The sequence below is a fragment of the Macaca thibetana genome, chromosome X, assembly GCF_024542745.1.
Source record: "Macaca thibetana thibetana isolate TM-01 chromosome X, ASM2454274v1, whole genome shotgun sequence".
Taxonomy (NCBI): domain Eukaryota; kingdom Metazoa; phylum Chordata; class Mammalia; order Primates; family Cercopithecidae; genus Macaca; species Macaca thibetana.
This window is the reverse complement of record NC_065598.1, coordinates 80,700,315-80,772,403: the sequence shown is the minus strand read 5'-3', so window position 1 is coordinate 80,772,403 and position 72,089 is coordinate 80,700,315.

Here is a 72,089-nt window from a genome sequence, read left to right as displayed (position 1 = left end):
TATTTGCACAGAAAACCTGTTTTTCTATGCTCTTGCCCTATTGCTCTGTACTGTGAATTAGAAAATACCCTCAGGGAGTCTTTGGGATTTACCTCATGCAGTTTTCTTCTCTCAAAGGTTGTAGCCTTACTTGTCTTGCAATTTTTGCAAATCGATTGTGTTATATATATTTTCCAGATTTTATAGTTGTTTATGGTAGAAGGATAATTCTGATACAAGCTATCACTCACCATAGCTTCTTATATCTCATTCCTTCCTTAAATATTTCTTAAATTTCTCGTTAGTGAGAGCATGCAAATAGTAGTCAACTTCTGCAGTTTACTACTATTCTGCAACAAATATCTTTATTTTTGCCCTGTGATATGGTTTGGCTGTGTTGCTACCCAAATCTCATCTGAATTGTAGTTCCCATAATCCCCACAAGTTGTGGGAGGGACCTGGTGTTAAGTAATTCAATCATGGGTGGTTACCCCCATGCTGCTGTTCTCATGATAGTGAGTGAGTTCTTACGAGATCTGATGGCTTTGTAAGGGGTTTTTCTCCGTGCTTTCCCCTCTCTCTTGACTGCTGCCATGTAAGAAGTGACTTTGCTCCTCCTTTGCCTTCTGCCATGATTGTGAAGCCTCCTCAACCATGTGCAATTGTGAGTCAATTAAGCCTCTTATTTATAAATTACCCAACCTTGGGTATGTCTTTATTAGCTACATGAATACAAACAAAAACACACTCTCTCAAGTTAAATAATTTTAACTTAAAATTTATTTTTTAGTCAGAATTGAAAAACTCTGATTATGTTTTGGTAGATAGTTTTGCTGATGAGGAAACTGCTATTACTCTAATTTCCATTTATTATGGTTGATCCATCTTTTATCTGAGGAAGATATTAAGATTATTTTCTTTATTTTTTATATACTCTATTTCACTATTAATTATATGGGCGTGGGGGTGTTTTTGTTTTGCTTTATTTAATTTGGAATAAGTTTAATTCTCTGAATCTAAGAATTTACATATTTCATCAGTTCTAGATAACACTTTCCAGCATATTTTGAAGGATCAGTTCTTTTCCATTATGTCCATTCTGTTCTTTGGAAAGTCTTTTTTTGTTTTGTTTTTTTTTTCGACGGAATCTTGCTCTGTCGCCCAGGCTAGAGTGCAGTGGCAAGATCTCGGCTCACTGCAACCTCCACCTCCTAGATTCAAGTGATTCTGCCTCAACCTCCAGAGTAGCTGGGATTACAGGTGCACGCCACCATGCCTGGCTAATTTTTGTATTTTTAGTAGAGATGGATTTCACCGTGTTGGTCAGGTTGGTCTTGAACTTCTGACCTCGTGATCTGCCCACCTCGGCCTCCCAAAGTGCTGGGATTACAGGCGTGAGCCACTGCACCCGACCTCTTTGGGAACTCTTAGTTACAAGTATGTTGAATCTTCTCATTAAACTCTGCAAGTTTTAAACTCTTTTTCATATTCTTGACCTTATTTCTATATAATACACTCTGGATTCATTCCTCCTCAGATGCTTTAAATATGAATTTAAATTATCTTGTAAATGCTAAAATATCAATTACTAAAATTTCCTTTTCTCAAAATAATATTTGTTCTTTTCAACACCCCTTGTACTTTTTTTATATTACCCTCTACTTACTTATTATATTTTTACATAACTTCTTTCTTCTATTTAACCATTGCAAGCATACTTTGTTTGTAATAGCATTCATGATCTTCTATTATTTTCTATTGTGGGGATGTCAACTGTTTGAAGACAAGTCTCCATGGATCTCTTATGTTTCTTAATTTCTTATGAGCAGAAATTTGTAACTTACTACAGCTAAAGAAGAGGCAGGCATTGCTCAAAAATATTGTAGGGTAAACAACTTGATGCCTGGGACAAAAGAATACATCTAAGACATACAATAGACTACCTATAATCTGGTAAAAAAAAAATTTGGGGGGGGTTTCTTTTTTACATTAGAGTATACAGACCACCCATACCTGATAAATTATAAAGTCACATGCAGGCCTAGGGCAAGACACATGCTCAGAAAAAATCTGAGAACACCCTAAGCTTTCACATCAAGCTGATTCCTAGTTTCAGTGTAAACTTAAACTTGGCTATATGTTGAAGGAGAGCCCCAGTAGAGCAATAATAAGCAAAATCTTGTAGATGATTTTGTTTTCTATTTGTAGCTCCTGGCGTTCAGGAAACCTGTGAAAACACCAGCTGCACACAAGCTAAACAAACAAGGACATCATGACCCCATATAAAAAGAAGTACAGTTTTTGAAAAATGGTTTGAAAAAGTCACTAAAAATAATAAACAACTAGATCCTTAAACGTTTTTTAAAAAATCCCAGCAAATCCTGTGAAAGAAGAATCTGACTCCAGAATTACCATGTTATAATATTCAAAGGTACATTTTTTTTCATTTTTATAAAATTTTAGAGATGAGGGTCTCACTCTGTTGCCCATGCTGGAATATAGTCTCATGATCAGAGCTCACTTCAGTCTTAAGCTCCTAGGTTTAAGAGATCTTCCCACTTCAACCTCATAAGTGGCTTGTACTAGATGTGTAAGCCACTGTGCCCAACTAATTTAATTTTTTTAAAGATATAGGCAACTTGCTATGTTGTTAAGACTGGCCTTGAACTGTGGCCTCAAACAATCCTCCTCCCTCAGCATTTTGAGTAGCTTGGATTGTAGGTATGAGTCACTGTGCCTAGGAAATGTCCATCTTTCTATCAAAAAATATTATAAGACATAAAAAGAAACATATAAAGTATAGCACATTTGAATGAACATAATAAGTAGAACGAACTCATTCCTGAAAGAATAGGAGTTATGAGACAAAAGCATCAGGTAACATATTGAGGAAAACCTACCAGACTAACAGCAGATTTCTCAGCAGTAACCTTACAGGCCAGAAGGAATTGGGGTACTATCTTTAGCTTCCTTAAACAAAATACTTTTAAGCCAAAAATTTTGTATCCAGAAAAACTAAGCTTCATAAATGAAGGAGAGATAAACTCTTTCTTAGACAAACAAATGGTGAGAGAATTTGCCACTACCAAATCAGCACTACAAGAAATGCTAAAGGAGCCCTAAATTGTAAAATTAAACCTCAAAATACACCAAAATAGAATCTTCTTAAAACACAAATTTTATAGGGCCTATAAAACAATAACATAGTAAAAGAGCAAAGTATTAGGGAATAACTAACATGATGAATTAAACAGTACCTCACATCTCAATACTAATATTGAATGTAAATTACTTGATGCTTCTCTAAAAAGATACAGAATGGCAGAATGGATAAAAACCCACTAACTGAGTAACTGCTGTCTTCAAGAGACTTACTTAACATATAGGTAAAAGACAAAAGGGTGAAAAAATATTTAATTCAAATGAAAACCGAAAGTGAGCAGGAGTAGCAGTTCTTAAAAAAAAGTAAAAAAAAAAAATTACATAATAATTGAAAGACTAGTTTAACAGGAAGATATTATACTTGTAATCCTAAATATACATGCACCTAACACTGGAGCTCCCAAACTCATAAAACTGTTACTACTAGACCTAAGAAATTGTATACACAGAAACACAATAATAGTAGGGGACTTCAATACTTCACTGAGTGCTAAACAGTTCACCAAGAGAGAAAGTCAACAAAGAAGAAACGTACTTAAACTATACCCTAGAACAAATGAACTTAACACATATTTACAGAACATTCTACACAACAACTGCAAAATATACATTCTTCTAATCAGTACATGGAACATTCTCCAAGATAGACCACATACATGATAGGCCACAAAGCAAGTCTCAATACTTTTTTAAAAAATGACATCATATCAAGTATGTTCTCAGACCACAGTAGAATAAAACTGGAAATTAGAAGGGCGTGCCCAAAGTGGCCAAATAGGAACAGCTCCAGCCTCCAGCTCCCAGCATGAGTGACAGAGAAGACGGGTGATTTCTGCATTTTCAACTGAGGTACCAGGTTCATCTCACTGGGGTATGTTGAACAGTTGGCGCTGGTCCGTGGGTGCAGCCTGACCAGCGAGAGCTGAAGCAAGACGAGGCATTACCTCATCTGGGAAGTGCAAGGGGGAAGGGAATTCCTTTTCCTAGCCAAAGGAAATTGAGACACACAACACCTGGAAAATTGGGTAACTCCCACCCTAATACTGCACTTTACCAAGGGTCTTAGCAAATGGCACACCAGGAGATTATATCCCACACCTGGCCAGGAGGGTCCCATGCCCATGGAACTTCCCTCATTGCTAGCACAGCAGTCTGAGATCTAACTGCAAGGCAGCAGTGAGGCTGGGGGAGGGGCGCCTGCCATTGCTGAGGCTTAAGTAGGTAAACAAAGCCGCCTGGAAGCTCGAATTGGATGGAGTCCACCACAGCTCAAGGAGGCCTGCCTGTCTCTGTAGACTACACCTCTGGTGACAGGGCATAGCTAAACAAAAAGCAACAGAAACCTCAGCAGAGGTAAATGTCCCTGTCTGACAGCTTCAAAGAGAGCAGTGGATCTCTCAGCATGGAGGTTGAGATCTGAGAACGGACAGACTGCCTGCTCGAGTGGGTCCCTGGCCCTGAGTAGCCTAACTGTGAGACATCCCCCACTAGGGGCAGACCAACACCTCACACCTCACACAGCTGGGTACTCCCCTGAGACGAAGCTTCCAGAGCAAGAATCAGACAGCAACACTCACTGTTCAGCAATATTCTATCTTCTGCAGCCTCTGCTGCTGATACCCAGGCAAACAGGGTCTGGAGTGGACGTCAAGCAAACTCCAACAGACCTGTAGCTGAGGGTCCTGACTGTTAGAAGGAAAACTAAGACACAGAAAGGTCGCCCACATCAAAACCCCATCAGTACATCACCATCATCAAAGACCAAAGGCAGATAAAACCACAAAGATGGGGAAAAAGCAGTGCAGAAAAGCTGGAAATTCAAAAAATCAGAGCGCATCTCCCCCTCCAAAGGAATGCAGCTCATTGTCAGCAACAGAAAAAAGTTGGATGGAGAATGACTTTAAAGAGTTGAGAGAAGAAGGCTTCAGTCGATCAAACTTCTCAGAGCTAAAAGAGGAACTACGTCACCAGTGCAAAGAAACTAAAAACCTTGAAAAAAGATTTCAGGAATGGTTAACTAGAAAAACCAATGTAGAGAAGTCCTTAAAAGAACTGATAGAGATGAAAACCATAACAAGAGAACTAAGTGACAAATGCACAAGTTACAGTAACCGACTTGATCAACTGGAAGAAAGAGTATCAGCAATTGAAGATCAAATGAATGAAATGAAGTCAGAAGAAAAGTATAGAGAAAAAAGAGTAAAAAGAAATGAACAAAGCCTCCAAAAAATATGGGATTATGTGAAAAGACCAAATCTACATCTGATTGGGGTGCCTGAAAGTGACGGGGAAAATGGAACCAAGTTGGAAAACCCTCTGCACAATATCATCCAGGAGAACTTCCCCAACTTAGTAAGGCAAGCCAACATTCAAATTCAGGAAATACAGAGAACACCACAAACATATTCCTTGAGAAGAGCAACTCCAGGGCACATAATTGTCAGATTCACCAAAGTTGAAATGAAGGAAAAAATGTTAAGGGCAGCCAGAGAGGAAGGTCAGGTTACACACAAAGGGAAGCCCATCAGACAAATAGCAGATCTCTCAGCAGAAACTCTCCAAGCCAGAAGAGAGTGGGGGCCAATATTCAACATTCTTAAAGAAAAGAATTATCAACCCAGAATTTCATATCCAGCCAAACTAAGTTTCATCAGTGAAGGAGAAATAAAATCCTTTACAGACAAGCAAATGCTTAGAGATGTTGTCACCACCAGGCCTGCCCTACAAGATATCCTGAAGGAAGCACTAAACATGGAAAGGAACAACAGGTAGCAGCCATTCCAAAAACATGCAAAAATGTAAAGTCCATTGATGCTAGGAAGAAATTGCATCAACTAACGAGCAAAATAACCAGTTAATATCATAATGACAGGATCAAGTTCACACATAACAATATTAACCTTAAATATAAATGGACTAAATGGTCCAATTAAAAGACACAGACTGGCAAGTTGTATAAAGAGTCAAGACCCATCAGTCTGCTGTATTCAGAGACCCATCTCACATGTAGACGCACATAGGCTCAAAATAAAGGGATGGAGGAATATCTACCAAGAAAATGGAAAAAAAAAAAAAAAAAAAAAAAAAACATCAAAGATCAAAAGAGAAAAAGAAGGCATTTACATAATGGTAAAGGGATCAATTCATCAGGAAGAGCTAACTATCCTAAATATATATGCACCCAATACAGGAGCACCCAGATTCATAAAGCTTGTCCTTAGAGACTTACAAAGAGACTTAGACTCCCATACAATAATAATGGGAGATTTTAACACCCCATTGTCAACATTAGACAGATCAATGAGACAGAAAGTTAACAAGGATATTCAGGAATTGAACTCAACTCTGCACCAAGCGGACCTAAGAGACATCTACAGAACTCTCCACCCCAAATCAACAGAATTTACATTATTCTCAGCACCATATCACACTTATTCCAAAATTGACAACATAGTTGGAAGTAAAGCACTCCTCAGCAAATGTAAAAGAACAGAAATTATAACAAACTGTCTCTCAGACCACAGTGCAATCAAACTAGAACTCAAGACTAAGAAACTCAATCAAAACCGCTCAACTACATGGAAACTGAACAACCTGCTCCTGAATGACTACTGGGTACATAACGAAATGAAGGCAGAAATAAAGATGTTCTTTGAAACCAATGAGAACAAAGATACAACATACCAGAATCTCCGGGAAACATTTAAGGCCATGTGTAGACGGAAATTTATAGCACTAAATACCCACAAGAGAAAGCTGAAAAGATCTAAAATTGACACCGTAACATCACAATTAAAAGAACTAGAGAAGCAAGAGCAAACACATTCAAAAACTAGCAGAAGGCAAGAAATAACTAAGAGCAGAGCAAAACTGAAGCAGATAGAGACACAAAAAACCCTCCAAAAATCAATTAATCCAGGAGAGGGTTTTTTGAAAAAATTGATAGACCGTTAGCAAGACTAATAAAGAAGAAAAGAGAGAAGAATCAAATAAAAAATGATAAAGGGTATATCACCACCGACCCCACAGAAATACAAACTACCATCAGAGAATACTATAAACACTGCTACGCAAATAAACTAGAAAACCTAGAAGAAATGGATAGTTTCCTGGACACTTACACTCTCCCAAGACTAAACCAGGAAGAAGTTGAATCCCTGAATAGACCAAGAGCAGGCTCTGAAATTGAGGCAATCATTAATAGCCTACCAACCAAAAAAAGTCCAGGACCAGATGGATTCACAGCCGAATTCTACCAGAGCTACAAGGAGGTGTTGGTAGCATTCCTTCTGAAACTATTCGAATCAATAGAAAAAGAGGGAATCCTCCCTAACTCATTTTAGGAGGCCATCATCATCCTGATACCAAAGCCTGGCAGAGATACAACAAAAAAAGAGAATTTTAGATCAATATCCCTGATGAACATCAATGCAAAAATCCTCAATAAAATACCAGCAAACCAAATCCAGCAGGACATCAAAAAGCTTATCCACCATGATCAAGTGGGTTTCTTCCCTGGGATGCAAGGCTGGTTCAACATATGCAAATCAATAAATGTAATCCAGCATATAAATGGAACTAAAGACAAAAATCACATGATTATCTCGATAGATGCAGAAAAGGCTTTTGACAAAATTCAACAGCCCCTCATGCTAAAAACTCTCAAAAAATTCGGTATTGATAGAACATATCTCAAAATAATAAGAGCTATTTATGACAAACCCACAGCCAATATCATACTGAATGGGCAAAAACTGGAAAACTTCCCTTTGAAAACTGGCACAAGACAGGGATGCCCTCTCTCACCACTCCTATTCAACATAGTGTTGGAAGTTCTGGCTAGGGCAATCAGGCAAGAGAAAGAAATCAAGGGTATTCAGTTAGGAAAAGAAGAAGTCAAATTGTCCCTCTTTGCAGATGACATGATTGTATATTTAGAAAACCCCATCTTCTCAGCCCAAAATCCCCTTAAGCTGATAAGCAACTTCAGCAAAGTCTCAGGATACAAAATTAATGAGTAAAGATCACAAGCATTATTATACACCAGAAACAGACAAACAGAGAGCCAAATCAGGAATGAACTTCCATTCACAATTGCTTCAAAGAGAATAAAGTACCTAGGAATCCAACTTACAAGGGATGTAAAGGACCTCTTCAAGGAGAACTACAAACCACTGCTCAGTGAAATCAAAGAGGACACAAACAAATGGAAGAACATACCATGCTCATGGAAAGGAAGAATCAATATTGTGAAAATGGCCATACTGCCCAAGGTAATTTATAGATTCAATGCCATCCCCATCAAGCTACCAATGAGTTTCTTCACAGAATTGGAAAAAACTACTTTAAAGTTCATATGGAACCAAAAAAGAGCCCACATTGTCAAGACAATCCTAAGCTAAAAGAGCAAAGCTGGAGGCATCATGCTCCCTGACTTCAAACTATACTACAAGGCTACAGTAACCAAAACAGCATGGTACTGGTACCAAAACAGAGATATAGACCAATGGAACAGAACAGAGTCCTCAGAAATAATACCACACATCTACAGCCATCTGATCTTTGACAAACCTGACCAAAACAAGAAATGGGGAAAGGATTCTCTATTTAATAAATGGTGCTGGGAAAATTGGCTAGCCATAAGTAGAAAGTTGAAACTGGGTCCTTTCCTTACGCCTTATATGAATATTAATTCAAGATGGATTAGAGACTTAAATGTTAGACCTAAAACCATAAAAACCCTAGAAGAAACCCTAGGTAATACCATTCAGGACATAGGCATGGGCAAGGACTTCATGTCTAAAACACCAAAAGCAATGGTAACAAAAGCCAAAATTGACAAATGGGATCTCATTAAACTAAAGAGCTTCTGCACAGCAAAAGAAACTACAATCAGAGTGAACAGGCAACCTACAGAATGGGAGAAAAATTTTGCAATGTACTCATCTGACAAAGGGCTAAAATCCAGAACTTATAAAGAACTCAATCAAATTTACAAGAAAAAAACAACCCCATCAAAAAATGGGCAAAGGATATGAACAGACACTTCTCAAAAGAAGACATTCATACAGCCAACAGACACATGAAAAAATGCTCATCATCACTCACCATCAGAGAAATGCAAATCAAAACCACAATGAGATACCATCTCACACCAGTTAGAATGGCAATCATTAAAAAATCAGGAAACAACAGGTTTTGGAGAGGATGTGGAGAAATAGGAACATTTTTACGGTGTTGGTGGGACTGTAAACTACGTCAATCATTGTGGAAAACAGTGTGGCGATTCCTGAAGCATCTAGAACTAGAGATACTATTTGACCCAGCCATCCCCTTACTGGGGATATACCCAAAGGATTATAAGTCATGCTGCTATAAAGACACATGCACATGTATGTTTATTGTGGCACTATTCACAATAGCAAAGACTTAGAATCAACCCGAATGTCCATCAGTGACAGACTGGATTAAGAAAATGTGGCACATATACACCATGTAATAGTGTGCAGCCATAAAAAAGGACAAGTTCATGTTCTTTGTAGGGACATGGATGTAGCTGGAAACCATCATTCTCAGCAAACTATCACAAGAACAGAAAACCAAATACCACATGTTCTCACTCATAGGTGGGAATTGAACAACGAGATCACTTTGACACAGGAAGGGGAACATCACACACCGGGTCCTATTGTGTGGAGGGGTAGTGGGGAGGGATAGCATTAGGAGATATACCTTATGTAAATGGTGAGTTAATGGGTGCAGCACACCTACATCACACATGTATAAATATGTAAGAAGCCTGCACATTGTGCACATGTACCCTAGAACTTAAAGTATAATTAAATAAATAAATAAATAAATAACTAAATAAATTGAAAAATTTAAAAATAAAAACAAATTGGGATCTGGTCCCCAAAAAATGAAAAAAAATAAAAACTGGAAATTAACCCAGAAAGGAACCCTCAAAACTATACAAATACATGGAAATTAAATAATCTATTTAATATTATTTGGGTTAACAATGAAATCAAGGTGGAAATTAAAAAATTCTTTGAGCAGAATGACAATAGTGGTACAAATTTTTTTAGAAACCTGTTGGATACAGTAAAAGCAGTGTTAAGAGGAAAGTTCATAGCATTAAATTCCTACTTCAGAAAGTCTGAAGGAACACAAATAGACAACCTAATATTACACTTCCCGGAATTAAAGAAACAAGAACAAATTAAACCCAAATCCAGCAGAAAAAAAGAAATTCAAAAACCAGAGAAGAACTAAATGAAATTGAAACAAAAAAATAGAAAAAAATAAATGAAACAAAAGCTAGTTCTTTGAAATGATAAACAAAATTGATAGAACATTAGTGAGATAAAACAATAAAAAGGAGAGAAAATCCAAATAATCTCAATTAGAAATGAAAAAGAACATATTACAACTGATACAACAGAAATACAAGAGATTATTCAAAGCTACTATGATCACCTTTACATGCACAAATTAGAAAATCTAGAGGAGATGAATAAATTCCTGGAAATATTCAACTCTCCTAGATTAAATTAGGAAGAAATATAAACTCAGGGCAGACCAACAACAAGTAGCAGGACCGATACAGTAATTTTAAATTTACCAACAAAAAAGGGCCAGGACCAGATGGAGTCACAGCTGAATTCCACAAGACATTCAAATAATTGGTACCAATCCTATTGAAACAATTCCAAAGCATAGAGAAAGAAGGAGTTCTTACTAAATCATTCTATGAAGCCAATGTTACCCTAGTACCCAAACCAGAAAAGGATGTAACAAAAAAAGAAAACTACTAACCATTATCCCTGATGAACACAGATGCAAAAGTCCTCAACAAAATACTATGTAACTGAATCCAACAGCATATCTAAAAGATATAACATCATGATCAAGTGGGTTTCATATCAGGGATGCAGGGATGGTTTAACATATGCAATTCAACAAACGTGATACATCACATAAAGAGAATTAAAAATAAAAACCATATAATCATCTCAAACGATGCAGAAAAATCATTTGACAAAATCCAGTATTCCTTTATCATAAAAATCCTTAACAAATTTGGCATAAAGGACATATATCTCAAAGGAATAAAAGTCACCTATGACAAACCTGAAGCCAAATAGAAAGAAGTTGAAAGCAATCCCCCTGAGGACTGGATCAAGACAAGGATGCCCACTTTTACCACTCATATTCAACATAGTACTGGAAATTCTAGCCAGAGCAATCAGATAAGAGAAGGAAATAAAGGACATCCAAATTAGAAAAGAGAAAGTTAAACTGCTGCTGTTCACCCAGATATGAACTAATACCTAGAGAACCCTAAAGACTCATCTAAAAACCTCCCAGATCTGATAAATGCATTCAGAAAAGTTTCAGGATACAAAAACCAATGTAAACAAATCAGTAGTACTTCTATACACCAACAACGACCAAACTGAGAATCAATTTAAGGACACAATCCCTTTTACAACAGCTGCAAAAATAAAATGAAATAATTACAAATATACTTAACCAAGGAGGTAAAAGAGCTCTACAAGAAAAATTACAAAACACTGCTAAAACAAATCATAGATGACACAAACAAATGAAAATACATTGCATGCTCATTGACGGGTAGACTCAATACTGTGAAAATGATCACATTGCCTGAAGCAATCTATACAATTCAATACAATTCAATTCAATACAATTCCCATCAAAATACCATTCAATTCAATTCCCATCAATACAATTCTCATCAAAATACCATTCAATTCAATTCCCATCAATACAACTCCCATCAAAATACCATTCAATTCAATTCCCATCAATACAATTCCCATCAAAATACCATTCAATTCAATTCCCATCAATACAATTCCCATCAAAATACCATTATCATTCTTCACAGAACTGGAAAAACCAATTCTAAAATTCATATGGAACCAAAGAAAAGCCTGCATAGCAAAAGCAATATTAAGCAAAAAGAATAAATCTGGAGGCATCACATTACCTAACTTCAAACCATACTACAAGGCTACAGTTACCAAAGCTGCATGGTACTGATATAAAAATAGGCCTTAGACCAATGGAAACGAATAGAAAACACAGAAATAAAGCCAAATAGAGCCAACTGGTCTTCAACAAGGCATACAAAAACATAAAGTGGGGAAAGGACACCTTATTCAACAAATGGTGCTGAAATAATTGGCAAGCCACATAGAGTAGAATGAAACTGGTTCGTTATCTCTCACCTTACATAAAAATAAACTCAAGGTGAATCAAAGACTTAAATCTAAGACCCCAAGCCATAAAAATTCTACAAATAATATTGAAAAAACTCTTCTGGCCATTGGTTTACCAAAGAATTCATGACCAAGTACCCAAAAGCACATGCAACAAAAATAAAAATAAACAAATAGGGCCTAATTAAAATAAAAAACTTCTGCATGGCAAAAGAAATAATCAACAGAGTACACAGACAACCTACTGAGTGCATGAAAATATTAAAAAATTGTACATCCAACAAAGGCCAAATATTTAGAATCTAAAAGGAACACACAAAAAAAATCAGCTAGAAAACAACAACAAAAAATAATCTCATCATAAGTGGGCAAAGGACATGAAGGGATAATTCTCAAAAGAAGATATGCAAATGGCAAACAAACAAAAAAATGCTCAACATCACTAATTATCAGGGAAATGTAAATTAAAACCACAATGAGATACCACCTTACTCCTGCAAGAATGGCCATAATTTAAAAATAAAAATAATAATAAATGTTGGCAAGGATGTGGTGAAAAGGGAACACTTTTACACTGCTGGTGGGAAAGTAAACTAGTACAGCCATTATGAAAAAAAATATGGAGATACCTTAAAGAAATAAAAGTAAAACTACCATTCAACCCAGCAATCCCACTATTGGGTATCTACCCAAAGAAAAAGAAGCACTATATCAAAAAGACATCTGCACTAGTATGTTAATTACAGTACAATTCACAATTGCAAAGACATGGAATCAATCTAAATGCCCATCAAACAATGAGTGGATAAAGAAAATTTGTTATATAGATACCGTGGAATACTACTCAGCCATAAAAAGAAAGGAAAAATGGCCTTTGCAGCAACTTGGGTGGAGTTGAAGGCCATTATTCTAAATGATGTAACTCAGAAATGGAAAAACAAATATCATATGTTCTCACTTATAAGTGGGAGCTTAACTATGAGGACACAAAAGCATAAGAATGATTTAATGGACTCTGGGGACTCGGAGGGAAAGTTCAGAGGGCATTGAGGGATAAGAGACTACATGCTGGCAGTCTATACTGCTCTGGTTATGGGTGCATCAGAATCTCAGAAATCATCACTAAAGAACTTATTCATATAACCAAAACCACCTGTTTCTTAAAAACTACTAAAATTTAAAAAGAAGTATAAAAAGAATTGGGGAAATTGAGGTGGAGTAAGGAGCAAATGAAAACTCTTTGTACTTTATCTTCCATGTTTTTGCAAACATAAAAACTGCTCTTAAAAAAAATCCATTAACTTTAAAGAAAATAGAGAGACCTAGGATGGCTATACTAATATTATTCAAAATAAACTTTAAGTCAAAAAATGTTACAAGAGACAAATAATAACTATATAGATATAGATAAAATGGTAAAATTATCAAGAAGATATAGAAACTCTAAACATCTATCTACCAATCAGTAAATTCCCAAAATATATGAAGCAAACATTGAGAGAATTGAATGGAGAAATGGAAAGTTCCCCAATAACTGTAGACTTCTACAACATAATTTTTTTTTGATCCGATTTCTCACTCTGTAATCCAGGCTAGAGTGCAGTGGTGTGATCACGGATCTCCAAGCCTCAAGTGATCCTCTCACCTCAGCCACCTGAGTAGATGGGACTACACTTGCGTGCCACCATGCCTCTACAAATATATATGTATATTTGTACCTCTACCAATATATATGTATATTTGTACCTCTACATATATATAAAAATATATATAAATAGATATATATATAACTATGTGTATACACACACATATGTATATATTTATATATATAGAGAGAGAGGTACAAATGTGTGTGTGTGTGTGTGTGTGTGTGTGTGTGTGTATTTGTAGAGATGTTGTTTTGCCATTTTTCCCAGGCTGGTCTTGAACTTTTGGGCTCAAGTGACATGCTCACCTTGGCCTCCCAAAGTGCTGGTATTAAAGGCATTAATCATGACCCTTGGCAACACCATACTTTCAGTAATGTACGTAACATCTAGATACAAGATCAATAAATAAATAGAGGACTTGAACAACTGTATAAACAAATTATACTAAAAAGACATATATAACAAGTCATACTAAAAAGAATACTTCAATCCAACAAAAAAGCAAAATATATATTGTTCTCAGGTGCACATAGAACATTCTCCAGGAAGACAGTATATTACACCACAAAACACATTTCCATACATTTAAAAAGAATAAAGTTGAAGATGGCAAACTAGACACAGCCAGGATGTGCCATTTCAACTGAGAAAGACCAAGGTTTTGAGTGAACCATCATAATTTGCACAGATATTTGGAGAGAAATTTCAGAGAGTGGATGTAGATGTGACACAGACCCTCAGGCTGAGGCTGACAAGGAGGCTGGGAACCCTGCATGGGGTACCCAAATGCTGGGGCTATTTTCCATGCCTGAATGGCTCTTGAAAAACAGATGAGTGAAGGTGCTGTGGGAATACTCACTTTCGTTGCTGAGCTATGGGATCCTAGCTACAGGGGAGCGCATGTTCCCCATGGACATTTGAGCTGGCAGGGGGATCTGCCTGGAAAGCAGACAGAAAAAGGGCTTCAGCTAGCACGGAACTGAGGGCCTTTGTGACCACTGCAGCTCTAATAGAGTGTGGCCATAGGTGCCCATCCCCCAACTCCCTCCAAGAAACTCTAGAACCAGTTGACCACCAGGCCAAGAAAAAGCAGAGCCACGTTTCCCATAGTACTGGGGCACATCTGTTTTGAAGGCCCTCCTTCATGCCAACCTGGGTGCTTTACTCCAACTAGTCACTTTTCTGGTAGCCTGGGAGCACATCAGGTCCCCCAGCACACCCAGAAGTGACTCCAAGGGTTTAGAGAATGGAAATGTGAGCTGATCCTAGTGCTGCAGGGCTGCAGTGTGCTGCTCGGTAGTGTAAAGTTGAAATATTTCACCAACAATTGAGCAGGTAAGGAGCCCACACTTTGTGAGCACTGAGACAAGTGATACAAAGGCTTATGAACTATGGCTGGAGCGGGGCATGCCTCCCTCCAAAGGACCTGCCCAGAAAAGATGTGACCTATCTCTCCAACAAAGTCTCTGCACAGAGAACTCTGTGGCCCAGAACACCTAACAAAAGAAACATGGGCACAATGCCGGTGATTGAAGGGGGCAACCCCAAGGTCCACAAGTGGACCTGGTGAGGGTTCACCTCTCCTACTCTGCATCACAGAACATGGCTACAAATGTGAGTCAATACAGAGGAGCCATGCACCTGAGTAATTATTAGTCAAATAAAGATAAATAATTAGCAAAATATTTACTATAAATCCACAGTAGTCAAGAAAGTGTGGTATAGGTGAAAGAATAAATCAGACTATCAATGGAACAGAATAGAAAGATCAGAATATACACACACACAAAATCAATAAACACATTTTTGAAAAAAGAGCAAAGGCAATTCAGAGAAGAATTGATAGTCTTTTCAACAAATGGTGCTGGAATAACTGGACATCCACATGTAAAAATTAATATAGACCCTGACCTTAAATTTTTCATAAAAATTAACTTAAAACTGATCAGAGACCTAAATTTGTAAATCAAATTTATAAATCAAAATTATAAATATAATCAAAATTATAAAACCTTTAGAAGATAACAGAGCAATATCTAGCTGACTTTGAGTTTAATCATAAGTTTTTTAGATACAACACCAAATATATAATCACTGAAAGAAGAATTGATAAATTTTCCATTTATTAAAATAAAAACTTCTTTTCTGAGAAATATATTGTTAAGGTAATAAAAAGACAAGACACACACTGGAAGAAAATATTTCCAAAATGAATCTGATACAAAGAACTCTCAAACATCAACAATAAGAGAACAAACAACCCAATTTTAAAATGAACAAAAGATTGGTGTAGATACCTCAGTAAAACCATAAATAAATGGCAAATGAACTTATGAGATGCTCAATATTATACATAATTGGGAAATTGCAAACTAAAACAATAATAAAATACAACTGAACAGCTCTTAGAATGGCTAAAGTACATAAAACTGACACCATAAAATGCTGATGAGAATACTGAGCATCATTGATTGCTGGTGGAATTGAAAAAGGGTACACTCACTTTTGAAGACAGACTGGAAGTTTCTAACAAAGCTAAACACCTTAACGTATGATTCAGCAATCACACATCTAGGCATTCACCCAAATAATTTGAAAACGTATCTCCACAAAACCAGCACCCAGATACTTATTGGAGCTTTATTCACGTTTGCCAGAAATTCTAAGAAACCAAGGTGTCCTTCAATAGGTGAACGGGATAAACGGGGGTACATTCATAAAACAACATATTATTGAGTGTTAAAAATTTCAGCTATCAAGTCATGAATAGACATGGAGAAACCTTAAATGCATTTTGTTGCTAATTGAAAGAAGCCAGTCTCAAAAGGCCACATATTGTATAAATTCAACTATATGACATTCTGCTAAAGGCAAATGTGTACAGACAGTAAAAATTTAGCTGTTGCAGGGGTTACAGGCAAGGGGAGGGTATGAGGAAATAATGAATCGGTGAAGTACAGGAGAGTTTTAGAGAAATGGAACTATTCCGTGTGAATCTGTAATGGCAGATACATGGCCTTACGCATTTGGAAAAACTCAGCACTGTACAACACAAACAGTAAACATTGGTATAAACTATGGGTTTTAGTTAATAATATTGTGTCAATATTGGCTTATCAATCATAACAAATATACTACAATAATATCAGTTATTAATATTAATAATCAGAGGAACTGTGTGGGGGAGTATATGGAAATTCTCTTTACTATCTGTTAGATTTTTTTTGTAAACTCTAAGAAATAAACTATTAGTATAAAGAGACAAAATGGTACTGCCACTGTGAAAAGCAGTTTGGTGGTTCCTTAAAAATAAAATACAGTATTATGATATGACCCAGCAATTCTACTCCTAGATATAAAGCCCAAAGAATTCAAAACAGGTATTCCAACGAAACCTTGCACGTGAATGTTCATAGTAACACTGTTAACAATAGCAAAAATGTAGAAACAATAGACATATTCATCAATGGATAAACAGATAAACAAGATGTGCCATATCCATACAATAAAATATTATTCAGCCATAAAAAGAATGAAGTACTGATATATGCTACAACATAAATGAGCCTCAAAACCATTTGCTAATTGAAAGAAGCCAGATATGAAGTCACATATTGTGTGAATCTGTTTATATGAAATATCCAGAATAAGAAAATGCACAGAGAGTAAAAGCAGATTAGCGGCTGCCTAAGGCTCAGGGGAAGGGAAAAGGGGAAGCCATCATTTGAGGTGTATAGGGTATTCTTTCGGGGGTGATGGAAATGTTTTGGAACTAGATAGAACTGAAGTTTGCATAACATTTTAAATGTATTATATTACACTGTATTATATATTTCAAAATGATCACTTTTTATAAAATTTTTATTCAATTAAAAAAGGAAAAAAGGTACTCTCTTTAGGTGAGGTATCTTCAACTAGCCTGTTTAAAAGCAAGTTTTCATAAACTACTTGATAGCCAATATGTTTAGACCAACACAAATATGTTAAAGTCCAAAGAAGTGAGCTGCTGGAATCTAGAAGATAATCCTTTTTTGAGCAAAAGCATGGGGATCAGACAAATTTATGTTTAAACTTAATTTAATGATCTAGGATTGTAATTCCTACTTTGCCCAGTTTACTGAAGATTTTAATTAAGCATGGAAAGTAATTAGCAAAGTACATGGCATGTAATTATTATTTTATCAAGCCAAAATTCTGATACTGTTGAATGAGCTATTATATGATTTAATGACTTCTATCTTCCAATGCATAAAAAAAGTTTCAAATTTTATGTATTATATATTACATATATTCTATAACAGAGAAAAAAGATTTGTATATTCTTTGAATATTGAGTTCTTCATCAACAAATGAATTGATGACTTAAATATAAACCTTGCGTTTAACTAGCTTTAGACAATGAATTTTAAAAATTACCTATTGCTAACATTGTAAACTGACTATACTGCTTACTGAAAATTTTATCTCAACCATCTAATCTATTACACTCATCAGAAGTGTTTTCTGGGACCCTCCCTAGAGTTTTTTATATGTTTGGTCACAGTCAAGGCCAGACAATTTGCATTTCTAACAAGTTCCCAGGTGACCATGATGAGAAACAGTGCCTTAGGATATATTTGTCAAAATTTCACAATTGAGACCATGTTATGAAAACAGGCATATCATTTATGGTAAAATTATACCTGCTTTGTATTATGCTTTCACGCATTACTAATGAGAAGATTGGAGTCACTAAATTTATTGCACTTATACATTTGCTCGAACTGCTCTCTTAACTACTTTGACATTGAATAAACAAATTCACTGATGTTGTTACTCAAAAAAGTGGTCTCCCGTGAAGAATTATTCTAAATAATCCTCCATGCTAAGTCAGACATATCAAGCATTATTTTCGGTAATGACTTAAATTGTAAAAAATGTGCATTCCTAAAATAAAGAGCAGTATTTCCTCTACATACCACATGTCTACTACAATTAAACACTTTTCACTCTTCTGGAAAAGCGGTCAATTCCATATTACACATAACATTTACTAATATTCTTTTAATTACTCTAAAATGTATTAACCTTCTATATTTCAGGAAAAAGGCTATTTTTTCAAATGTATATTTTGTTACTCCACATGTCTGAATCCTAGGATTTTACAGTTATCTAGGCATTATGCAAGTAGCATATATTAAATAGATTTCTATAGTAACGTTTTCCTGGAACAGGATTGACTGACACATACATTTGAATTAGAATTCCCATTTCACCTTCTCTGTATATTAACCATTTTATGATACTAGTCGATGATTAGCATCATAATAGAATATAGATTATATAGAACAACACAGCAATTCAGATTTAATAAAACAAAGCAATAACTGAGATTTAAGAATTGGAGAGGGAAAAGGAGGTAGTGATGGTGGTATTATCAGCACTCTAATGCTTCACTAAAAGCTGGAACTGACTTCTAGGTATCAGCACTGCATTCTCATATACAGCTTACTCAATGGGAATAAATAAAAGGCTTTCTGACATCAATAAATGCAAATATAAATGATTTCCACCAAACATAGCATGGTTCATAAAAGGAAACAAGCATAAAAAGTATCTGTAGTCATTCATCTTGTATAGCTAAAGGGAAAGCCTGTCAGGAAGCTAAATTAGTAGATGTTAAGCATGATATGATATTCTAAGATTTTTTTTCCAGATATAAAGATGACAACCAACATCTTAGAATTGCAAATGTGAAAGAGTAGAGATACATATTTGGCTTTAGGAAACCAAAATGTAAATAGTATGAAATATTTATATCAGAGATCTTACAATCTTAAATTCCACTTTTATACTGTGGAATACTTATTGTGAATTCAAATTCTAAAATGTACAGCCAATAGTGAAAGAATCTCAAGTTCTACTTCAATATCAAAAGGAAACTTCTAAAATATTAGCATATTTCTATGTTTTACATCAAGATAAATTCTAACTTTTAATGAAGATTAGCTAATTAAGCTATCTAATTTCATTTTCTCTCCTGTAAGGCTGTAATTTTGAAGGAAATTAAAGCCCTCTATAAGGAGAAGAAAAGAATTCCCCAAGCAAAAATGTGTATATTCAGAGAAGCAAGGAAGAACTTGGCACAATAAAGACTATTACATTTACAAGTTAATTATTTTATGAGTTAAACTCCTTTCTAGAACATTTCTGCTACTATGGGAGTTTGCAAAATTAACTATGTACAATTTTAAGAGGCAACACCTCAAAACAAATCTTGGAATCTGCAGACATGTTTTCCTTGTCCAAAAATGAGAAACTATGTCCACTTGCAAAGCAGGTGTTAAGTCAATAGTCACTTTTCCATTGCCCAGTATTAAGAGGTCACAAACAGTTGTGCTCTTCTTCAGTACAAATTCCATTTATAATATTAAATAAGTCTTCAGTTTATGTAGTTATTTCAACCACTATGCATGTTACATATATTATATTGGTGTAATAATGTGAAATTTAAAAAGAAAGCATGACTTCTAAAAATAAAAATATTTCTAGATTGATGGCTGATTTGGATCATCTCTGCTACTTCTAATCGTCGTAACAACTAGGAGTTATAATGAATAGTAAAAGCTTGTTTGGAAGCCACGAACCACAGAGCACTTCAAATATGTGCTGCTTAGAATGTCAGATTTGTGATATGATGGGTATCTAAATTTACCTAATTATATATACAAAGTATAGCAAATGCATCAGATTCACCTGAAGTATACTTATCTTAAAAGGAGATGTTTATGTCCCACCTAAGAGTCTGATTCTCATCCCTGAATGTATGCTATAATGACTTGGGGAGCTTTGGGAAAATAACAATAGCCAAATTCCATCCCTTAACAATTAAATATTAAATATGGGGGGGTCAGGATGAGTATCAGTATTTTTTTTTTTAAAAACTCCTCAGATATTTATTTTGCAGTGAGGGTTGAAAACCAGTGGTAGTGATTCAGGTCCTTTGGGGTGGGACATAGGAAGTAGGCTGTATTAGCTCTCCAGCTGTATTAGCACCTTATGATTTCAGGACTACTGCTATGGAGGTCTTGACCTCTTTTTGTGAAGAGTGCATTGCCCTTCACAGATGACTGACTGATCCAACTATTAACCTGTTTTTAATTTTTCTTGCTCAACAGAGATACCGAGGAAGTTTGAAGTCTTTTAGTTGCAGATCTACTTTCCAGGAAATCACATGAGAGAATATTTTTGATCAAGCTCTCTTAGTTCTTCAAGGCCAACGTGAAGATTGATTGTTCAAGAACTATGGCTTCTGATTAGCTTTTTTCACTTCTTACACTTTCTTCCTACAGACTTAGAATTTCCTCTTTAGGCTGTATGATGATTGTGCTTATCTGCACAGCCAGAAACTTGGTTCTGTTGACATTTTTGAAATGACTGTCACCAAAACCCATTGACCTAGCTCTTCCTTTTGCTTTGATAAATACATTTCCTTCCAGTCTTTTTTTTTTTTTTTTTTTTTTTTTTACCTTGCAGATTCCAGGATTGTTTATTACTTACTTGTTGTTTCCCCTGTGTGCTAGATTTTTGAAACTGAGACTTTTTTTCTAACCTTTGCATGGATTAAACTAACAAACAAATTGATACCTAGAAGAAAGTGGTCTCTGGCTATTTTACTGACATGTTAAAGCTATAGTTGAAGTAGACAATAAAAAAAAACTAATGGTTATGGAAATGGGAAATTAGAAGTAGAATGGGAGAGTATGGTGTCAACACTTTCCAGTATAGAGTGCAAAGTCTTTGTCAGGAGCAGGTCCCAATAAGTTATTTTTTATATTTATAGACGTGAAAAAGAAAAAAAGAAATTTTATAATTTACTCTTCTTCTAAACTCTACATATTTCCATAATTTTTAATCCTAAATTATAGCTCTTTGAAGATATCATACTGATTTATTGCTATGGAAAGATAAGTGAAGCTATGTGTTCTTCAAATAATTCACCAGATATTATTATTCTTATTTCAAGGCTGCTCTGAATTTGTGTTTGTAATGACTGACTGAATGGAGAGTTAAGTATCTCTAAATTTTTTAAGTATCTAAATATTCTGTAAATGTTTTCAGAACTATTGTGGTAATATTGGTGAGTGTTAGGATAAATGAGAAAGGGGAGAGAGAAGGAGCAAGGCTTCAGAGAGGAGAAGTAAAAAAAGGAGGTAATATAATGGCGCAATAAGAGTAGCTTTTTATTATTTTATTAAAAGAATTTAGCCTTGAGAGAAATAAAGACTTTGTAATTTAGCCTTTCTTCACTTAAAAACAAAACCCTTGGGAGAGAAAAAAGTAAAACAGAAATCAAAGAACATCTGAGTTTTGGTATTGTTTACTATGTCGGAAATGGAGGAAGAATGGAGTGAAATTATTTGCTACTCATGATAAACAAAGTTGGAGCTAAAGCTATGTAACCTTATGAATTGGGAAGAGTGAAGAGATTAAAACTATTTCAAGATGTTCATGGGAAATATTTTACTCCCAAATAAACCAAACTGAACAGATTGTATGGAGGCTGTGCAAAGCTTTTTCTACATAATGTTATTCAATCTCTAGAAAGGATTCGGAAGATAATTTGAAATAACATTTAAAAACAAATCCAAATAAAATCTACTTAAATATTTGTATAAGTATGTATTTGATGATAGGACTTTTATTTTATTGAATAAATAGCCATCAAGTTTGTGGTAACTCACTATATACAAAACTTGCATTCAAATAATCATTGAAAACAAAACCAACTCTCCCTATGGTAATATCCATCATTGTGAGAAAAACATAAGCCATCTCTCATCATATAGAAGACATTCATGTTGTTAAAACACTTAAATAGGCCACCCAGAGCTGCTATATAAATTATTAATGGATTTCTCAAAAGAAAATGCCTTTTAGAGAAAAGGATTAAGAATAAGAAATTAAAAAAAATAATTTTGATTGAGCTAGGCAGAACAATATGGATTGAATATGTCAAGGGAAATGAGAAAGGAGATACTGCATATAGTCATTATTGGAATTTCACAAAACCCACCAACTCTAAGATGTCTTTCTTAGTGACTTGCCTCAAAATTTATTTCCTTGGAGTCATTCCTTTGGATTAGATTCCATTTTTTAGAACAGTATTAGATTGTTTCAGATTACCAATTATTATTTTGGAATTGAAGAGCCCAAAGTTGATGGGGCACCAGAAAATTTTAATTGAAGTGAGAAGAGATAAGTACAAGGACAGATTACAAAAGAAAATTATTGTGTCTTGCTTTCTGCATAATCGGAGCATGTTTAGGTGATGTGCTTCCTTGGGAAGCTCTGTGCAGCTAGGGTGGTACATAAGGGAAAAGTTGACAATTGCATAGAGTGTTTCAAAAGGAAGAAAATGTTCCTATTTCTCCACATCCTCTCCAGCACCTGTTGTTACACTGTTGGTGGGATTGTAAACTAGTTCAACCATTATGGAAAACAGTATGGCGATTCCTCAAGGATCTAGAACTACAAGTACCATATGACCCAGCCATCTCATTACTGGGTATATACCCAAAGGATTATAAATCATGCTGCTATAAAGACACATGCACACGTATGTTTATTGCAGCACTATTCACAATAGCAAAGACTTGGAATCAACCCAAATGTCCATCAGTGACAGACTGGATTAAGAAAATGTGGCACATATACACCATGGAATACTATGCAGCCATAAAAAAGGATGAACTCGTGTCCTTTGTAGGGACATGGATGCAGCTGGAAACCATCATTCTCAGCAAACTATTGCAAGAACAGAAAACCAAACACCGCATGTTCTTACTCATAGGTGGGAACTGAACAATGAGATCACTTGGACCCGGGAAGGGGAACATCACACACCGGGGCCTATCATGGTGGGGGGAGGGGGGAGGGATTGCATTGGGAGTTATACCTGATGTAAATGACGAGTTGATGGGTGCTGACGAGTTGATGGGTGCAGCACAGCAACATGGCACAAGTATACATATGTAACAAACCTGCACGTTATGCACATGTACCCTAGAACTTAAAGTATAATAATAATAATAAAAAGGAAGAAAATGATGACAAATTACTTACCTGGTGGTAGGGAAGAGCACTGTATTGTAAGTTGTAGTCAAAAGACCTGGCCTCTACTACTTGTTTTGCAATTTACAACTTTTCAGACCTTGAACACATCACCTTACTTCTGAAATTTAGTTTCTTCATCTGATAAGTGACCACTAATTTCTTAGGTCCCTTCTAGCCAAAATGACATACTTCTACTTCATAGCTTTCCCTAAAGCCTCCCCTGTTGATAGTGATATTTTCATTTATAAGTAAGAAGACTGAGAGGGCATAATGTATTGAGAATTAATTAGGTATGTAAAACCCAAAATGGAAATATTTCTAGACTCTGGCTTTTTTCTTCCCAATGAAGTATTTTATCCAATGCAGACATGAAGTCTTACCAGGTTAAGTCATATTCCCAAATATTACTGAATTGTTTATCCATTTCCAACTTTTTGACACACAGTACTGTAGACAATAATAAAATGGGTTGGTAAGTTTCTATTGCCAACAAATCTAGGGTATACTGCTGCTATTATTACTGATTGACGCTGTCTTTACAATCTATTAGTTTTATAATGTTCAGAAAATATCTAGAGTCTGATTCATACCTTTCAGATGTTATTGAAAAATGATGTCATGTGTTTCTCTCAAAATGAGAGGAACTGACAATTTCCACACTTAATAGGTATTTTTATAATTCTGTTTTTTTCTGATTTATTGGGTATATTTTTTATTATGGTGCTTACATATTCAGGTATATCTTGTATGGAGAAAAATCATTACTAGACACATAAGAAAAAAAATTGTACCATATGTCCAACTGGAACATGTTCCATTCAGTTTATTTCCTTAATATTTTTTGACCAAGAGTAAAGATAAAATGCTTTATCTTTATCCAAAGACACTATCCAAAGAACCAATCCAAGGTAAACCCAGAATTGGAAGACGAAAAGAAGGCATTAGATTGAACACAAATTCCACAAGGCATGTGTAGAGAACAACCAAGTTATGGCAGGAATAGGTAGCTATAATGTAGGTTATTTACATTCTGGGAACCTCTTTGTCTGACAGTCAATGACACTAATGGACCTGAGAAATATTGTATTTTATTTCAACAAAGAGGTTTATTCTACTCCTGCTTCCCTTTTCCTGCCCAAGGCTGATTCAGCAGAGCCACGCTATTGAATGTGTATGAGAGGAGAGGAAATGGCACTGATTTCTAGCTCCTGATCCTATCAGTTAAATAGAATTGCTAAAGCCAAGGATTTCTGAAAAATCAGAGTTCTAGAGAAGATTAATGGACCACTTCATAGGACATATCTGTTATCAAGAAATAAAGTTAATATTCAATCTTTATATGACAACGTTTTAACATTAATGGTTCACTGCAGTAGATGCAAAGTGAAGTCCTTAGTCTCTGAGGACAATATTGTCTTTGGGTATAGCCACTATATGGCAAACATCAAAACACTTCTCTAAGAGTTACTACTTTAGAGAGCATGACTGACAATCAGCCCCAGTTGCTACACTCCGAAAGCAATCACCCTTTAAAAGTTGAGATCATGTTTCTCAGGAGCTTCTACCAGCCAATGACAAAATAACAGTGTTACTAATGCAAGTCCATTCCTCAAAGTTACACTGGTTTCATAATACTAGCTGCAAAGTGTTCTCCCATTTTCTATGATCTGGCAGAGTTTGTAGAGGGTTAGCACTATCTATTTCTTCAGTGTTTTAAATGATTCATAAATAAAGTTATCTTGGCAAACGTATCTTTCTGTGGGGATATATAATTAATGAATTAAATTTATTTAACATAATATTTCCTTAAGATTGATGTGTATATGGATCAACAGTGTTACTAATGGACTTGCGTTAGTAACACTGTTCTTTTCAGTCATTGACTGGGAGAAGCTCCTGAGAAACATGACTTCAACTTTTAAAAGGGTGATTGCTTTCGGAGTGTAGTAACTGGGGCTGTCAGTCATGCTCTGTAAAGTAGGAGCCCTTAGAGAAGTGTTTTTATGCTTGTTAAAATTTAGATGGTGATTTAGTAGATTGGTGTGGGACCTAAGCATCTGCCCTTCTAACAAGACCCCAGGTGATGTCAATGTTTATTGGTGCAGACAGGACACTCAAGGAGGAAGACATTAATACACATGGCAATTCAAATTTTCTTTTATTGTGTATGCCAATTTTCATGAGTTTTTTGGAAGTTTTTTATTTCATGTACATTGCCAATTTTTGGCATAAAAGGGATAAAAGAATATTATGAACAACTTTACGAATGCAAGATCTCTAGCAGTGTCTTCCTTTTTATTTTTGACAATGTATTTGTGTGTTTTCTATGTCAAAAAAATTTAGTCAGTGTTTAGCATTATTACTATTATTAGTTTTTGTTGTTGTTGTGTTTTGTTTTTGTTTTTGTTTTTGTTTTTTTGAGATGCAGTTTTGGTCTTGTCACCCAGGCTGGAGTGCAACAGCGTGATCCCGGCTTACTATAACCTCTGCCTCCCAAGTTCAAACAATTCTCCTGCTTCAGCCTCCTGAGTAGCTGGGATTATAGGCGCCCACCACCACGCCCGGCCAATTTTTGCATTTTTAGCAGAGACGGGGTTTTACCATGTTGGGCAGGCTGGTCTCAAACTCCTGACCTCAGGTGATCTACCTGCCTCGGCCTCCCAAAGTACTGGGATTATAGTCTTGAACCACCACGCCTGGCTACTATTATTACTTTTTTAAAAAATAAAATTTGTCTTTTTAATCCTTTTCATAGTTTTCTATTTCATTACTATTTCATTAATTTCTGAATTTATCTTAGTTATGTTTTTCTTGCTGCATTTAATCTGCATTTTCTTCTCATTATTATACAAACAAATTGAGATGATTGCTTAGATCATTAATTTTCAACTCTTCTTTTCCACTGAATACATTAATAGCTGTGAATCCCCTCTATGTACAAATAAAACTGCCTGACATATGTTTACTACATCATATTTTTATCATTCAGAAAGAAATATTTTCAAATTCTCATGGTGATTTCTTTTTTCTGCCTTATTATAATGTTTCTTGTTTTAAAATATACATCATATATTTGTGTGTGTATATATATATATGTATAATTACATGAAGTTTGAAAAATTCGACTTGTATGACATATCTTCTTTCATCCTTTTGCTTCCATTCCTTTGGTGGCACCGTATCTTGTAATCCAATCCATAATATCTTGTAATCCAATCCACAAAAAAGTTACTTTAAAATCTTATCTATTTTTGTGTTCTAATTAAAATTTTAGTGTATTTATATTTAATGTAGTTACTAATATATTGGTGCTTACACATACCATATTGCCATTAGCTTTCTATTTGCTCCACATACTATACGTATTTATCTTCTTTTCCTTTGTTGCCTTCTTTCAGATTAAGCATTTTTATTATTCCATTTTTCTCCTTCTGTTATCTTTTTAATTACAAGTCATTTTACTAGTGTTCTAGGAGTTATGCCCTAGATATTAAAACATGTGACTTTGATTTTCAAAAATGCAAAGATGTGAAAAACACTTCGATTCTATTCATCCCCTTCTTCTCTCTTTTGGTACTGGGCCATGTGTTTTACCTTAAAATGTATTTGAAGTCCCAGCATATTATTGATTGATACAGTAAATGTTCATTGAGATTTTTCCCACATATTTATCACCTACATTCCTGTTGATTCTCTCTTTTTTAGTCACTGGATTTTTACAATTTAATTATATTATATTTCAATAGTTTTTGGGGAACAGGTGGTTTTTGGTTAAATGGATAAGTTCCTTAGTAGTGATATCTGGGATTTCCGTGCACTTATCACCTGAGCAGTGTATGCTGTACCCAATGTGTAGTCTCTTATTTTTCAACCTACTCTCACCATTCCTCACAAGTCCCCAAAGTCCATTACATCATTCTTATGCCGTTGCATCCTGTTAGCTTCCACTTAACAGCAAGATCATATGATATTTGGTTTTCCATTCCTCAGTTACTTCACTTAGAAGAATGGTCTCCACTACTTTGTTGAATAGCAGTGGTAAGAGAGGGCATCCCTGTCTTGTGCCAGTTTTCAAAGGGAATGCTTCCAGTTTTTGCCCATTCAGTATGATATTGGCTGTGGGTTTGTCATAAATAGCTCTTATTATTTTGAGATATGTTCCATCAATACCGAATTTATTGAGAGTTTTTAGCATGAAGGCTGTTGAATTTTGTCAAAGGCCTTTTCTGCATCTATTGAGATAATCATGTAGTTTTTGCCTAGTTCTGGCTAGGGCAATCAGGCAAGAGAAGGAAATAAAGGGTATTCAATTAGGAAAAGAGGAACTCAAATTGTCCCTCTTTGCAGATGACATGATTGCCTATTTAGAAAACATCATTGTCTCAGCCCAAAATCTCCTCAAGCTGATAAGCAACTTCAGCAAAGTCTCAGGATACAAAATCAATGTGCAAAAATCACAAGCATTCTTATACACCAGTAACAGACAAACAGAGAGCCAAATCATGAATGAACTCCCATTCACAAGAGCTTCAAAGAGAACAAAATACCTAGGAATCCAACTTACAAGGGATGTAAAGGACCTCTTCAAGGAGAACTACAAACCACTGCTCAGTGAAATAAAAGAGGGCACAAACAAATGGAAGAATATACCATGCTCATGAATAGGAAGAATCAATTATCGTGAAAATGACCATACTGTCCAAGGTAATTTATAGATTCAATGCCATCCCCATCAAGCTACCAATGAGTTTCTTCACAGAATTGGAAAAAACTGCTTTAAAGTTCATATGGAACCAAAAAAGACCTCGCATTGCCAAGACAATCCTAAACCAAAAGAACAAAGCTGGAGGCATCATGCTACCTGACTTCAAGCTATACTACAAGGCTACAGTAACCAAAACAGCATGGTACTGGTACCAAAACAGAGATATAGATCAATGGAACAGAACAGAGCCCTCAGAAATAACACCACACATCTACAGCCATCTGATCTTTGACAAACCTGACAAAAACAAGAAATGGGGAAAGAAACTTATTTAATAAATGGTGCTGGGAAAATTGACTAGCCATAAGTAGAAAGCTGAAACTGGATCCTTTCCTTACTCCTTATACGAAAATTAATTCAAGATGGATTAGAGACTTAAATGTTATACCTAAAACCATAAAAACCCTAGAAGAAAACATAGGTAACACCATTCAGGACATAGGCATGAGCAAGGACTTCATGTCTAAAACACCAAAAGCAATGGTAACAAAAGCTAAAATTGACAAATGGAATCTAATTAAACTAAAGAGCTTCTGCACAGAAAAAGAAACTACCATCAGAGTGAACAGGCAACCTACAGAATGGAAGAAAATTTTTGCAATGTACTCATCTGACAAAGGGCTAATATCCAGAACCTATAAAGGACTCAAATTTACAAGAAAAAAACAAACAACTCCATCAAAAAGTGGGCAAATGATATGAACAGACACTACTCAAAAGAAGACATTCATATAGCCAACAGCCACATGAAAAAATGCTCATCATCACTCACCATCAGAGAAATGCAAATCAAAACCATAATGAGATACCATCTCACACCAGTTAGAATGGCAATCATTAGAAAATCAGGAAACAACAAGTGTTGGAAAGGATGTGGAGAAATAGGAACACTTTTACACTGTTGGTGGGATTGTAAACTAGTTCAACCATTGTGGAAGACAGTGTGGTGATTCCTCAAGGATCCAGAACTAGAAATACCATTTGATGCAACCATCCCATTACTGGGGATATACCCAAAGGATTATAAGTCATGCTGCTATAAAGACACATGCACACGTGTGTTTATTGCAGCACTATTCACAATAGCAAAGACTTGGAATCAACCCAAATGTCCATCAGTGACAGACTGGATTAAGAAAATGTGGCACATATACACCATGGAATACTATGCAGCCATAAAAAAGGATGAACTCGTGTCCTTTGTAGGGACATAGATGCAGCTGGAAACCATCATTCTCAGCAAACTATTGCAAGAACAGAAAACCAAACACCACATGTTCTCACTTATAGGTGGGAATTGAACAATGAGATCACTTGGACACAGGAAGGGGGACATCACACACAGGGTCCTATTGTGGGGAGGGGGGAGGGGGGAGGGGGGAGGGATAGCATTAGGAGATATACCTAATGCAAATGATGAGTTAATGGATGCAGCACACCAACATGGCACATGTATACATATGTAACAAACCTGCGCGTTGTACACATGTACCCTAGAACTTAAAGTATAATAATAATAATAATAATAATAATAATAATAATAATAAAGAATGGTCTCCAATTCCATCCAGGTTGCTGCAAATTTCTTTTTTGTTTATGGCTGAGTAGTATTCTATTGTGTGTATATATCATATTTTCTTTGTCCACTCGTGGGTTGATGGACATTTAGGCTGGTTCTATATTTTTGCAATTGCAAATGGCACTGCTATAAACATGTGTGTACAAGTGTCTTTTTCATATAATGACTTCTTTTTCTCTGGGTAGATACCTAGTAGTGGGATTGCTGAATCAAACTGTCATTCTACTTTTAGTTCTTTAAGAAATCTCCATACTGTTTTCCATAATGGTTTTACTAGTTTGCATTACCCCCAGCAATGTGAAAGTGTTCCCTTTTCATCACATCCATGACAAACTGTATTTTTTTTTATCTTTAAATTATGACCATTCTTGCAGGAGTAGGGTGGTATTACATGGTGGTTTTTATTTGCATTTCCCTGATGATTAGTGATGCTGAGCATATTTTTATGTTTGTTGGATATTTGAACATCTTCTTTTGAGAACTGTATATTCATGCCATTTGCCCACATTTGATAAAATTGTTTTTCTTTCTAGCTCATTTGTATGAGTTTTTTTGTATATTCTGGATATTAATCCTTTGTCAGATGTTTATTTTGTGAATATTTTCTCCCATTCTGTGGGTTGTCTGTTGGCTGATTAGTTCTTTTGTTGTGCAGAAACTTTTTAATTTAATTACATCCCATCTATTTATTTTTCTTTTTTTACATTTGCTTTTTTGAGATTTTTACCACATATTTATCCCCTCCATTCCTGTTGTTTCTTACATCTCTGTGCTTCTTCCATCAAGGATCAACATCTTTCTGCATAAATAACTCAAATTAGTGTTTCTTTCTGGTCTGATAGTGAAGTCTGTTAGACCTTTTTGTCTAAGATGTTTATAAACCTAAGTTGTTTGCAACCTTAAGGTGTAATTTATAACCTTTCCTGAGCATGGAACTCTAGACTGGTGATTTTTTTTTTAGTACTCTCAATAGTAAAATTTCTGAAATATTTTAAGATGGTTTATTTATTATTTGCATTAAGGTGTTTTACTTTGATATCCAATGGTGGTGTTTTCTTTTCAAGTTCATAATGCTATTCATCTTTTTGGAAATTGCCATTTTAATTATTACTTTATTTTTTCCTTTTAAATCAAGTTACTTTTTTTCTATTTACAGGACTCAGTGTTCAGTTAGGGTTTAATTCAACTTTTATTATACGTTCAGGGATTACATGTGCAACTTTGATACAAAGGTGTATGGCATAATGCTGAGTTTTGAGGTACAAATGAATCTCACTTCCAGGTAGTGAACATAGTTCCTTATAGGTAGTTTTTCAACCTTTTTCCTTTTATCTCACCCTCCTGTATTCCCCCTTGTCTATTAATCTCATCTTTATGTCCATGTATACTCGATGTTTAGCTCTGACTTGTAAGTGGGAATATGCAGTATTTATTTTTTTGTTCTTGATTAATTTGCTTATGATTATGCCTGCCAGTGGCATCCATGTTGCTGCAAAAAAATATCATTTCATTCTTTTATATGATTGCATAGTAGTCCATGGTGTACAGGTACCACATTGTATTTATCCAATCCAGAGTTGATGGGCACCTGGGTTGATTCTATATGTTTGATGTTGTGAATAGAGCTATAATGAATATATTGGTGCATATGACTTTTTGGTAGAACAACAAAAACCATATGACCATCTTAATAGATGCAGAAAATAGTCCATACAATTTAACATCTTCTCATGCAAAGTAGGCACTGAAAGAACATACCTCAAAATAATAAGATCATCTATGAGAAACCTACAGCCAAAATCATACTGAATAGTCAACAGCTAAAAGTCTTCCCCTTTAGAACGAGAACAAGACAAAGATGCTCACTTTCACAACTTCTATTCTACATAGTACAGGAAATCCAAGCCAAAGATAACAGGCAAGATAATTAAAAGACATTCAAATAGAAAAAGAAAAAAAAAAAAAAGTATCTGTCTTTACTGATAATACGATTCCATACACAAAAAAACCCAAAAGACTGCAACAAAAGGCTCCTAGAACTGACAAACAACTTTAGTAAAGATTAAATGATACAAAACCAATGTTTAAAAGGTAGCATTTCTATACACCAGTAGTATTCAAGCTGAGAGCCAAATTGAGAACACAATACCATTTACAACAGCCACAAAAAGAAGAAAATGTCTAGGAATACAGAAATAAAGGCAGGTTAAAGATCTCTACAATGAAAATTACGAAATACTGCTGAAAGAGATCAGAGATGACACAAACAAATGGAAAAATATTTTATATTCATGGATAGGACGAATCAATATGGCTAAAAGGGTCATACTACGCAAAGGAATCTACATATTCAGCCCTATTCCTATCAAACTACCAATATCAAGTTTCACAGAGTTTTAAAAAACTATTCTAAAATTAATGTGGAACCAACAAAAAGTCCAAATAACCAAAAAATTCTATGCAAAAAGAACAAAGCCAGAGGAATCATATTACATGACTTCAAACTACACTACAAAGCTACTGTAACCAAAACAGCATAGTACTGGTACAGAAACAAACATGTAGATCAAGGAAGCAAAATAGAGGTCCCAGACATAAAGCTGCACACCTACAACCATCTGATCTTCAACGAAATTGTCAAAAATGAACAATGGAGAAAAAAACTTCCTATTCAATAAATGATTCAGGGATAATTGGCTAGGCAAATGTAGAATAATAAAACTCGATCCCTACCTTTCATCATATGCAAACAATAAGTTAGGATAAATTAGACACATAAATATTAGGCTTCAAATTATAGAAATTCTAGAAGACAACGTAGAAAATATCCTTCTTGATACTGGCCTTGGCAAATAATTTTTGGCTGAGTCCTCAAAAGCAATTGCAACAAGAACAAAAATTGAAAACTGGGACCTAATTGTACTAAGGAGTTTCTTCACAGAAAGACAAACTATCAAAAGAGAAAACAGACCACATACAGAATGTGAAAAAATAATCACAAACTATTCATCTGACAAAGATCTAATATCCAGAATCTATAAAGAACTTAAAAAATTCCACAAGCAAAAACAAATAACTGTATTAACTTTGGCCTTAAAGATGAGGTAGAGGAAGAGTTGAGGTGGAAAGTTTATAGAAAGGGATAACAACAAAAAAATTCCCAAACCTAGAGGAGTATATCAATATCCAAATACAAGAGGGTTATAAAATACAAAACAGATATAATTCAAAGAAGACTGTCCCCAAGGCATTTAACAATCAAGCTCACAAAGATCAAGATCTAACAAAGGGGTCAATTCATCAAGAGGATACAACAACTGTAAATATATATCCACCCAACACTGGAGCACCCAGATATGTAGAGTAAACATTTTTAGCACTAAAATTGAATACCAACCCCAATACAGTAATAGCTGGAGACTTCAAAACCCCATTTTCAGCATTGGACAAATATTCCTGACAGAAAATCCATAAAGAAACAATAAATTTAATCTGTACTATAGACCAAATGGATCTAATAGATATTTACAGAACATTTTATCCAACAACTGAAGAATACACATTCTTTACCTCAGCATGTGGATCATTTTCAAAGACAGACCATTTATTAGGTGACAAAGCAAGTAGAAAATATTTTAAATATTTAGAATATCTTTTAGAATAATATTGAACATTTTTTTTTCTGACCACAATGAAATAAAACTAGAAACCAATAACAAGAGGAATTTTGGAAAGTATGCAGACATGTGTAAAGTAAAAAATATGCTCCTGAATGACCAGAGCATCAAAAAAAAAAAAAAAAAAAAAAAAAATGCTCCTGAGTGGCCAGGGCATCAAAAAACGTTAAGAAGGAAATTTTAAAAATTCTCACAACAAATGATGATGAAAACACAACATGTCAAAACCTGTGGAATACAGCAAAAGCAGTAGTCAGAGGGAAGTTTATAACTATGAGTACCTACATAAAAGAAACTTCAACTAAAAAACAAATGATACATTTTAAAGAAATAAAAAAGAGAAAACCAAACTCTAAATTACTAAAAGAAAAAAATAATAAAGACCAGAGACAAAATAAATGAAAATGAAATGATAGAATAAAATAACTCAATAAAACAAAAACCTTATTGTTTGCAAAGTTAAACAAAATAAACACACCTTTAGCCATAAAAGGGAGAAAAGACCCAAATAAAAACCAATCACAGATGAAACAGATAACATTACAACTGATATTTTAGAAAATGAAAGAAGTATTAGTGGGTGCAATGAACAACTATATGCCAACAAATTGGAAAATCTATAAGAAATGGGCAAGTTTCTAGACAAACACAACCTACCAATGTTGAACCAGGAAGAAATCCAAAACCTGAACAGACTAATAGTAAGTAATGGATTCAAAGCCATAATAAAAAGTTTTCCAGCAAAGAAAAGCCTGGGACCTGATGGCTTCACTGCTGAATGCTACCAAACATTTAAGAAATAATAGCACCAGTCCTTCTCAAACTATTCTGAAAAGTAGAGGAGAAGACAATATTATAAACTCATTCTACAAGGCCAGTGATACCCTGATACCAAAACCAGACAAAGACACATCAAATAAAGAAAACAACCAACCAGTATCTCTGATTAATTTTGATACAAAAATTCTGAACAAAACATTGTCAAATGGAATTTAACAATACAGTAAAAAGATTATTCATCTTGACCAAGTGGAATTCATCCCTAGAATGCAAGGATGGTTCAACATATGAAAATCAATCAATGTGATACATCCTATCAACTAAATGAAGGATAAAAACCATGTGATCATTTCAATGGATGCTGAAAAATCATTTGATAAAATTCAACATCACTTCACGATAAAGATCCTCAAGAAACTAGGTATAGAAGGAACACATTGAACATAGTACAAACCATACAAGACAAACTCACAGCCAGTATCATACTGCATTCAGAGAAACTGAAATAACTTAGTCTAAGGTTTGGAACACAACAAGAATGCCAACTTTCACCAATATTATTCAACATATTACTGGGAGCCCTAGATGGAGCAATCAAAAAAGTGAAAGATAAAAGTGAGATCCAAATTGGAAAAAAAGAGGTAAAATTATCTTTACTTGAACACAATATAATAGTATATTTGGATATTTGGAAAAACCTAAAGACTTTACCAAAAACTATAAAACTGTTAAACAAATTTGATAAAATTTCAGCATACTACGTAAACATACAACAATCAGTAGCATTTCTACATACCAACAGTGGACAATACGAAAAAGAAATTAAAAAGTAAACACATTTAAAATAGCCAAAAATAAAATTAAATACCTAAAAATTAACTTAATCAAGTAAGTGAAAGATCTCTACAATGAAAAGTTATAAAACATTGATAAAAGAAATTGAAGGGGACACCACAAAGTGGAAAAATATTCTATGTTTATGGGTTGGAAAAGTCAATATTGTTAAATATCCATACTACACAAAGCAATATAAAGATTCAATGCAATCTCTACAAAGATACCAATGACATTCTTCACAGAAATATAAAAAATTCTAAAATGTATATGGAATAACAAAGATCCAAAAATAGCCATAGCTATCCTAAGCAAAAATAACATATTATCTGACTTCACATTATACTCTAGACCTATAGTAACAAAAACAGCATAGTACTGGCGTGGAAACATACATAGACAAATGAAACAGAATAGAGGATCTAGAGATAAATACACACACTTATTTTTGACAAAAGTTCTAAGAACATACACTAGGTAAAAGATCATTTCTTCAATAAATGGTGGTGAAAAAACTAGATATTCATATGAAGCAGAATGAATATAGACTCCATTTATTGTCATATACACAAGTCAAATCAAAGTCAATTAAATAATGAAATATAACACCTCAAACTATGAAACTACTATTAAAATTTTTTGGATAAACTCTCTAGGACATTGGTCTGGGCAAAAATTTCTTGAGTAATACCCCACAAGCACAGACAATCAAAATGAAAATGGTCAACTGAAATCACATCAAGTTAAAAAGATTCTGCACAACAAAGGAAACAATAAGTAAAGAAAAGAGACAACACAGAGAATGGAAGAAGATATTTGCAAACTATCTATCTGACAAGGGATTAATAATGAGAATATATAAAAAGCTCAAACAAGTCTATAGGAAAAGATTGAAAACTTTGATTATAAAATGGGCAAAAGACCTTAATAGATATTTCTCAAAAGAGGACATACAAATGGAAAACAGGCATATGTAATGGTGCTCAACATCATTGATCATCAGAGTAATGCAAATCAAAATTACAATGCGATATCATCTCATTCCAGTTAAAATGGCTTATATTTAAATGACAGGCAATAACAAGTGTTTGCAAGGATGTAGAGAAAAGGGAACACTTGCACATTGTGGGTGGGAGTGTAAATTAGTACAACCACTATGAAGAACAGTTTGTGGGTTCCTCAGATAACTAAAAGCAGAGCTATCATACAATCCACAATGCCAATGCAGGGTATATACCAAATGGGAAAAAAAAAAAAAAGGAAATCAGTATATCAAAGAGATAGCTGCACTTCTGTTTGTGGCAGTGCTATTCACAATAGCCAAAATTTGGAAGCAACCTAAGTGTTCATCAACAGATGAATGGATAAAGAAAATGTGGTATCTATACACAATGGTGTACTATTCAGGCATAAAAAGTTGAGATCCTGTCTTTTTCAACAACATGGATATAATTGGAAGTCATTGTGTTAAGTAAAATAAGCCTGCCTAATAAAGACAAACATTTCATGTTTCCCACTTATCTGTGGGATGTGAAAATTTAAAAATTGAACTCATAGATATGGAAAGTAGAAGGGTCATTACTAGATGCTGTGAAGGGTAGTGGGGATGTAGGAGTGAGTTGGAGATGGTTAATAGGAACAAATGAGGAAGACCTCATATTTAATAGTACAACTGAGTGACTATGCTCAATAATAATTTAATTGTAAATTTTAAGCCAAGTAAAAGAATATAATTGGATTGTTTGTGACACAAAGGATCAGTGCTGAATTGATGAATATCCCATTCTCAGTGATATTATTATTAAACATTACATGACTGGATAAAAATATCTAATGTATCTTTTAATTGTATGAATACCTACTACGTATTCACAAAAATTTAAAAATTAAAAAAAAATTATTGCTAAATGCAAGTGCATATATATTTACCCTTACTGTTTTTTTCTAAAATTGTTTGTAACTCATATTTAGGCAATTTATCCATTTTTAAAATTATACTTAAAGTTCTGGGATACATGTGCAGAACATGCAGGTTTGTTACATAGGTATACATGTTCCATGGTGGCTTGCTGCACTCATCAACCCGTCATCTACATTAGGTATTTCTCCTAATGTTATCCCTCCCCTAGTCCCCCACCGCCTGACAAACCCTGGTGTGTTATGTTCCTCTCCTTGCATCCATGTGTTCTCATTGTTCAACTCCCAGTCATGAGTGAGAACATGCAGTGTTTGGTTTTCTGTTCCTTTGTTAGTTTGCTAAGAATGATGGTTTCCAGCTTCATCCATGTCTCTGAAAAGCACATGAACTCATCTTTTTTTGTGGCTGCATAATATTCCATGGTGTATATGTGCCACATTTTCATTATCCAGTCTATCGTTGATGGACATTTGGGTTGGTTCCAAGTCTTTGCTTTTGTGAATAGTGCTGCAATAAGCATACGTGTGGCATGTGTCTTTATATTAGAATGATTTACAGTCTTCGGTTATATACCTAGTAATGGGATTGCTGGGTCAAATGGTATTTCTGGTTCTAGATCCTTGAGGGATTGCCACACCAAATTCCACAATGGTTGAATTAATTTACACTCCCACCAACAGTGTAAAAGCATTCCTATTTCTCCACATCCTCTCCAGCATCTGCTGTTTCTTGACCTTTTTAATGACAGCCATTCTAACTGGCATGAGATTGTATCTCATTGTGGTTTTGATTTGCATTTCTCCAGTGACCAACAATGATGAGCTTTTTTTCATATGTTTGTTGGACGCATAAATGTCTTCTTTTGAGACGTGTCTGTTCATATCCTTCACCCACTTTTGATGAGGTTGTTTGTTTTTTTCTTGTAAATTTGTTTAAGTTCCCCGTAGGTTCTGAATTTATCCATTTTGAGTCTTTTTATGCAGTGTGAGGTCGAAGTACATCATTCTTTTGTGTATAAAATATAGTTATGCCAGCATCATTTGCTGAAAAGACTATTGTTTTCTTATCGAATGCACTTGTCATTCAGTTAAAATTCATTTGCACATTGATGTACTGTTTTATTTTTGTACTCTCAATTTTATTATATTTGTTTATATTTCTATCCTCATGCCAGTAATCACTGTTTTGATTACTGTAGGTATTCATATTAAATTTTGAAATATGGAATAGTATGTCTTCTGCCTTTGTTCTTCTTTTTCAAGATTGTTTTTGTCCATTTGAGCCTTTTGTAATTCCATATGAGTTTGATGATCAGCTTTTCCATTTCTGAAAAAAAAGTAGGAATTTTTTATAGGGATTGCATTGAATCTGTAGGTCACTTTGAGTAGTGTTGGCATATAGAAAATATTACATCTCCCTATCCATATTTACAGGATGCCTTTCCATTTATTTAAGCCTTTTGAAATTTATTTTAGCAAGGTTTTGTAGTTTTCAGTGTATACATCTTTTATCTCCTTGGTAAAAATCCTAAGTAAGGATTATTCTATTATAATAGATTATTGTAAATGGAATTTTAAATTTTATTTTCATATTGTTCATTGTAGTATTCTAAAAACACAATTCATTTCAGTTTATTGACCTTGTATTCTGCAACTTTGCTGTACTCATTTATTAGCTCTAGTACCTTCACTGTGTGTTCTTTGGGATTTTCTCTATAGAAAAAAATTCCATCTGAAAATAGAAATAAACTAACTTTTTCTTTTCCAATTTGGAAATTTTTTAACTTTTATTTTAGGTTCAGGAGTACACGTAAATGTTTTCCATGTAGGTAAACTTGTGTCAAGGGGGTTTGGTGTACACATTATTTTATTACCTAGGTGCTAATTCTAGTACCCAGAAGGTATTTTTTTTCTGCTCCTCTTCCTTTTAGTACCCTCCTCCCTCATGTAGGCCTCAGTTTCTGTTGTTTCCTTCTTTGTATCCATGAGTTTTCATCATTAGCTCTCACTTCTGAGTGAGAACATATAGTATTTGGTTTTCTGTTCCTGTGTTAGTTTGCTAAGGATAATGGCCTCCAGCTCCATCCATGTTCTCACAAAAGACATGATCTCATTCTTTTTATGACTGCATAGTATTCCATGTTGTCTATGTACCATATTTCCTTTATCCAGTCTGTCATTGGTGGGCATGTAGGTTGATTCCATGTTACTAAAATTCTGAATAGTGTTGCAGTGAACAATCTCATCCATGTGTCTTTACAGTAGAATAATTTATATTCCTCTAGGTATTCACCCAGTAATGGGGTTGCTAGATTGAATGGTAGTTCTGTTATTAGCTCTTGAGGAATCATCACACTGCTTTCTACAATGGCTGAGCTAATTTACAATCCAACTAACAGTATATAAGTGTTCCTTTTCTCCACAACCTATCCAGAATCTGTTATTTCTTGGCTTTTTAAAAATTGCCATTCTTATTGGTGTGAGATGGAATCTTATTGTGGTTTTGATTTACATTTCTCTAATAATCAGTCATATTGATATTGAGCATTTTAATATACTTGTTCACTGCCTGTAGATCTTCTTTTGAAAAGTGTCTGTTCATTTTCTTTGCTCACTTTTTAAAGGGTTTTTTTTCTTGTAAATTTGTTTAAGTTCTTTATAGATCCGATATTTTAGACATCTTTTCAGATGCATAGTTTGCAAATATTTTCTTCCATTCTGTAGGTTGTCTTTTTATTCTTCTGATAGTTTATTTTGCTGTGCAGAAGCTTTTAAGTTTATTTAGATTCTATTTGTCAATTTTTGCTTTTGTTGCAATTGTTTTTAAAGTCTGTCATAAAATATTTGCCAGGGCTCGTGTTTAGAATGGTATTGCCCAGATTGTCTTCCAGATCTTTTATAGTTTTGAGTATTACATTTAAGTTTTTAATCCATCTTGAGTTGATTTTTGTATGTGGTGTAAGGAAAGGGGCCAGTTTAAATCTTCTGCATATGGGTAACCAGTTATCCCAGTACCATTTGTTGAATAGTGAATCCTTTCCCCATTGCTTCTTTTTGTCAGCTTTGTCAAAGATCAGATGGTTGTAGGTGTGCAGTCTTATTCCTGGGCTTTCTATTCTGTTCCATTTTTCTATGTTTTTGTTTCTGTATCAGTATCATGTTGTTTTGGTTAAACTATCCCTGTAGTGTATTATTTTATTTTATTTTGAGTTTCAGTATACATATGCAGGATGTACAGGTTTGTTACATAGGTAAACATGTGCCATGATGATTTGATGCATCTATCAACCCATCACCTAGGTATTAAGCCCAACATACATTCTCTCTTTTTCCTGATACTCTCACTCTCTCCACACCCGCAACAGGCCCCAGTGTGCATTGCTTTCCTCCCTGTGTCTATGGCTTCATATTATTCAGCTCCTACTTATAAGTGGGAACATGCAGTGTTTGATTTACTATTCCTGCACTAGTTTGCTGAGAATAATGGCTTTCAGCTCCATCCATGTCCCTGCAAAGGACATGATCTCATTCATTTTTATGATTGCAAAATACTCCATTGTGTATATGTACCACATTTTCTTTATCTAGTCTATTATTGATGGGCATTTGGTTTGATTCCATTTTTTTTTTTTTTGCTATTGTGAAGAGTGCTGTAATGAACATACATGTTCACGTATCTTTATGATACAATGATTTATATTCCTTAGGGTATTATAACCAGTAAGGGAATTGCTGGATCAAATGATATTTCTAGTTCTGGGACTTTCAAGAGTCACCATCCTGTCTTCCCCAATGGTTGAACTAATTTACATTACCACCAACAGTGTAAAGGTGTTCCTATTTATCTGCAGCCTCTCCCGCATCTGTTCATCTCTTGTTTCTTGACTGTTTAATAATCGCCATTCTGACGGGCATGTGATTGTGATGGTATCTCATTATGGTTTTGAGTTGCATTTCTCTAATGATCAGTGATGCTGAGTTTTTTATTTTTTTCATATGTTTCTTGGTCACAGAAATGTCTTTTTTTCAGAAAAGTGTCTGTTCATGTCCTTTGCTTACCTTTTGATGAGGTTGTTTGTTTTTTTCTTGTAAATTGCTTTAAGTTCCTTGTAAGTTCTGGATATTAGACCTTTGTCAGATAGATAGATTGTAATTTTTTCCCATTCTCTAGGTTGTCTGTTTGCATCTAAAGACAGTTTCTTCGGCTGTGCTGAATCTCTTTAATTAGATTTCATTTGTCATTTTTTTGCTTTTGTTGCAAATGCTTTTGACATTTTCATTATAAAATCTCTGCCTGTGCTCATATCCTGAAAGGCATTGTCTATATTTCCCTCTAGGGTTTTTACAGTTTTGGGTTTTACATTTAATTCTCCAACCCATCTTGAGTTAATTTTTGTATAAGGTGTAAGGAAGGGGCCCAGTTTCAATTTTCTGCATATTTCTAGCCAGTGCTCCCAGCACCATTTATTAAATAGGAAATCATTTCACCATTGCTTTTGTTTTTGACAGGTTTGTCAAAGATCAAATGTTTTTATATGTGCGTTCTCATTTCTGAGTCTTCAATTCTGTTCCATCAGTATATGTGTCATTTTTTGTAACAGTCATATGCTGTTTTGGTTACTGTAGTCTTGTAGTATAGTTTGAAGTTAGGTAGCATGATCCCTACAGCTTTGTTGTTTTGCTTAGGATTGTATTGGCTATATGTGCTCTTTTTGGATTCCATATGAATTATAAAATCGTTGTTTTTCTACTTCTGTGAAGAAAGTCAATGGCAGCTTGATGGGGATAGCATTGAATCTATAAATTACTTTGAGCAGTGTGTCCATTTTCACAATATTGATTCGTCCTATCCATGAGCATGGAACGTTTTTCCATTTGTTTGTGTCCTCTCTGATTTCCTTGAGCAGTGGTTTGTAGTTCTTCTTGAAGAGTTCCTTCACATCCCTTGTTAGCTGTATTCCTAGGTATTTTATTCAATTTGTAGCAATTGTGAATGGGAGTTCATTCATGATTTTGCTCTCTGCTTGTCTGTTGTTGGTGTATATAAATGCTTGTGATTTTTGCACATTGACTTTCTATCCTGAGACTTTGCTGAAGTTCCGTATCAGCTTAAGAAGCTTTGGGGCTGAGACTATGGGGTTCTCTAGATATAGGATCATGTCATCTGCAAACAGAGAAAAATTGACTTCCTCTCTTCCTACTTGAATACAGTGTATTTCTTTCTCTTGACTTATTGTCCTGACCAGAACATTTAATACCACGTTTAATCAGACTGGTGAGAGTGAGAGAGGGCTTCCTTGTGTTGTGCTCGTTTTCAAGGGGAATGTTTTTAGCTTTTGCTCATTCAGTGTGATATTAGCTGTAGATTTGTCATAAATTGCTCTTATTATTTTGTTGTATGTTCCTTCAACACCTAGTTTATTGGAAGATTTTAACATGAAGGGATGTTAAATTTTATCAAAGACCTTTTCTGCATCTATTGAGATTATCTTTTTTTTTTTTTTGTCTTTAGTTCTGTTTATGTGATAAATTACAGTTATTGATTTGCCTATGTTGAACCACCCTGCATCCTGGAGATACAGCAAACTTAATCATGGTGGATTAGCTTTTTGATGTGCTGCTGGATTCGGTTTGCCAGTATTTTAGTGAGGATTTTTACATCAATATTTCTCAGGGATATTGGCCTGAAGTTTTCTTTTTTTTTGCTGTATCAGTGCCAGGTTTTGTTATGAGAATGATTATAACCTTATAAAATGACTTATGGAGGAGTCCCTCCTTTTCAATTGCATGGAATAGTTTCAGAAGAGATAGTACCGGTTCACCTTTGTACCTGTGGTAGAATTCAGCTGTAAATCCATCTGCTTCTGTTTTTTTTGTTTGGTAGGCTATTTATTACTGCCTCAATTTCAGAATGTGTTATTGGTGTAGTCAGGGATTCAACTTCTTGGTTCAGTCTTGGGAGGGTGTATATTTCCAGGAATTTACTCATTTCTTCTGTATTTTCTAGTTAATTTGCATATAGGGGTTTATTGTATTATCTGATCTTTTTTTTTAAATTTATTTCTGTGGTGTCAGTGGTGATATCTCATTTATCTTTTTTATTGTGTCTGTTTGATTTTTCTCTTTTTTCTTTTTCATTAGTTTAGCTAGTGGTGTATCTATTTTATTAATTTTTCCAAAAACAAAAAAACCCAGCTCCTGAATTCATTAATTTTTTGAAGGGTGTGTGTGTGTGTGTGTGTGTGTGTGTGTGTGTGTTTCTTTCTCTTTCAGTTCCACTCTGATCTTGGTTATTTCTTCTGCCATCTTTGGGGCTTTGGGGGTGTCTTTTGCTCTTAGTTTTCTATTTCCTTTAGTTGTGATGTTATTGGTGTTGATTTGAGATCTTTGTAGTTTTTTGATGTTGGCATTTGTTGCTATAACTTTTCCTTTTAACACTGCTTTAGCTGCGTCCTAGAGATTCTGGTACGTGGTCTCTTTTTTCTCATTACTTTCAAAGAACTTCTTGATTTCCTTCTTAATTTCATTATTTACTTAGGAGTCATTTGGTAGCAGGTTGTTCAATTTCTATGCAGTTTTATAGTTTTGAGTTTCTTAATGTTGAATTCTAATTTGATTGTACTATGATCTAAGAGACTGTTATGATTTCAGTTCTTTTGCATTTGCTAAGTGGTTGACTTTTAATTATGTGATCAATTTTAGAGTAAGTGCTATGTGGCACCAAGAATGTATATTTTGTTGTTTTGGGGTGGAGAGTTTTGCAGATATTTATCAGGTCCACCTGATCCAGTTCTGAGTTCAAGTCCTGAATATCCTTGTTAAATTTCTGTCTCAATGATCTGTCTAATATTGACATCAGGTATCAAAGTCTTGCACTATAATTGTGTGGGAGTCTAAGTCTCTTCATAAGTCTCTAAGAACTTGTTTTAGGAAATTGGGTGCTCCTGCACTGGGTGCATATATATTTAGGATAGTTAGCTCTTGTTGTTAAATTGAACTCTTTACCCTAACGTAATGCCTTTCTTTGTCTTTTTTGATCTTTGTTGGTTTAAAGTCTGTTTTGTCAGAAACTAAGATTGAAACTCCTGCTTTTTTCTGCTTTCCATTTGCTTGGTAAATTTTCCTCCATCCTTTTATTTTGAGCCTACTTGTGTCTTTGCACATCAGATGGGTCTCTTGAATACAGCACACCAATGGGTCTTGACTCTATCAAATTCGCAAGACTATGTCTTTTAATTGGCGCATTTAACACATTTACATTTAAGGTTAATATTGTTATGTGTGAATTTGGTCCTGTTTTAATGATGCTAGTTGGTTATTTTGCACACTAGTTGATGCAGTTTTTTCACAGTGCCATCGGTCTTTGTACTTCAGTGTGTTTTTGCAGTGACTGGTACCATTTTTTTCCTTTCCATATTTAGTGCTTCCTTCAGGAGCTCTTGGAAGGCAGGCCTTGTGATGATGCATTCCCTCAGCATTTGCTTGTCTGAAATGGATTTTGCTTCTCCTTCACTTAATAAAGCTTAGTTTGGCTGAATATGAAATTCTGAGTTGGAAATGCTTTTCTTTAGGAATGTTAAATATTGGCCTCCATTCTTTTCTGTCTTTTAAGGTTTCTGCTAAGAGATCTGCTGTTAGTCTGATTGACTTCTCTTTGTAGGTGACTTGCTCTTTCTCTCTGACTGCCCTTAACATTTTTTCCTTAATTTCATTTCTATTAATTCATTTTATAAAATAAAAATTTATTTTGTTTTCATTAATTACATTGGAGGATCTGATAATTATGTCTCTTGGAGTTGATATTCTCTTGGAATATCTTACTGGGGTTTTCTGCATTTTCTGAATTTGAATGTTGGCCTGTCTTGCTAGGTTGTTGAAGTTCTCCTGGAAGATAACCTGAAGTGTGCTTTCCAACTTGCTTCCAGTCTCCCTATCTCTTTCAGGTACTCCAATCAGTCATAGGTTCTGCCTTTTCATATAATCCCATAGTTCTCAGAGGTTTTGTTCATTTCTTTTTATTCTTTTTCCTCTAATATGGTCCACCTGACTTATTTCAGCAAGATAGTCTTCAAGCTCTGAGATTATTTTCTCTGTTTGGTTTATTTGGCCATTAATACTTGTGGTTTAATTGTGACAGTCTTGTATTTTTCAGCTCCATCAGGTCATTTAAGTTCCTCTCTAAACTGGTTATTCTGGTTAACAGCTCCTGTAATGTTTTATCATAGTTCTTAGCTTCTTGGCATTGGGATAGAACATACCCCTTTAGCTCAGTGAAGCTTGTTATTACCCACCTTCTGAAGCCTACTTCTGTCAGTTCATCTGTCTCAGGCTCAGCCCTGTTCTGTGCCCTTGCTGGAGAGGTTTTGCAATAATTTGCAGGAGAAGAGGCACTCTGGCTTTATGAGTTATTGGCATTTTGTATTGATTCTTTTTCATCTTCTTGAGCTTATCTACCTTCGATCTTTGAGGCTGCTGACCTTTGCATGGGATTTTTGGGCATCTTTTGTTGATGATGCTGTTTCTTTCTTTTTGTTTGTTTTTCTTTTAACAGTCAGGACCCTCTTCCATTGGGCTGTTGAAGTTTTCTGGGGGACCACTGCAGACCTTATTTGCCTCAGTCCCTCCTTTACCTGGAAGTGTCACCAGTGATTGCTGCAGAACAGCAAAGACTGCTTTCCATTTGCTACAGCCTGCTCCTTCCCCTGGGAGCTCTATTCAAGAGAAGCACCAACCTTATGCCACTTAGAATGCTCCTGTATTAGGTGTCTGGAAACCCCTGTTGAGAGGTCTCACCCAGTCAAGAGGCATGGGTTCAGGGACTTGCTTAATAAATCACTCTGGCTTTCTCTCAGTGGAGCAGCTGTACTGCACTTGGGGGAGGCCCCTTTGTCCAGAATGCCTGGAATCTTCAGAGCTAGCATGCAGGGAAGACTAAGTTTGCTGAAACATGAAGACGACAGCTGCCCCTCCTCACAGGGGCTTTGTCCCTGAGAGATCAGAATTCTGTCTGTAAAACCCTGGCTGGAGTTGCTGAAATTCCCACAGGGAGGCCCAACCAGTAAAAAGGAATGGATCTGGGTCCCACCTAAAGAAGTAGTCTGACAAGAATCTGCCACAGTCACTGTCCTGTGCTGTGGGGAATTCTTCCCAGTCCAAACCACCCAGTCTCTTTGGCACCAGCAGGGGAAAGCAGCCAACTGAACCCACAGTGATGGCAGCTGCACCTACCTCTGGAAACTCAGCAGTCTTAGGCAATATTCAGCTTGCTGACAATGGCTGCATTTGCAAAGCTTTGTGCTTGATATCCAAGGCCCTGGTGTTGGGCCCTGGTGTTGTGGGCTCACGAGGAGATTTCCTGATCTGCAGGTTACACAGATCCATGGAAAAAGCATGGTTTCTTGGCCAGGGTCACACAATTACTCACCACCTCCCTTGGCTGCGGGTGAGAGCTCATCTTGCCCCAAGTGGCTCCCTGGTGGGCTGTTGCTCCGCTCTGCTTTTTCTTGCTCTCCGTGGGTGGACCTACTGCCTAGTCAGTTCCAATGAAAGAACCTAGATACCTCAGCTGAAGGTGCAGGATTCACTTGATATTTTCATTCTTTGTGGGAGCTGATGATGGCAGCTGCTTCTACTCAGACCATCTTAGACCCTCCCCCTGTAGTGTAGTTTTAAGTTAAAAAACATAATGTCTCCGGTTTTGTTCTTTTTGCTTAGAACTACCTTGGCTATTTGAGTTATTTTTTGGTTTTATAAGAATTTTCACATAGTTCTTTCTAGTTCTGTGCAAAATGTCATTGGTAGTGGGATATGAATAGCACTGAACCTGCAAATTGCTTTGGGCAGTATAACCATTTTAATAATATTGATTCTTCCTATCCATGATTATTGAATGTTTTTCTATTTATTTATGTCAACTCTGATTTCTCTGAGCAGTATTTTGTAATTATAGAGATATTTCACCTCCCTAGTTAACTGTATTCCTAGGTGTTTTATTGTTCTGGGGTTATTTTGAATGGGATTGTATTCTTGATTTGGCTCTCAGCTCGGATGTTGCTGGTGTATAGGAATGCTATTGAGTTTTGCACATTGATTTTGTCTTCTGAAACTTTGTTGAAGTTGTTTATAAGCTAAAGGAGCTTTTCGACAAAGACTATGGGGTTAAATTTTATAAATATACTTTTCTGCGTCCATGAAGACAATTATGCATTTTTTTGCCTTTATTTCTGTTTATGTGATGATCATACTTATTGATTTGCATATGCTGGACCAAACTTGCATCCTGGGAATCAATCCTACTTGTGCTGCTGTATTTGGCTTGCCAGTATTTTATTAAAGATTTTTGCATCAATGTTCATCAAAGATACTGGCCTGAATTATTTTTTTCATTTTGTTTTTGCCAGGTTTTGGTATCAGGGTGATGCTGGTGTCAGATAGTGAGTTGGGGAGGTATCTCTCTTCCTGAAATTTTTGAAATAATTTCAGTAGAAATGGTGTCAGCTATGCTTTATACATCTGGTAAAATTCATTTGTGAATACATCTGGTCCTGTATTTTTTTGTTGTTGGTAGGCTATTTATTACTGACACAATATTGAAGTTCATTATTTACCTATTCAGAGGAATCAATTTCTTTCTGTTTCAATCTTTGGAGAATGTATTTGTCCAGAAATTTATCTATCTCTTCTAGGTTTTTTAGTTTGTATGCATGGAGGTTTTCCTAGTAGTTTCTGATGGTTATTTTTATTTATTTGGTGTCAGTAGTAACATCCCCTTTGTCACTTCTAATTGTGTTTATTTGAATATTCTCTCTTTTCTTCTTTATTAGTTTAGCTACCAGCCTGTTTTTTTGGGGAAAAAAAAACACTACAACTCCTGGATTTGTGGATCTTTGAAAATTTTTTTTTTTTAATGTGTCTCAATTTGTTTTTTCAGTTTAGCTCTTGTTTTCTGCTAGCTTTGAGGTTGGTTTGTTCTTGCTTTTCTAATTGGTTTGGTTGTGGTGCTGGATTGTTTATTTGAGACCTTTCTAACACTTTTGATATTGGTATTTAATGTTATAAGTTTCCATCTTAACACAGCCTTAGCTGTGCTCTAGAGATCCTGGTATGTTTTATCTCATTAGTTTACAATAACTTCTTGATTTCTGCTTCACTTTCGTTATCTACCCAGAAGCTATTAAAAAGCATGATGTTTAATTTTCATGTAATTGCATGGTTTTGAACATTTTTTAAGTCTTTATTTCTATTTTATTGTGCCACGGTGTGAGAGTGAGATTGATATGATTTTGGTTATTTTCTATTCATTCAGGATTGCTATATATTCTATTATGTGATTGATTTTAGGGCATGTGCCGTGTCACCACGAGAAGAATGTGTATTCTGTTATTTTTTGGTGGAGAGTCCTGTAGAGGTCTGTAAGATCCATTTGATCAAATGTTGAGTTCAGGTCCTGAATATCTTTGTTAATTATCTGCCTCAACAATCTGTCTAGTATTGTCAGTGGAGTGTTGAAATCTCCCACTATTATTGCATGGGAGTCTAAGTCTTTCTGTAGGTCTCTATGAACTTACTTTCTGAATCTGGATGCTCCTGTGTTGGGTAAATATATATTTAGAATAGTGAGGTCTTTTTTTTAAATTGAACCTTTTACCATTATGTATTTCTTTTTTTTTTTTTTTTTTTATCTTCGTTGGCTTAAAGTCTGTTTTGTCTGAAATTAGAATTGCAACCCCTGCTGTTTTCTGATTTCCATCTGCTTGGTAAATTTTCCATCATCCCTTTATTTTCAGCATATGGATGTCATTACATATGAGATGGGTCTCTTGAAGACAGCATACCATTGTGTCTTTCTTTTTTATTTTGATTGCCACTTTGTGCCTTTTAAGTGGGGCATTTAGTACATTAACATTCGAGGATAATATTGATGTGTGTGGACTTGATTCTATCATCGTGTTGTTAGCTGGTTATTATGCTGGATTATTTGTGTGGTTGCTTTATGATGTCACTGGTCTGTGTATTTAAGCGTGTGTTTCTATTTACTGGTAATGGGCTTTCCTTTTTATAGTTAGTGCTCCTTTCAAGATCTCTTGTAAAGCATGACTGGTATTAATACATTCCTTCAACATTTGTTTACTGAAAATCATTTTTATTCTCCTTTGCTTAGGAAGCTAAGTTCAGCTTAATATAAAATTCTTGGTTGAAGATTTTTTATTTAAGAATCTTGAATATGAGGAAGCAATCTCTTCTGGCTTATAGGGTTTCTCCTGAGAGGTCTACTGTTAGCCTAATGGTGACGTGCTCTTTCTCTCTGGCTGTATTTAACATAGTTCCCTTCATTTCAAATTTGCAAAATCTGATGTCTACATGTCTTGAGAATGATATTCTTGTGTATAATCTTGCAGCATCCTCTGTATTTACTGAATTTAGCAGCTGGCCTCTCTAGCAATGTTGGGGAAGTTTTCATGGATGATATCAAGAAGTATGTTTTCCAAGTTGCTTGCTCTCTCTTGGTTCTTTTCAGGGATGTCAATAATTCATGGATTTGGCCTCTTTACATAACCCCATATTTCTCAGAGATTTTGTTCATTTTATTCATTCTCTTTACTTCATTTTTGTCTATCTTATTTCAGAAAGCCAGCCTTCAATTTCTGGGATTCTTTCCTCAGCTTGGCCTATTATACTGTTAATTCTTGCAATTGCATTGTAAAATTCTTGCAGTGTGTTCTTCAGCTGAGAAATCCATTAATGTATGTGTATATATTATATATATGTGTGTGTGTGTATATACATACATATGTATATATGCATGTGTGTGTGTATATATATATGTATAAACATTTCATCTGTCAGCTCCTGCATCGACTTATTGTGATTAGTAAGTTTCCTTGGATTGAGTTTTGCCATTTTCCTGAATCGCGACGATCTTCATTCCAATTCATATTCTGAATTCTATTTCTATTATTTCAGCCAACTTGGCCTGGCTAAGAACACTTGTTGGAGAGCTAGTGTGGTCATTTGGAGGACATAAGACACACTGGTCACTTCAGTTACCAGAGCTCCTGCATTGTTCTTTCTCAGCTCTATATCTGTGTGCTCCTTTTACTGCAGTGTAGATTTAGTACAGTCAATAGACTTCTAGATATTTTCACTGGCCCAGGGCTTTGTGCCTTTATTTGTAGGGTCTTTATTTGTAGCTGATTAATCTAAAATAAAAGTTGAAATTCTAAAAAAAATTTTCACTGAAAATAAGACAATATTTAAAAGTCACCTGTATGTCCTAATATTGTACCTCTTAGAGACTTAATAATAGCTGCCAGGGTAAAGGGTAAAGTGATGATGTGTAATCATGGCTGCAGGATGAATCAGCTCAGAAGCTGATTAAAATTAGAGCCAGAGCTGGGCTCAGGGACTGAATTATGAAGAAGCCTGTTTTCCCCAGTACAATAAGATTACATATATATGTTGCCTAAACACTAGAGAGGATGAGGCTTTTGGTGTCACAGTATATGTGGTTTAAAACATACAGATTATGAGGTCCATGCTTTCAGGCTTTATAATCTTAAATAAATCCATAGAAAATAATGGCTTGCAGCAATTCTCTCAACAGTGCACACCAGATTGGTCCAGAAAACGCAAGTGAACCAGATATGTATTAACTACTTTAAACATATATATATTTTCTGGATGAAAAGCCTGCAGACCATTTCCATTGTGGAAAAGTCAAAATACCCTGAGAAGACACCAGTAACAATGTAGAAACCATTTGCAGAGAAAACAGAATGTACGAATAATAACCAAGCTTGAAACTGATACTGTTGGGAGCAAGTACCCCAAAATCTGGCCATAAACTGGCCTCAAGACTGATCATAAACAAAATCTCTGCTGCATTGTAACATGTTCATAATGGCCCTAACACCCATGCTGGCAGGTTGTGGGTTTACGGGAATGAGGGCAAGGAACACGTGGCCCGCCCTGGGCAGAAAACCGCTTAAAGGCATTCTTAAGCCACAAACAATAGCATGAGCGATCTGTTCCTTAAGGGCGTGTTTTTGCTGCAGTTAACTAGCCCAACCTATTCCTTTAATTCGGCCCATTCCTTCGTTTCCCATAAGGAATACTTTGAGTTAATTTAATATTTATAGAAACAATGCTAATGACTGGTTTGCTTTTAATAAATATGTGAGTAAATCTCTGTTCGGGGCTCTCAGCTCTGAAGGCTGTGAGACCCCTGATTTCCCACTTCACACCTCTATATTTCTATGTATGTATATTTAATTCCTCTAGCAATGCTGGGTTAGGGTCTCCCTGACCGAGCTGGTCTTGGCATGATACGGGAGATAGAAATAAATTATTTAGTCAAATGGCAAGGGCAAAAGAGTTCTCCACAGAACTTCCATTCTAACAAAAAGCAGCAGCACTGGATATCATTTATTTTTCTAACAAAGAGCAGCCTGAAAAATCGGGCTGCAAACATAAATAAGGAAGCTGCAAGCTTGCATGAGGGAATGCTGGCAGCTGTGCCAATAGGAAAGGGCTACCTGGGGGCCAGGATGTTCACTATGGAAGCTACATCTTCCCTTTTTTGTTAGCACTTGTACCGAAATAAAAAAATGCACATGGCCCAGCTCAGGCTGAAAACCCGCCTGCATATTAAAAAAACTGGGGTGGAGGCTGCCAGAGATTCGTGCCCTATACAAATGGCACACCTGATTCTAACCAGTTTTTTTGTGCCCTATGTAAATCAGAAACTGCCTCCCCAGTAGCTCATCCATAAAACCCCCTGCATTTCACCATGGATCGGCAACCCATTTTTCTGGGACCCCTCTCTGTAGCAGAGACCTATTATCTTTCTTTCACCTATTAAACCTCTGCTCTTAATCTCACTCTCTGTGTGTCTGGGTCCTTAATGTCCATGGCCATGAAACAACATACCTCAGGTGTCACCCCAAGCAACGAGGCCACTTCAAAAAGACTGCCTGAGGCTTTGTACAAAGTTAGAACTTTCAACTTAATATTACCTAAAACACCTCATCTCATCTTTTTTTTCTATTTAATGGTGAGCTAAATTTGCCACTTAACTCTTGAGATGCCTTCAGTTTTTCTTCCTCATTCCCTGTTTCTCTAACTTCTACTCTCTCATTCACTTGAAAAATATGAAAAAAACAAAAATGAGAAAATAAATACCCTTCACTTTTACTTAAGAGATGTACAAGCAGGTATAACTAATCAAATAATTGATTTAGATATATCAAAAGCATTAATTGTACTTTAAAGTGACCGTTGCAGCTGTGGTAACTTCCGTTGTTAAGGAAACAGTCTCTCATAAATTGAATTACAAAATCATTTTTAAAAAGCCAACTGTAACAAAAATAGACCTAAAACTGACATGTCTGGTGTACAGAGGAAAACATACTTTTAAGATGAATCAACTCTGCTAGATATTCTGTCTATAATATCAGACTTCTATATATTTTTTGCATTTAAGGTGGATACTTTGCATTTTGTTAGCTGTTAGTTAGGTATTAGTGAAAGGCTACTTTCTCTGATGAAAACCAATCAGCCAATACTTAGCAAATATTTTCTGAGACCTGGAGAAGTCTCTTTTTGTTAAGGCCATATTAAAAGAATGTTCATATATTCATGCTTTTTTGGTATTAACAATGGTAGTTCTTGTGTGTGGCACTGAACACCTGGTGGCATTTAAAAAAGCAGATTTTTGAATACATTATGGAACTTCTCAATATGCTTCAAGTTGTTCAGAAAGGCACACAAAACATTCTCTTGCAGTCTTTGCAAAAATAGTTCTTTCTTTTGAGAGGCAACCAATAGCAGGGATAACCACCCTGCAAGCATTCAACCAACCAGCCAAACAAACAGAAAGCTATAGTAAAATAAATAAATTATAAAACATTTCAAGAAAAGAAATTTAGTTGTTCTGAGATTGCCGTTGACAGGTATTCTAGAATGAGCAATCTTCCCAAGATGTATTATCCACTGGTGTACTTTTAAGACACTCTTGGGAAAGTAGGGATATATTTGTCTACAAGAGGCAGACATGACATAAACTTTCACACACAACAGTAGCATACAGGCCTACAATAAAGTTAAACATATTTTTCTTTTTGAGCTATAGTAAAAATATAATTGTGTCACTTGCTCTACCATACCATTTTTCCAATACCACCAATAAAATAATTTTGAAAATGAATACATGCCATCTCAAGTTTTACATGGTTCATATTTCAATTACAAGCATTGTTCCTCTGAATTCCCATGGCACATTGTGTCTTATTTTAGCACTTCTTACATGATACTGTAATTAGACTCTATGCTCCTGTCTGGTAGGATTGCTATGAAAATTAAAGGAAATAAAGTACATACAGTAATTGGCAAAAAGTAGGTATTCACCAACCAATATCCCTTATATTGATCAAGTAGGCTTCTGTCTGCATAGATACTTTAAGAGGTCTCAGTAAAGGCTCCTTATTCTCCAAAATATCTCCCCGTGATGCCTTCATTTATGCCCAGAATGCCATCGTTAGATCTTTTTTCTTATCTTTTCTCTTTCCTTTCATTCCTTCTTCCTTCCTACCTCCCATTTATTTTCATGTTCTGTCAAAATACCTATGGGGTAGACATTGCTAGTTTTATGTCTTCTTTTTTTTCTGACTAACAGAAGCCTGTTTAATTCATCATAGTAATGTGCCAGCTAAAAATAACTCTATTTCCTAATTTTCCTGTAGTGCTGTTAAATAATTAGGAGTAGCCATGAGACACAGCTCTGGCCAATGAGACATATGAGAAAGTCTCTGGGCAGTGTATTTCTTTCTGATATAAAAGGTGAGATCTTTCTAGAAGAAACCCCTTCACCATTTCATTCCTTCTTACTCGCCTCTTTTTCCTTCCAGGACCTCAGTTTTAAGACCCAGAAGCTCAACAGTTATCTTACAATCATGAAGCAACAAGCATGAGAACAAAAGTTTATATTGCAAGAATGGAAAAAGATGACATTGAAAGGAATATAAATCTTTGATGGCATCATTGAGCTACAGTAGTAATATCTAGGCTGCCTATTCCCAAACTTATATCTTTATTACTTTATAATAATGTTTTCTGTTACTTTCAGCATAGTACATTCTTAATTCACACAACAGTCTTCCTAAGTGAGATAACATATCAGTTACCTCTACTCTAACCAATCATTTGCAATGTGAAAGTTCCACAGAGAGTTTTTATAATAGGGAGAAAGGACATACCCATAACATCTTTTAGGTGAAACAGGTCTGGAAGTATGCTAGGAGACAGTATGAAAGTACTGGGTACCTACCAAAGAAAGGAGATATTTTATTTCTGGGAAACAGCATAGAAAACAGATATAGGCCACTTAACAATTTGTTCAGGGGCCAAATTGTTATGAAACATTTTTGTTAGTACATTTGGCTATGAGCCTTAGTCTGATTGCCTTGATCTAGTAGTTTCCATAGCATATTTGGTGGAGAAAAATTAGTGGGAGTTGCAATTTTATACAGTAGCCAAAGGGCTTGGTACTCATATCTGTCCGGGATTATTCTCAGTATTGATTTTTGTCTTCCTCCATGGGTCAACATCTGCTTCTTCATTTGTTATAGTAAATACTAAACGTGTTTACCCCCCCCAGAATTTGTAGATATCTCAAAGTCAGTCATTAAGTGTTTAAGTAGTGTGGCCCTGAACTCACCCACAGACAGTTTTGAGTTTTAAAATGCACAGTCACTAGCCACTTAACAATGTGCCCAGTAGAAAAGATATTTTGAAATGGAATAATTCACTAGAAACAAGAACAATAATTCATTCCTAAAATAAAATAACTTTTCTATTTAGTCAGAAATTATACTAGAAAGTGATATTCTACACTGATGTCATCAACAAATTGTTTTATTTTGCTTGGTGGATTAATCCACTTTCTACTATTTGTTTCAAACCATTAGTGAACTATAAGTTTATTGTCAGATTAATTTCAAAAATTCATGTGGAAATTCTTTGAAAAAGTGAGAAGTTCTATACAAATATGAGTGTCATTATTATTTTAAATTACCTATTGTGCATTATAGCATATTTTCCAGCAGTGTTACACTAATGAAGAAAAAATTTTACATACACACTGAATAAAGTTTGATTTTCATGTATTTTCTCATAGAGGGAGGAAATTGGAAAAAAATAAAAGTCATTAAGTCTTCAGATTTCTGAAAGATAGTATGCTATCTTGGAGCCAAACATACCCAGACTCACTACTTATTAGCTAAATGACCTTGAACAAGTGGGTTAACCTTATCAAGCTTCCATTCTCTCCTCTGTAAAATGGGAATAATATTTCATGTTAGGATTAAATGATTGTCATAATTTATACAAAATAGCAAACACAAGGCCTGACACTTAATAATGCTAATGAGACATTTAAGATGTGTGGGTGCTTTGGGTCTAATTATGCCCCCCTCCCTAAAAAAAAATACATTTTAAAGTCCTAACCTCCAGTATCTCAGAAAGTGATCTTATTTGAAAAGAGGGTCATGGCAGATGTAATCCTTAAGATAAGGTCATACTGGAGTAGAGTGGGCCCCTATTTCAATGTGACTGGCATCCTCATAAAAAGATGGCCATATAAGAAAACAGAGGCACATAGGAAGCCTGACATATGACAGTGAAGGCAGAGATTGGAGTTATGTAACTGCAAGCCAAAAATATCAATAATTACTGGCAAAACACAAAAGGTAGAAAGAGGCAAAGAAGGGTTCCCCCACAGGTTTAAGAGGGAGTGTGGCGCTGTCAACATGTTGATTTCAGACTTCTAGCATTCACATTGTGAGATAATAAGTGTCTGTTGTTTTAAGACACCCAGTTTGTGATATTTTATTACATAGACCCTAGAAAGTGAATCCTGATTTTAATTTTAAAAAATTATCATTACCTATTACTAAAAAGTCAAAAAGTAACAGATGCTGGTGAGGCTTTGGGGAAAAGGGAACACTTATATACTATTGGGGGAAATGTATGTGAGTTCAGCCCCCATAGAAAGCACTTTGGAGAATTCTCAAAGACCTGAAAATAGAATTAACATTTGACCCCAAAATCCCAATACTAGGTATATATCCAAAGGAAAGTAAGTTTTTCTACCAAAAAGACACATGTACTTATATATTTATCACACTAATTATAATAGCACAGATGTAGAACCAGCTCAGGTGCCCATCAATAGTAGGTTGTATAAAGAAAATCTATGCAACCATACAAAAGAATGAAAATCATGTCCTTTGCAGCAAGAGTGATGCAAGTGGAAGCCATTATCCTAAGTGAATTAATGTAGCAACAGAAAACCAGATATTGCATATTCTCACTTATAAGTGGGAGCTAAACATTGGGTACACACAGACACAAAGATGGGGATAATGGACATTGGGGACTCCAAAAGAGAAAGTCAGACAGGCAAGCAAGGCTTGAAAAGCTACCTATAGGGTACTATGTTCACTATTTGGGTGATATGCTCAATAAAAGCCCAAACCTCAGCATCACACAATATACCCATGTAACAAACCTGCACATATACCCCCTGAACCTACAATTTAAAAAACAGAAATGAAAAATAGAATTTAAAAATTGATATAAAACCATGACATACCAAGAAAAGCCAAAGTGATCTTGAGCAAAAAGAGCAAAACTTGAAACATCACACTTTTTGATTTATAAATGTATTACAAATTTAAAGTAATTAAAACTGTCTGATGACAGCAAAAAGACAGACATACAAACCAATGAAACAGAACAGAAAGCCCCCAAGTAAACTCAAATGTATATAGTCGATTGATCTTCTATGAGGTTGTCAAGAGTGCACAACTGGGAAAGGATGATCTCTTCAACAAATGGGACAGGAACAGCTAGATATTCACATGCAAAATAATGAAATTGGTCCATTATGGTACATTATGCACAAAAATCAACTCAAAATGGATGAAAAACCTAAATATAGCCCCCAAACTGTAAAACTTCTAGGATAAAATATAGAGAAAGCCTTCTCAGCATTGATCTTGGCAATAATTTTTTGGTTATGACATTAAAAGCGTAGGTAACATAATCAAAAACAGACAAGTGGGACTACATCAAACTAAAAAGCTTTCACAGAGCAAAGGCAACATTCAACAGACTGAAAAGTTAAGCCACAGAATGCAAAAAAATGTTTTAACTCTATTTATCTCATAGGCATTTGTATTAGTCCATTTTCACACTGCTATGAAGAAATACCCAAGACTGGGTAATTTATAGAGAAAAAGATGTTTAATGGCCTCACAGTTCCACCTGGCTGGGGAGGCCTCACAATTATGATGCAAGGTGATGGAGTAGCAAAAGCAGGTCTTACATCATGGCAGGAAAGAGAGTTTGTGCAGGGGAACTGCCCTTTATAAAACCATCAGATCTCCTGAGACTTATTCATTATCACAAGAACAGCACAGGAAAATCTGCCCCCATGATTCAATTACCTCCCACCGTGTCCCTCCTATTACATGTGGGGATTATGGGAGCTGAAATTCAAGATGTGATTTGGGTGAGGACACAGCCAAACCATATCAATCCACCTCTGGCCTCTCTCAACTCTCATGTCCTCACATTTCAAAACCAATCATGCCTTCCCAACAGTTCCACGAACTAACTCATTTCAGCATTAACTAAAAAGTCCACAGTTCAAAGTCTCATCTGAGACAAGGCAAGTGCTTTGTGCCTATGAGGTGTAAAATCAAAAGCAAGTTAGGTACTTCATAAATACAATGAGGGTACAGGCATTGAGTAAATACACCCATTTCAAATGGGAGAAATTGGTCAAAATAAAGTGTCGATGGGCCCCATGCAAGTCCAAAACACAATAGGGCAGTCAAATTTTAAAGTGTCAAAATTACCTCCTTTGACTCCATGTCTCATATCCAGATCATGCTGATGCAAGCAGTGGGTTCCCATGGTCTTGGGCAGCTCCATTCATGTGACTCTGCAGGGTACAGCCCCTTTCCTGTCTGCTTTTATGGGCTGGCATTGAGTGTCTATGGCTTTTCCAGGTGCACAGTGCAAGCTGTCAGTGGATTTACCATTCCAATGTCTGGAGAATGATGGCCCTCTTCTAACAGCTCCACTAGACAGTGCCCCAGTGAGGACCCTGTGTGGGGGCTCCCACCTCATATTTCCCTTCCACACTGCCCTAGCAGAAATTCTCCATGAGGGCTCTTCCCCTGCAGCACACCTCTGCCTGGACATCCAGATGTTTCCATATGCCCTCCAAAATCTAGTCGGAGATTCCCAAACCTCAATTCTTGACTTCTGTGCACCCATAGGCCCAACACCATGCATAAGCTACCAAGGCTTGGGACTTGCAGCCTCTGAAGCAACGATGCTAGCTGTATGTTGGCCCGTTTTAGCCATGGCTAGGACACAGGGAACCAAGTCCCAGGACTGCATAAAGCAGCAAGGCCCTGGGCCTGGCCCAGAAGACCAATTTTTCCTCACAAGCCTCCAGGTCTCTGATGGGAGAAGTTGCCATAAAGACTTCTGACATGACATGCCCTGAAGACATTTCCCCCATTGTCTTGATTATTAACATTTGGCTTCTTGTTACTGATGCAAATTTCTGCAGTTGACTTGAATTTTTTCTCATAAATTGGTTTTCCTTTTTCTATTACATAATTAGGCTGCAAATTTTCTGAACTTTTATGCCCTACTTCCCTTGTAATCATAAGTTCTAATTACAAACCATATCCCTGTGAATGAATAAAACTGGCTGCTATTAGCAGCCAAGTCATCTCTTGAATGCTTTGCTGCTTAAAAATTTCTTCTATCAGAAACCCTAAATTATCTCTTTCAAGTTCAAAATTCCACAGATCTCTACGGCAGGGAAGATATGCCACCCATCTCTTTCCTAAAACATAGCAAGAGTCACCTTTATTCCAATTCCTAACAAGTTCTTCATCTCCATCTGAGACCACCTCAACCTGGACTTCATTGTCCATGTCACTATCAGCATTTTGGTCAACACCATTGAACAACTCTCTAGGAAGTTTTAAACTTTCCCACATCTTCCTGTCTTCTGAGCGTGCCGAAGTGTTCCAACCTCTGCCTGTTACCCAGTTCCAAAGTCACCTCCACATTTTCAGGTATCTAAACAGCAGTACCCCACTCTGCCAGTACCAATTTACTGTATGAGACCATTTTCACACTGCTGTGAAGAAATACCTGAGACTGGGTAATTTATAAGGAAAAAGAGGTTTAATGAACTCACAATTCCACATTGCTGGGGAGGCCTTACAGTCATAGAGGAAGGTGAAGGAGGAGCAAAGGCATGTCTTACATGGTGGAAGGCAAGATAATATGTGTAGGGAAACTGCCCTTTATAAAACCATCAGATCTTTGAGACTTATTCACTATCACCAGAACAGCATTGGATAACCTGACCCCATGATTCGATTACCTCCCACCAGGTTCTTCCCATTACACATGGGGATTATGAGAGCTACAATTCAAGATGAAATTTAGGTGGGGACACAGTCAAACCATATCAGCATTAATATACAAAATATATAAGAAAATCTAAGAATTCAGTGTTTTAAAGACCCGAATAACCCAATTTAAAAATGGACAAAGGACTAGAATAGACATTTTTAAAAATAAGACATACAAATGGCCATCAGATATATTAAAAACTGCTCAACATCATTAATAATCAAGAAAATGCAAATTAAAACAACAGTAAGATATTCTCTTACCTGTTAGGATTGCCATTACCAAAAAACACTACCTTTTACGTTTTGGGGAGGATGTTGAGAAATTGGAACACTGTACACTGTTGGTGGAAATGTAAGATGATGCAGCCACTGTAAAAAACAGTATGTAGGCTCTTCAAACAATTAAAAATAAAACTACTACCCAGCTAACTCTCACGTTTCAGACAGGTGTGTGTATACATGCATACCTTGGAGATATTGTAGGTTAGGTGGGTAGACCACCACACAAAAGAAAATAGCATGAAATAGCAAGTCACACTAGCGTTTTATTGCCCAGTGCATATAAAAGTTATGTTTACACTATATTGCAGTCTGTTTAGTGTACAATAGAATTATGTGTAAAATACTATGCATATACCTTAATTTAAAAATGCTTTATTTCTAAAAAATATTAACAGCATCTGAGCCTTCAGCAAGTCATACTCTTTCTACTGGTGGAGGGTCTTGCTTTAGTGTTGATGGCTGCTGATTGATCATGGTGGTGGTTGCTGAAGGTTGAGGTGGCTGTGGCAATTTCTTAAAATGAGACAGCAATGAAGTTTGCCACATCAATTTACTCTTTCACTTATAAAAGATTTTTCCATAGCATGTGGTAATATTTGATAGCAATGTACAAACAGCAAAACGTCTTTCAAAATTTGAGCCACTTGTCTCAAATCCTCCTCTGCTTTATCAACTAAGTGTAAGGAGTATTCTAAATTTGTTGTTCTCATTTCAATAATGTTCACACCATCATCACCAGGAGTAGATTCCACCTCAAGAAACCACTTTCTTTGTTCATTCATAATAAGCAACTCCTCATTCATTCAAGTTTTATTGTAAGATTGCAGCAATTCAGCCACATCTACAGGCTCCGCTTCTAATTCTATTTCTTTGATGGTTTCCATCACATCTGCAGTGACTCCCTCCACTGAGTCTTTAATCCCTCAAACTTCTCTGTGAAGGACGGGATAAACTTATTCAAATTTCTGTTAATGTTGATATGTTTATCTCCTCCCATTTTTCATAATTGTTCTTTTTTTTTAAAATTAGGCTTTAAGTTCTGAGATACACATGCAGAACATGAAAGTTTGTTACATAGGTACACACGTGCCATGGTGGTTTGCTGCACCCATCAACCCATCATCTATATTAGGTATTTCTCCTAATGCTATCGCTCCCCTAACCCCCTACTCCCTGACAAACCCCGATGTGTGATGTTCCCCTCTCTGTGTCCATGTGTTCTCATTGTTCAACTCCCACTTGTGAGTGAGAACATGTGGTGTTTGGTTTTCTGTTCCTGTGTTAGTTTGCTGAGACTGATGGTTTCCAGCTTCATCCATGTTCCTTAAAAGGACATGAACTCATCTTTTTTATGGATGCATAGTATTCCATGTTGTATATGTGCCACATTTTTGTTGTCCACTCTATCATTGAGGGACATTTGGGTTGGTTGCAAGTCTTTGCTATTGTGAATAGTGCTGCAGTAAACATACTTGTGATGTGCTTTTATAGTAGAATGATTTATAATCCTTTTGGTACATACCCAGTAATGGGATTGCTGGGTCAAATGGTATTTCTGGTTCTTGATCCTTGAGGAATTGCCACACCAAATTCCACAATGGTTGAATTAATTTACAATCCCACCAACAATGTAAAAGCATTCCTATTTCTCCACATCCTCTCCAGCATCTGCTGTTTCCTGACCTTTTTAATCATTGCCATTCTAAATGGCATGAGATGGTATCTCATTGTAGTTTTGATTTGCATTTCTCTAATGACCAGTGATGATGAGCTTTTTTTCATATGTTTGTTGGCCACATAAATGTCTCCTTTTGAGAAGTGTCCGTTCATATCCTTCATCCACTTTTTGATTGGGTTATTTGTTTTTCTCTTGTAAGTTTGTTTAAGTTCTTTGTAGATTCTTGATACTAGCCCTTTGTCATATGGATAGATTCCAAAATTTTTCTCCCATTCTGTAGGTTGCCTGTTCACTCTGATGATAGTTTCTTTTGCTGTGCAGAAGCTCTTTAGTTTAATTAGATCTCATTTATCAATGTTAGCTTTTGTTGCCGTGGGTTTTGGTGTTTTAGTCATGAAGTCTTTGTCCCTGCCTATGTCCTGATCTATGCCTAGGTCTTACGTTTAAGTTTTTAATCCATCTTGAGTTAATTTTTTTATAAGGTGTGAGGAAAGAGTCCAGTTTCAGTTTTCTGCATGTGACTGGCCGGTGTTCCCAACAGCATTTATTAAATAGGGAATCCTTTTCCTATTGCTTTTTTTGTCAGGTTTGTCAAAGATCAGATGGTTGTAGACGTATGGTGTTATTTCTGAGGCCTCTCTTCTGTTCCATTGGTCTATATCTCTGTTTTCATGCCAGTGCCATGCTGTTTTGGTTACTGTAGCCTTGTAGTATAGTTTGAGGTCAGGTGGCATGATGCCTCCAGCTTTGTTCTTTTTGCTTAGGTTTGTCCTGGCTATACTGGCTCTTTTTTGGTTCCATATGAAATTTAAAGTAGTTTTTTCTAATTCTGTGAAGAAAGTCAATGGTAGCTTGATAGAGATAGCATTGAATCTATCAATTACTTTGGGCAGTATGATCATTTTCATGATGTTGATTCTTCCTATCCATGAGCATAGAATGTTCTTCCATTTGTTTGTGTCCTCTCTTATTCCCTTGAACAGTGGGTTGTAGTTCTCCTTTAAGAGCCCCTTCATATCCCTTGTAAGTTGGATTCCTAGGTATTTTATTCTCTTTGTAGCAGTTGTGAATGGGAATTCACTCATGATTTGCCTCTCTGTTTGTCTGTTATTAATGTATAGGAGTGCTTGTGATTTTTGCACATTGATTTTGTACCCTGAGACTTTGCAGAAGTTGCTTATCAGCTTAAGGAGATTTTGGGCTGAGACAATAGGGTTTTCTAAGTATACCATCATGTCTTCTGCAAACAGAGACAATTTGACTTCCTCTTTTCCTCTTTGAATACACCCTTAATTTCTTTATCTTACCTGATTACCCTGGCCGGAACTTCCAATACTAAGTTGAATAGGAGTAATGACAGAGGGCACCCTTGTCTCATGCCAGTTTTCAAAGAAAATGCTTACAGCTTTGGCCTATTCATCATGATATTGGCTGTGGTTTGTCAAAAATAGTTCTTATTATTTTGAGATACATTCCATCAGTACCTGGCTTATTGAGAGTTTTTAGCATGAAGGGTGTTGAATTTAATCAAAGGCCTTTTCTGCATCTATTGAGATAATTGTCTGGTTTTTGTAGTTTGTTCTGTTTATGTGATGTATTACATGTATTGATTTCCATAAGTTGAACCAGCCTTGCATCCCAGGGATGAAGCTGACTTGATTGTGGTGGTAAGCTTTTTGATGTGCTGCTGGATTTCATTTGCTAGTATTTTATTGAGAATTTTTACAGTGATGTTCATCAAGCATATAGGCCTGAAATTTTCTTTGTTTGTTGTGTCTCTGCCAGGTTTTGGTATCAGGATGATGCTGGCCTCAGAAAATGAGTTAGGGAGGATCCCCTCTTTTTCATTTGTTTGGAATCATTTCAGAAGGAATGGTACTAGCTGGTCTTTGTACCTCTGGTAGAATTCGGCTGTAAATCCATCTGGTCTTGGACTTTTTTTTTGTTTGGTAGGCTATTAATTACTGCCTCAATTACAGAACTTGTTATTGTTCTATTCAGAGATTCGATTTCTTCCTGGTTTAGTCTTGGGAGGGTGTATGCATCCAGGAATTTTTCAATTTCTTCTAGATTTTCCAGCTTATTTACACAGAGTTGTTTATAGTATTATCTGATGGTAGTTTGTACTTCTGTGGGATCAGTGGTGATATCCTCTTTATCATTTTTTATTGTGTCTATGTGATTCTTCTCTCTTATTTTCTCTATTAGTCTGGCTAGCAGTCACTCTATTTTGTTGATCTTTTCAAAAAAACCAGCTTCTGGATTCATTGATTTTTTTTAAGGGTTTTCTACATCTCTACCTCCTTCAATTCTGCTCTGATCTTAGTTTTTTTCTTGTCTTCTATTAGCTTTTGAATTTGTTTGCTCTTGCTTGCCTAGTTTTTTTAATTGTGTTTTTTTTTTTTGCTGTAAATACTTAACATTGCCATTTTTATTCTCATCATGTTAATAATACATTTTGTTTTTATTTATATATTTTTTATTTATTTTTTTATTATTATTATACTTTAAGTTCTAGGGTACATGTGCATAACGTGCAGGTTTTTTACATATGTATACTTGTGCCATGTTGGTGTGCTGCACCCATCAACTCGTCAACACCTATCAACTCATCAACACCCATCAGCTCATCATTTACATCAGGTATAACTCCCAATGCAATCCCTCCCCCACCCCATAGTAGACCCTGGTGTGTGATGTTACCCTTCCCGAGTCCAAGTGATCTCATTGTTCAATTCCCACCTATGAGTGAGAACATGCGGTGTTTGGTTTTCTGTTCTTGCGATAGTTTGCTGAGAATGATGGTTTCCAGCTGCATCTATGTCCCTACAAAGGACACAAACTCATCCTTTTTGATGGCTGCATAGTATTCCATGGTGTATATGTGCCACATTTTCTTAATCCATTCTGTCACTGACAGACATTTGGGTTGATTCCAAGTCTTTGCTATTGTAAATAGTGCCGCAATAAACATACGTGTGCATGTGTCTTTATAGCAGCATGATTTATAATACTTTGAGTATATGCCCAGTAATGAGATGGCTGGGTCAAGTGGTATCTCTAGTTCTAGATACTTGAGGAATCGCCACACTGTTTTTCACAATGGTTGAACTAGTTTACAATCCCACCAACAGTGTAAAAGTGTTCCTATTTCTCCACATCCTCTCCAGCACCTGTTGTTTCCTGACTTTTTAATGATTGCCATTCTAACTGGTGTGAGATGGTATCTCATTGTGGTTTTGATTTCCATTTCTCTGATGGCCAGTGATGATGAGCATTTTTTCATGTGTCTGTTTGCTGTATGCATGTCTTCTTTTGAGAAATGCCTGTTCATATCATTTGCCCACTTTTTGATGGGGTTGTTTGTTTCTTTCTTGTAAATTTTTTTAGTTCTTTGTATGTTCTGGATATTAGCCCTTTGTCAGATGAGTACATTGCAAAAATTTTCTCCCATTCTGTAATTTGCCTGTTCACTCTGATGGTAGTTTCTTTTGCTGTGCAGAAGCTCTTTAGTTTAATGAGATCCCATTTGTCAATTTTGGCTTTTGTTTCTGTTGCTTTTGGTGTTTTAGACATGAAGTCCTTGCCCATGCCTATGTCCTGAATGGTATTACTTAGGTTTTCTTCTAGGGTTTTTATGGTATTAGGTCTAACATTTAAGTCTCTAATCCATCTTGAATTAATTTTCGTATAAGGAGTAAAGAAATGATCCAGTTTCAGCTTTCTACTTATGGCTAGCCAATTTTCCCAGCAGCATTTATTAAATAGGGAATCCTTTCCCCATTTCTTGTTTTTCTCAGGTTTGTCAAAGATTAGATGACTGTCAGGTGGGCTTCATCCCTGGGATGCAAGGCTGGTTCAACATTCGCAAATCAATAAATGTAATCCAGCATATAAACAGAACCAAAGACAAAAACCACATGACTATCTCAATAGATGCAGGAAAGGTCTTTGACAAAATTCAACAGCCCTTCATGCAAAAACTCTCAGTAAATTCGGAATTGATGGAACATATCTCAAAATAATAAGAGCTATTTATGACAAACCCACAGACAATATCATACTGAATGGGCAAAAACCATAAGCATTCCCTTTGAAAACTGGCACAAGACAGGGTTGCCCTCTCTCTCTCTACTCCTATTCAACATAGTGTTGGAATTTCTTGCTAGGGCAATCAGGCAAGAGAAAGAAATCAAGGGTATTCAGTTAGGAAAAGAAGAAGTCAAATTGTCCCTGTTTGCAGATGACATGATTGTATATTTAGAATACCCCATCATCTCAGCCCAAAATCTCCTTAAGCTGATAAGCAACTTCAGTAAAGTCTCAGGATACAAAATTAATGTGCAAAAATCACAAGCATTCTTATACACCAGTAACAGACAAACAGAGAGCCAAATCAGGAATGAACTTCCATTCACAATTGCTTCAAAGAGAATCAAATACCTAGGAATCCAACTTACAAGGGATGTAAAGGACCTCTTCAAGGAGAACTACAAACCACTGCTCAGTGAAATCAAAGAGGACACAAACAAATGGAAGAACATACCATGCTCATGGATAGGAAGAATCAATATCGTGAAAACGGCCATACTGCCCAAGGTTATTTATAGATTCAATGCCATCCCCATCAAGCTACCAATGAGTTTCTTCACAGAACTGGAAAAAACTGCTTTAATGTTCATATGGAACCAAAAAAGAGCCCACATCGCCAAGACAATCCTAAGTCAAAAGAACAAAGCTGGAGGCATCACGCTACCTGACTTCAAACTATAGTACAAGGCTACAGTAACCAAAACAGCATGGTACTGGTACCAAAACACAGATATAGATCAATGGAACAGAACAGAGTCCTCAAATTAATTGTGTTTTTAGGGTGTTGATTTTAGATTTTTCTCTCTTTCTCCTGTGGGCATTTAGTGCTATAAATTTCCCTCTAAACAGTGCCTTAGGTGTGTCCCAGAGATTCTGGTACATTTTGTCTTTGTTCTCACTGGTTTTGAAGAACTTCTTTATTTCTGCCTTAATTTCATACCCAGTAGTCATTTGGGAGCAGGTTTTTCAATTTCCATGTAGTTGTGCAGTTTTTAGTGAGTTTCTTAATCCTGAGTTCTAATTTGATTGCACTGTGGTCTGAGAGACCGTTTGTTATTATTTCTGTTCTTTTGCATTTGCTGAGGAATGTTTTACTTCTAATTACATGTCAATTTTAGAATAAGTGTGATGTGGTGCTAAGAAGAATGTATATTCTGATGATTTGGGTTGGAGAGTTCTGTAGATGTCTATTAGGTCCACTTGGTGCAGAGCCGAGTTCAAGTTCTGGATATCCTTGTTAATTTTCTGTCTTGTTGATCTGTCTAATATTGGCAGTGGGGTGTTAAAGTCTTCCACTATTATTGTATGGGAGTCTAAGTCTCTTTTTAGGTCTCTAAGAACTTGCTTTATGAATCTGGGTGCTCCTTTATTGAGTGCATATGTATTTAGGATAGTCAGCTTTTTTTGTTGCCTTGATCCCTTTACCATTATGTAATGCCCTTTTTTGTCTTTTTTGATCTTTGTTGGTTTAAAATCTGTTTTATTAGAGACTAGATTGCAACTCCTGCTTTTCTTTCTTTTTTTTTTTTTTTTTTTTTTTTTTTTCCATTTACTTGGTTAATCTTTCTTCATTACTTTATTTTGAGCCTTTGTGTGTCTTTGCACATGAGATGGGTCTCCTGAATATAGCACACTAATGGGTCTTGGCTCTTTATTCAATTTGCCAGTCTGTGTCTTTTAATTAGGGCATTTCATCCATTTACATTTAGGGTTAATGTTGTTATGTGTGAATTTGATCCTGTTATTATGATTCTAGCTGGTTATTTTGCTCATTAGTTGATGCAGTTTCTTCATAGTGTTGATGGTCTTTACAATTTAGTATGTTTTTGCAGTGGCTGGTGCTGGTTTTTCCTTTTCATGTTTACTCCTTCCTTCAGGAACTCTTATAAGGCAGGCCTGGTCGTGACAAAATCTCTTAGCACTTGCTTGTCTATAAAGGATTTTTTTTTTTTTTTTTTTTTTTTGTGGGTTGTCTTTTCACTTTCTTTTTTTTTTTTAAATTTATTTATTATTATTATACTTTAAGTTGTAGGGTACATGTGCATAACGTGCAGGTTTGTTACATATGTATACTTGTGCCATGTTGGATTTTTTTATCTTTAGCTTATGAAGCTTAATTTGGCTGGATATTAAATTCTGGGTTGAAAATTCTTTTATTTCAGTATGTTGAATATTGGCCTCCACTGTCTTCTGGCCTGTAGGGTTTCTGCAGGGAGATCCATTGTTAATCTGATGGGTTTCTCTTTGTGGGTAACCCAACATTTCTCTCTGGCTGCCCTTAACATTTTTTCCTTCATTTCAACCTTGGTTAATCTGATGATTATGTGTCTTGGGTTGCTCTTCTTGAGGAGTATCTTTGTGGTGTTCTCTGTACATCCTGAATTTGAATGTCGGCCTGTCTTGCTAGGTTGGGGAAGTTCTCCTGGATAATATCCTGAAGAGCGTTTACCAACTTGGTTCCATTCTCCCTGTCACTTTCAGGCACACCAATCAAATGTAGGTTTTGTCTTTTCACATAGCCCCATATTTCCTGGAAGGTTTGTTCATTCCTTTTCATTCTTATTTCTCTAATCTTGTCTTCACACTTTATTTCACTAAGTTGATCTTCAATCTCTAGTATCCTTTCTTCCCCTTGACTGATTTGGCTATTGATACTTGTGTATGCTTCACAACGTTCCCGTGTTGTGTTTTTCAGCTCCATCAGGTCATGTATGTTCTTCTCTAAACTGGTTATTCTCATTAGCAATTCCTCTAACCTCTTTTTGTTTTTTAAGATTCTTAGCTTCCTTTCTTTAGGTTAGAACATGCTCCTTTAGCTGGCATGAGTTTGTTATTACCCACCTTCTGAAGCTTACTTCTGTCACTTCCTCAAATTCATTCACCATCTAGTTTTGTTCCATTGTTGGCAAGGAGTTGTGATCTTTTGGAAGAGAAGAGGCATTCTGGATTTTGGAATTTTCAGCCTTTTTGTGCTGTTTTTCCCTCATCTTTATGGATTCAATTGCCTTTGGTCTTTGATGTTGGTGACCTTCAGATGGGGTTTTTGTGTGGATGTCTTTTTTGTTGATGTTGATGCTATTCCTTTCTGTTTGTTGGTTTTCCTTCTAACAGGTCCCTCTGCTGCAGGTCTGCTGGAGTTTGCTGGAGGTCCACCCCAGACCCTGTTTGCCTGGGTATCACCAGTGGAGGCTGCAGAACAGCAAAGATTGCTGCCTGTTCCTTCCTCTGGAAGCTTTGTCCCAGAGGGGCACTTGCCAGATGCCAGCCAGAACTCTTCTGTATGAGGTATTTGTTGACCCCTGCTGGGAGGTGCCTTCCAGTCAGGAGGCACGGGGGTCAGAGACCACTTGAGGAGGTAGTCTGTCCCTTAGTAGAGTTCGAGCACTGTACTGGGAGATCCACTGGTCTCTTCAGAGCTGGCAGGCAGGAACATTTAAGTCCACTGAAGCTGCACTCACAGCTCTTCCTTCCCCCAGGTGCTCTGTTCCAGGGAGATGGGAGTTTGATCTATACTCCCCTGACTGGGGTTGCTGCCTTTCTTTCAGAGATCCCCTGACCAGAGATGTGGAATCTAGAGAGTCAGTCTGCCTATAGTGACTTTGGGGAGCTGTGGTGGTGTCCACCCAGTTCGAACTTCCCAGAGGCTTTGTTTACACTGTGAGGGGAAAACCACCTACACAAGCCTCAGTAATGGTGGATGCCCCTCCTCCCACCAAGCTGGAGCATCCCAGGTGGACTTCAGACTGCTGTGCTGGCTGTGAGAGTTTCAAGCCAGTGGATCTTAGCTTGCTGGGCTCCATGGGGGTGGGATCTGCTGATGTAGACCACTTGGTTCCCTGGTTTCAGCCACCCTTCCAAGGGTGTGAATGATTCTGTCTTACTGGCATTCCAGGTGCCACTGGTGTATGAAAAAAATCCTCCTTCACCTAGTTCAGTGTCTTACCAAATGGAGGCCCAGTTTTGTGCTTGAAACCCAAGGCCCTGATGGTGTACGCACCTGAGGGAATCTCCTGGTCTGCAGGTTGCAAAGACCATGGAAAAAGTGTAGTATCTGGGCTGGAATGCACTGTTCCTCATAGCACAGTCCATCACAGCTTCCCTCTGGTAGGGGAAAGAGTTTCCCGAACCCCTGTGCTTCCCAGGTGAGGCAACACCCCACCTTCCTTCAGCTTGCCATCCATGGGCTGCACCCACTGTCTAACCAGTCCCAATGAGATAAGCCAGTTACTCAGTTGGAAATGCCGAAATCACCCACCTTCTGCGTTGATCTCTCTGGGAGCTGCAGACCAGAGCTGTTCCTATTAGGCCATCTTGCCAGCCACCCTCATAATTGTTCTTAATGGTATGTATAATGGTGAATCTCTTTCAGCAGGTATCAATGGACTTTACCCAGATCCATCAGAGGAATCATGATCTATGGCAACTATAGTCTTACAAAATGTACTTCTTAAATAATACGGCTTGAAAATCAAAATTACTCCTTGACTGATGCATGGGCTACAGAATGGATGTTGTGTTATCAGGCATTAAGCAACATTAGTCTTTGTACACCTCCATCACCTCCATCAGAGCTCTTGGTGACCTGGAGCATTATCAGTGAACGGTAATATTTTGATATGTGTGTGTGTGTGTGTGTCTGAGATATATATATATATATATATATATATCAATCAAAGGATATGTAAAGGATTTTCAGAATGATAAATAAACATTGGCTTCAACTTAAATATACCAGCTGCATTATTCCCTAACAAGAGACTCAGCCTGTCCTTTGAAGCTTTGAAGCCAAGCATTGACGTCTCTCTAGCTATAAAAGCCCTAGTTGGCATCTTCTTCCAATAAAAGACTGTTTCTTCTACATGGAAAATATGTTTTTTAGTGTAGCTATCTGCATCAATTATCTTAGATAGATATTGTGGATAACTTGCTGCCATTTTTACATCAGCTCTTGCTGCTTCATCTTGCACCTTTATGTTATAGATGAGGATTCTTTTCTTAAACCTCATGAACCAGCCTCTACTAGCTTTCAACTTTTTTTCTGAAGCTTCCTCACCTCTCTTGCCCTTCATAGAATTGAAGAGGGTTAAGGCCTTGCTTTTGATTAGGCTTTGGAAATATTGTAACTAATTTCCTTTTCTATGCAGATTGCTCAAACTTTTTCTATATCAGCAATAAGGCTGTTTTACTTTCTTGTTATTCACGTGCTTACTGAAATAGCACTTTTAATGTCTTACAATAACTTTTCCTGTGCCTTCACAACTTGGCCAACTGTCTGTCTCCAGAGGCCCAGCTTTCAGCCTATCTTGGCTTTAGACATACCTTCCACAATAAACTTAATAATTTCTAGCTTTTGACTTAAAGCGAGAAGCATGTGATTCTTCCTTTGACTTGAACCTGTAGAGGCCATTGTAGGGTTATTAATTGCCCTAATTTTAATATTGTTGTGTCTCAAAGAATGTGGAGGTCTCATGAGGGAGAGATGGAGGAGCAGCCAGTTGGTGGAGCAGTCAGAATGCATACACCATTTATCAATTAAGTTCACTATCTTATAGAGCATGGTACATGGAGCCCTAAAACATTGACAATAGTAACATCACAGATCACTTATTACAGATCACAAACAGATATAATAACAATGTAAAAGTGAAACATTGCAAGAATTACCAAAATGTGACACAGAGACACAAAATGAGCATATGCTGCTGGAAAAAAAAATGGTGCCTATTGACTTTCTTGACTCATGGTTGCCACAGATTTTCAATTTGTAAAAAAAAATCACAATATCTGTGAAACACGGTAAAGTTAACTAGAGAGAGAGAAACACACACACACACAGAAAGAGAG